This window comes from Nicotiana tomentosiformis, chromosome 12 (assembly GCF_000390325.3).
Source record: "Nicotiana tomentosiformis chromosome 12, ASM39032v3, whole genome shotgun sequence".
NCBI classification, from domain to species: domain Eukaryota; kingdom Viridiplantae; phylum Streptophyta; class Magnoliopsida; order Solanales; family Solanaceae; genus Nicotiana; species Nicotiana tomentosiformis.
Genome location: NC_090823.1, coordinates 115,834,927 through 115,907,015, shown reverse-complemented (window position 1 = coordinate 115,907,015; position 72,089 = coordinate 115,834,927). Strand labels below are relative to the sequence as shown.

Genomic DNA, 72,089 nt, shown 5'->3' with positions numbered 1-72,089 from the left:
ATTTGTTGGGCAGTCTTTACACCTTAAAAATACAACTTGGAGAGTAAAAAATAGCAACTAAAGCACCCTTTATAAGCTGAAATGGTGAGCTTTGTGAGTAAATTTTAGAGTGCAAACTTTTAGAAAAGTATAAGTCTTCTTTAGAGCTGGTTCTGGGTTTCTTCTAAGGTTTTTGGGCTGTTTATAAACGAAACTGCTGCTATTTTCTGCTTGTGTTTGCTGCTGTTTTCTGCTTGTGTTTGCTGCTATTTTTTTTTCCTGCTGAGCTCTTTCTCTTCACTGCTGTATTTATTTTCTGCTATCCAAGTATTTTCTTAAACTTTGCAATGCAAACTTTTATATTCAATGGATGAGGATATGGCTCTTTTTCAGCTCTATGGATACGCTTGATGTGCTTTACTAGAATAAATGAATGTTTAGCATTTTATTCATATATTCATATTTCAGCATGTACATCTGTAATATTTGATTGATCTTCCATTTTTCTTTACATGTGTAGCTCAAATAATATTATGTTAAGTGTATCTAGTTAAGGAAAAGAAACATCTTTTAGAATTATTATGTAGAGTTTAGTTTCCTTTTGCCTTGGTTTTATGTATTTGTGATTTTGTTATTTTAATTTTTCTCTTAGTGCTAAAAATAACTGATAGTAATACTTCTTTTCTTGGTTAAGTTGAAATGAAGTTGGGGAATAGTATGTGATGAGTGTGCGGGAGAGAGAACAGAACCAGTGAAAGAATTTCTTAAATGTGTTATTGCTATTTTGAACTTCTGTTTGGTTGAGCTTGATGCATATGTTTGTTTCTCAGTTATATGTCTAGAAGTTCATGTTCATTAATGCATTATTTTTAGCTACATGTCCTAGTTGGGTTTACATTAATTTTAAGAATATTTTAGGCCACTATCACCTTTGGTTTAAATTTGCTGGCCATTTTTTTTTAACATCGAGGCTACTGAAAAATTTGAATTTGTCAAGCTTAAAGTAGTAAACAAGTTTTGACTCAGTCTTTTAAACACTAGGTTTCTTTATTAAATAAATAATTTTAACAAATGAATTAATTTAAAAGCTAGGCAATTAGAAGGCGTGTTTTTAACTTTACGGAATCGCTTGCGTAGCGTGAAGTTTAACATTCAATAAATTAGTTCAATAACCTCACACCATAACCATTAGTTTTAGTTAATTCTTTGCTAAACTCGTTGATTCGCTTGCGTAGCGTGATAGTTAACTTTTAATAAATTTCAAAAAAAATTAATTTTCTCAAATATAGTAATTTTCCCAAAAGTCATAGTGTGCTAATAATCCTTGTCATGACTATGCATTCGCTTGCGTAGTGTGGTTACGATATCTTGTTATTCTTTATCAACTCTAATAAAGCAAGTATTAAAAGCGGATAGATAAAACATAAAAATCATATAAATTACAGTTTGTCCAAAATTAATTCAAGCCAAGTTTTAAGTCAATAAAGCGACCGTACTAGAACCACGGGACTCGGGGAATGCCTTACACCTTCTCCCCGGTCAACAGAATTCCTTACGTGAACTTTGTTTTCGCGGACCAATAATAATCGAGTCAAACCTTCCTTTGACTAGGGATTCAAATAAAAGGTGACTTGGAACACCCAAAATAAAATCAATTCCAAGTGGCGACTCTGAACAATAAAATATTTTCTACTCAAGTTTGTCACTTTAATTGAAAAAACTCTTTAACCCATAATCAACACACATTATCTTTTTGGGGTAGAAAAGGGGTGTGACAGCTCTGGCGACTCTGCTGAGGACTCTAAAGAATTCAAGTTTGTACATTGACTTTATTTGGATTTATTATTTTATGTATATATTGTGATTTATTTGGGCCTAATGTGTTACTTGTTCACTTTTTTCCGTTTTGATATTATTGAAATGTACATATAAATTGTATCCTCTCTCGCACCCCTCTGAGTCTTCTTATAATTAGGCATGTTATGTTTGCCTACCAGCATCACAAAATTTCTGTCTTGAGATAAAGCCAGTTAGCCTACCAGCTTCTAGTGAAGGATTTAGTCATACATGCTTAGGCGGGAGAGCCGTTAGCTAGCCAGTGTTGTTCTACTACTGGTGACGCTTGACGCTCCTCGGCTCGGGTTGTCCGCCCGGGTAAGCAAGATCTAGGTACCATTCTCCTTTAGGATTTGGAAAATTAGAAGAACAAGCCACAAGCAATGAATATCCCTAGTAGGCTACACTTTATTTGTATCATATACATTTGACTTAGCAGCGCTCGATACAGGGGCCGAGTACTGTTTTAGGACAAGTACCTTGTTGAGACCATTATGTCATGTTATGTGCTACTTGTTGCATTATTTGGAAGGCTTGCATGTCGACCGACTTTAGCATAAATCGATTGAACGAACAGAGAATAAATTATGTGGTCTAGTGCATATGGTTTTTAAAGATTAATTTTTATAAAAATAAAAAAAAACATAGTCGGTTTTAACCGAACTACGCGGATCTGATTCTCACCGGATGTGAGATACGTAGGCAAACCTCATCAGTTCCGGCCCCCAATTTTCAAAAAATCCAAAAAGAAATTTTCCTTTAATTTCTTCTTTAGAAGTGTTTCTTTGAGATGTCAAATCCACAAATCCAAAAATATTTTCTTCGTTTTAAAAAAATAATAATTAAAATCCAAAAATATTTTCTTTCTTCTTTAGAAGTCTTTCTTTCACCAATTCCCAAAAAAAAATTAAAAATATTTTCGTTGCTAGGATATTTTGTCGGATTAATTGTATATGAAAAAAAAAGAGTTAGTTTATCTATTTTATTTATTACGTTCCTGAACTACGTAATGATCTGATTCATGCGGCGACATGATACCTAGGCAACCCACAAAAGCTTCGATCAAAATATTTTTCAATGATTCTAAGATGAGGGATCAAAATGAGACGTGAGTGAAAAGAAAAAAAGGAGAGAAGAAGATAAGAGCATCAATAAGAAGCAACCTCATAAGCCGGAATGAAACATGAAGCCTCCAAAAGCATGTTAGAAATAATGACAATGATATGAGCATGGCACATTACGTGTGATTTATATCTATAAAATGCTTAACCCTAACAAGTTTGTTGTCTCTTATATAGTAAGCTTAAGGTGGTTGGTTTGTGGTGAAAATGGCAACACACCATTACTTCACCAGATCTAAGGGAATAGTAGTAATGGACAACGATGATGAGATCGAGCTGATCAGTGATGACCCCCAGGGTCAGTCAGTTGAACAAGAGTCAGAGGAAATAAGAAAATTGAGACAGCAATTGTCTGATGTATATCAAGCTTGGGTGTTTGGTCAGCCTCCACCCCAAGGTCCCTCAGAGGGAACTTCCATCGTACCCCTGGCTACTCAACCACCGCTCCATGCAACGAGCGACCACATTCTACCACCAGGGTATGTGCCAAACTACAGCTTCCACGCTGCTCCTGGTACCTCTAATGTGCGACCTCCAGTCGCACCGGTCAGGAACACTCCTCTAGTAGTGTCTGGCGCACCGGTATTCACAACCCCTCCTCCACATCTTGTGACGAGGTCAATCAATGAGCCACCATCTAATGTTTATGATGGCCAATACTACTCTCTAAATATGGCTTTCGGGGTCTCGGCTCCATATAATTAAACTCCTCAGTACGAGTTACCAGTGGAAAATGAAAATCCTGCCAAGACTGTTGAGCCGGATGAGATGGCCAGGAAAATGAAAAGCCTTGAACAAAACATAAAGAACATACAGGGACTAGGTGGTCACGAAAGTGTTTCGTTCAGTGATTTATGCATGTTACCTCACATCCATTTGCCACCAGGGTTCAAGACCCCAAAATTTGAGAAGTATGATGGACACGGTGACCCTATCGCCCATTTGAAAAGGTACTACAACCAGCTGAGGGGTGCAGGTGGAAAAGAAGAATTGATGATGGCTTATTTTGTGGAAAGTCTTGTGGGGGTAGCCTCCGAATGGTTCGTTGACCAAGATATCTCTCACTGGCATGTCTGGGACGACATGGCCTAAGCCTTCGTCAAACAATTTCAATACAACGTCTAGAGTATGCAATTCCCTGTCCAATATGAAGAAAAAGCCGATGGAAAACTTTAGGGAGTATGCAATCAAGTGGAGGGAGCAAGCGGCTAGAGTAAAGCCACCCATGGATAACCACAAGTTGATCACTGTTTTTTTTTTGGAGGCCCAAGAGCCTGATTACTTTCAGAACATGATGTCCGCAATGGGCAGACCTTTTGCGGAAGCGATCAAAATAGGAGACATGGTCGAAAATAGCCTCAAGACTGGCAAAATTGTAAGTCAAGCTGCTCTCAAAGCCACCACCCAAGCTATCCAAAATGGATCTGGAAGTTTGCCAAATAGAAAGGAGAAAGATGAAGGGTCCATGATGACTTCGGGATCTAGGGAAGTTCAAAGAGGGGCATCGCACCCTTATGTGCAAGTTCAACAGGGGCAATCCAGCTACCCTCAACATTACTATCCCCCGCCAATTCCTCAGTACTCTATGGGACCGCCACATTATACAGTGTTTAATTCTCAATCCTATGCTCATCCTCCCAATCAAAAGGTACGTACACCAGCTCCACGATTCCCCCGACCTCAGCAGCAAAATTTTTGGGCACCCTACAATGCTCGTCCTAGGTAGGATTATGGTCGAGAGCAGAGGCCGGTGGAAAATTTTACTCCATTAGCTGAATCATACTCTAGTCTGTTCCAGAAGTTGAAACGGATGGGCGTGATTGGACCCATCGCTCCCCACCATATGCATCCCGATTCACATATATTTCAAGCAAATGCTAGATGTGAATATCATTCAGGTGCTTCGGGGCATAGCACTGATGACTGTTGGACCCTGAAAAGAGCCATAGAAAGACTCATTGTTGAAAAATTGATTGTAGTCACGACTGGCGAGGACCCTCCTAATGTGACCAATAACCCATTGCCAGTACACAATGATGTTCATTTTGTGGGAATGATCGGCCGAGATCAAGAATACAAGTCGGTTAGCCGAGCAGAAATTATAGTGGGAACGATTCAAGAAGGAATAGGACTGGAAGTAAGTCCAAGCCTAGATGTACCATTGATTGTGAAAGGCACCCAAAGCTCAAGGAAGGGAACTTTATTTGTTCCAAAAATCTCGAGGTTGGAAGTTCGCTCCAATGTTCCAAGCCCAAAGTTGTATGTCCTTGGAGGTCACCTCATCACAAAGCAGAATCAGGATGGTACGAAGGGTATAACAGAGCCGATCATAATCAAACATTCCATACAACCCCGTGTGACAAACACGAAAACCATTCCTTGGAACTACAACATAATTGTAATAACCTACAAAGGCAAGGAAATCATAGAAGAAGTGGGGGAAACTGGAGGTTTGACTCGATCAGGGAGGTGTTACTCTCTAGAAGAGTTGAGGAAGGCCAAGCAAATCAGAGAAGGCCAAATGCCAATAAAGAAACCGGCCACGGAAGAAGAGGCAGAGGAGTTTTTGAAAAAAGATGAAAGTTCAGGATTACTCAAACATTGACCAGTTGAGAAAAACTCCTGCCCAAATCTCTCTGTTATCTTTGCTCATACACTCAGAAGAACATGCTCATGTACTAATCAAAATCCTGAACGAGGCACATGTATCAGAGAAGACCACCGTGAATCAGTTAGCGAAGATGACCAACATATTTTTTGAGGTGAACAGAATCTCCTTTGCTGATGATGAACTTCCCGAGGAGGGAGCCGATCACAATAGGGCTTTGCACCTGATTGTCAAATGTGAGGTGCATTATGTGAAGCGAGTCATGGTTGATGGAGGCTCGAGTGTAGATGTATGCCCTCTCTCTACCTTGCAAAGTATGAAGATCAATACAGACAGGATCCGACCCAGCAATGTTCGCATCTGGGCTTTTGATGGCTCAGCGAGAGATACCATTGGGGAGATCAACCTCACCATGACGATTGGGCATGTTGATTTTGAAATTGTCTTCCAAGTAGTGGACATGGAAACTTCTTATAACTTTCTTCTTGGAAGGCCATAGATCCATATGGCCCGAGCTGTGCCATCCACCTTGCATTAGATGCTCAAATTCGAGCACGACAGGCAAGAAATTATTGTTCACGGAGAAGACGAGTCATCCATTTATAAAGACCCGTTAATCCCATGTATTGAGGCCAAGTAAGGATGTGAGTCTATTGTCTATCAGGATTTCGAAGTGGTTGTTGTGGACCATGTTGAGGAAGGAAAGCCCATCCTGCATCCTCGTCTCTCCGCCACACCTGTAATGGTGGCTGCACTTATAATGAGACAAGGTTATGAGCCAGGAAAAGGCTTGGGGACATCAATGCAAGGAATTTCAGAACCCATTTCTCCGGTCAGTAACAGGGGTACTTTTAGTTTAGGCTTTAGGCCAACACAAGTAGACGAAGACAAAGCCAAGCACTGCAAAAAGCATGGGTGGGTCTTGCAGCAACCTATCCCTCACATTTTCTACACTTTTGTGAAGCCACGATTCAAAGAGGATCAAAATTCCTCGGCGCATGCAAACATTGATGAAATTTGCCATGGCCTCAGCCAGATATTTTCTGAAGTGAATATGATCCAGGCTGGTGAAGGCACTATTCGTGCCGATATGCAACTAATTGGCCCAAACACCATGCTCAATAACTGGGAAGCAACTCCTCTCCCCACAAGGAAGGAGTCTTGTTAGTTGACTTTTGCAGCTTCTTTCTTTTGTACTTTGGGTTACTTTCAGGGTTGTAATCCAAATATCTTAGTATGATTGTTTTATTTTGACGTTAACCCTTCTACCCTTTCATATTCAATGAAATGCAGTTCAGTTTCGTATTAAATTTTATATCTTTTCCTTTTCCTAATTCCTACCATTTTATTTCCATTTCAGTTTTGTTAATGTCGGCTTTAATAACATGACATGCATGCGAAATTCACGCCCAGATCTCAAAAAGTTGTCTAATTTCGAAATAATGCATCAAGAGGTCGAATATGATGAAGATAAGGTTGTTGAGGAAAAAAAGAGTTGGAACAATTTGAAAACAAGCCTAGGCCCAACCTCAATGAAACTGAGCCAATTAATATCGGAGGTCATGAAGAAGTCAGAGAAACAAAGATAAGCATTCACACTGAACAAAAAACCAGAGATGCCTTGATTCAACTTTTATTTGAGTATAGAGATGTGTTTGCTTGGTCTTATGATGATATGCCGGGTTTAAGCGTCGATTTAGTGGTTCATAAGCTTCCCACGTATCCTGATTTTCCACCAGTCTAACAAAAGCAACATAAATTTAAAACGGACATGAGTGATAAAATCAAAGAGGAAATAATGAAGCAATTGAGCGCCAATGTTGTCAGAGCCGTACGATACACCACCTGGGTGGCAAATGTTGTGCCCGTGCCAAAGAAAGATGGAAAAACTAGAGTCTATGTTGACTACAGAGACCTGAACAAAGCAAATCCGAAGGATAATTTTCCTTTGCCAAACATCCACATTCTTGTAGATAATTACACAAAGCATGAAATACAGTCATTCGTGGATTGCTATGCTGGGTACCGCCAGATTCTAATGGATGAGGGTGATGCAGAAAAGACCGCTTTCACCACTCTGTGGGGTACCTATTGTTACATGGCCATGTCATTCAGTTTAAAGAATGCAAGGGCAACTTACATAAGGACCATGACCACCATTTTTCACGACATGATGCACAAAGAGATTGAAGTATATGTCAATGATGTCATCATAAAATCAAAGACACAGGCTGATCACGTGCACGATTTGAAAAAGTTCTTCAAACGGCTTCAAAGGTATGACCTTAAGCTCAATCCAACCAAGTGTGCATTTGGGGTTCCATCTGGGAAACTCCTCAGTTTTATAGTCAGTCGGAGAGGCATCGAATTGGATCCATCTAAGATAAAGTCCATTCGAGATATGCCACCCCGGAAGAACAAAAAGGAGGTCATGAGTTTGCTCTGGAGGTTGAACTACATCAGTAGGTTCATTGCTCAGCTCACAACCACGTGCGAGCCCATCTTTAAGTTGCTGAGAAAGGATGTTGCAATCAAGTGGACGGACGATTGCCAAAATGCTTTTGACAGGATCAAAGATTATCTATCAAAACCCCCTGTACTAGTCCCACTGAACCTGGTAGCCTTTGTTTTTATATCTATTGGTGATGGATAGTTCCTTTGGATGTGTTCTGGGGCAACATGATGCAACAGGTAAAAAGGAATAAGCAATATATTATTTGAGCAAGAAGTTCACCAATTATGAGGTTAAGTACACCCTTTTAGAAAGGACATGTTGTGCCTTGACTTGAGTAGCTCAGAAGTTGAGACATTATCTTTTGGCCAATAATACTTACCTCATATCCAGAATGGATCCTATGAAGTATATCTTCCAAAAGCCAATGCCCACTGGCAGGCTCGCAAAATGGTAAATATTGCTCACAGAGTTCGACATCGTCTATGTCACTCACACCGCGATGAAAGCACAGGCTTTGGCCGATCATTTGGCAGAGAATCCAGTTGATGATGAGTACAGGCCACTTACCACATACTTCCCAGACGAAGAGGTCAACTCAATAGAGGAAGTAGTTCCAGACGATAACCCTGTATGGAAAATGTATTTTGATGGAGCTGTCAATATCAAAGGAGTTGGGATCGGGGCAGTCCTCATCTTACCTATTGGACAGTATTACCCTGCAACGGCCCAACTTCGGTTCTTCTGTACCAATAATACAGTAGAATACAAAGCATGTATCATGGGTTTGAAAATGGCCCTCGATCTGGATGTGTATGAACTATTGGTTATGGGAGATTCTGACTTACTTATCCGGCAAGCCCAAGGCGAATGGGAGACTCGAGACATCAAGCTCATTCCATACAGACAATGTGTACAATATTTGAACAAAAGATTCAAATCCATCGAGTTCAGGACATTCCCAGGTTTCACAACGAGCTAGCCGATGCTTTGGCTACTTTAGCCTCGATGCTCCCTTATCTGGGAAACACTCATATCGATCCACTAGAAATCCAAGTTCGGAATCAACATGGTTACTACAATAAAATTGAGACAGAACCAGATGGTGAACCATGGTATCATGACATAAAACGATTCCTGAAAACAAGAGAATACCCAGAGCATGCCAAGGGAGATCAAAAAAGAACTATAAGGTGGCTCGCCAGCGGTTTCTTCCTGAATGGGGAAATTTTGTACAAAAGGACCCCAGATTTGAACTTGTTGAGATGCGTAGATGCCACAGAAGCTGAGCAGATCATGAGTGAAGTGCATTCGGAGGTATGCGGACCTCACATGAATGGATATGTTTTGGAGAAAAAGATTCTGCGGGCAGGGTATTATTGGCTTACAATGGAGCGAGATTACTTCAGTTTTGTTCGCAAGTGTCACCAATTCCAGATTCATGGTGACCTGATTCACTCGCCACCTTCGGAGTTGCATCCCATATCCTCTACTTGTCCTTTCGTTGCTTGGGGAATGGATGTTATTGGGCCAATCGAGCCAAAGGCTTCAAATGGGCATAGATTCATTTTGGTTGCAATTGATTACTTCACCAAGTGGGTGGAGGCCATCACTTTCAAAGCAGTCACCAAGAAAGCAGTGGTAGACTTTGTTCATTCCAACATCATCTTCCGCTTTGGTATCCCAAATACATTTATCACTGACAATGCAGCCAATCTTAATAGTCATTTGATGAAGGAGGTATGCGAGCAATTTAAAATTATGCATCACCATTCTACCCCTTACTGGCCAAAAGCCAATGGAGCTGTTGAAGCAGCGAACAAGAACATCAAGAAGATTCTTAGGAAAATGATCCAAGGTTCCAGACAATGGCATGAAAAGTTGCCTTTTGCTCTTTTGGGATACCGCACGACTGCTTGAACATCTGTTGGTGCAACTCCTTATCTGTTGGTATATGGAACGGAAGCTGTAATACCGGCTGAAGTCGAAATTCCCTCTCTTCGGATCATTGTGGAGTCGGAGATTGAAGATACATAATGGGTAGAGACCCGATTAGAACAACTAATGCTGATTGATGAAAAACGGCTAGCAGCAGTGTGCTTTGGCCAGTTATACCAGCAAAGAATGACACGCGCTTACAACAAGAAAGTGCGTCCAAGGCACTTCGAGGTAGGCCAACTCGTTCTAAAATACGTTCTTCCACACCAAGTAAAAGCTAAAGGAAAGTTCGCCCCAAACTGGAAAGGACCCTACATCATCAAGAAAGTGTTACCAAAAGGGGCCTTGCACTTGGTAGATGAAGAAGGACGGGTACCAGACATGACTATTAATGCAGATGCAGTCAAAAAATATTATGTCTGATATATACCCACTGTGGAACTTTCACGCATGATTTTCTTAGATCGAGATGACAAAGTCTACCATTGCTCGTTATTCCAAACAAGTGTCACCCTTTTGTTACCCTATTTAAGTTGTATTTTTCTTCCTTGTTTTCCACTTTTTGGAACCTGTGTACTTACAAAAAAAAAATAAGTCAAACAACAAATTATCTAAGTCATTGAACTACGCCCGACCTGATTCCGAAAGGATACGTAGGCAGCCTTACCCTGGGTTCAGTCCCATCGCAACAAGAAATCCATATTCCCAATACTCCAAAACTGGGGCAGAAGTTTATTTTTATTTTACGATTTCTTCTGTAGAAACAGTTCCAAAAGTTGTAATTCAGTTCAAGGTTTTTTTTTGCCTTTTTCTGTTAAGAACTTCTAATCGATCTTTGAGAATACTTGAAGTCCCCATGCCAGGGGCATTGGCCAACTTTCCGCATGCCGTATCTTAGTAAAAAAAAAAGAAAAGAAGAAATGAGAGAGTCTTATCGGTGAAAACTCGTATGGGCACTGTAAGGCGACAGTGAGCAGAGAAATGTGAGAGTCTAATTGGTAAAAACCAGATGGGCACCATAATGCGACAGTGATTAGAGAAATGAGAGGTCAGTTAGCGAAAACCCGCAAAGGGCGCTACTAGCCGAATGAGGATCTTCGATGCTCCAGCATGAGCACAACCAAGACAGTTTCAAGATGAACATTTGTGACGTATTTTGAGAATTAGACAGCTCAGACATATCAGGCGTCCAGTCCAAAATGCATGTCATGATTCATTGAAGTCGGCACATATCTCCAGATAAGTCTCTTTATTTCTCTTCCCTAAAGGGACACCTTTTATTTAGACACAATTCCTTTTTTCACTTCAAATTGCTCTTCTATCCTTTTCCATAATTTTTCTTAGATTCCCTTTCGATCTAATCTTGCATCAAAAGCAAAGCAAAAAATGGCTGCAAAACTGACTACAGTTTCCCCGTAATACCGAGCACAATTTGGAGCATACACGGCATCGACGAAGGCAGGAATCCATCTGTGATCTCTTTTGATAAGGCGGACAAAGTGTCTCAAAGAAACTGAAAAGATCGCCTAAGCAAGACTTGCTTCATGGGAAAAGTTGATAAGCACTACAGACAGAAATTTGTTCTGGGTGCAAGACAACTAAGTTTGATTTTAAAGGAAAATTGCCTTGCCTTAGGGACAAGGATTAGCGGTACCACGGACATCCGGGTATGAAACAGCCAGGAGCAACGTCAGAAAGACAATGTCTCTAGAAAGCGATACAGAGTATCCGGGAACCTCGGTACCACATTGACAAAATCAGTTCTTTGACAGTGGAGGGGTGGATTCAAACTACTCAAGGCATCAAGGCCACAAACCAACTACCACATTAAAAACTCACAAATTTTTCTTTGTTTGAAGCAGGATCAAAGCAATGCAGAATGGCGATTCTCAAAGGGCGAATGTCACCAAAGGTAAGTTTCCTCAAAATCTCCACTTTCCTTTATTTACAGCATGCATCATTACTGTCCATACCTCCCATTTTCGTAACTTAAACCAGATAGAACCTTTTCACCTAGGGGGATCCAGCTCATAGTTCCGGGTAGAATTACTCTTCGCCCAGGCTTGTTTTTTGTAGCTTAACCCAGGTAGAACTTCGCCTAGGTGGATCCAGCTCATAGTTCTGGGTAGAAGTACTCTTCGCTCAGGTTATTTTTTGTAGCTTAACCCAGGTAGAACCTTTTCACCTAGGGGGATCCAGCTCATAGTTCCGGGTAGAAGTACTCTTCGCTCAGGATGTTTCACGTAGCTTAACCCAGGTAGAACCTTTTCGCTTAGGGGGATTCAGCTCATAGTTCCGGGTAGAAGTACTCTTCGCTCAAATGTTTTATAGTAGCTTAACTCAAGTAGAACCATTTCGCCTAGGGGGATCCAGCTCATATTTTCGGGTAGGAGTAATCTTCGCTCAGGCTGTTATACATAGCTTAACCCAGGTAGAACTTTTTTGCCTAGGGGGTTCCAGCCCATGTTTCCGGGTAGAAGTACTCTTCGCCCAGGTTTGCTTTTCGTAGTTTAACCTAGGTAGAACCTTTTCGCCTAGGGGATTCAACATCCTTTCGGTAATACAGGGTACCAACCCCTGGTTACATTCCTTCTCAGTAATACAGGGTGTCAACCCCTGGTTACACTTCTTTCAGTAATACAGGGTACCAACCCCTGGTTATATTCCTTCTCAGTAATACAGGGTGCCAACCCCTGGTTACACTTCTTTCAGTAATACAGGGTGCCAGCCCCTGGTTACACTCCTTTCAGTAATACAGGATGCCAACCCCTGGTTACACTCATTTCTGTAATATAGGGTACCAACCCCTGGTTACACTTCTTTCGGTAATACAGGGTACCAACTCCTGGTTACACTCATTTCGGTAATATAGGGTACTAAGCCCTGGTTACATTTCCTTTCGGTAATACAGGGTACCAACCCCTGGTTACATTCTCTTTCAGTAATACAGGGTACCAACCCCTGTTACATTCCTTCTCAGTAATACAGGGTGCCAACCCCTGGTTACACTTCTTTCAGTAATACAGGGTACCAACCTCTAGTTACATTCCTTCTCAGTAATACAGGGTGCCAACCCCTGGTTACACTTCTCTCAGTAATACAGGTTGCGAGCCTCTGTTACACTCCTTTAAGTAATACAGGGTACCAACCCCTGGTTAAACTCCTTTCAGTAATACAGGGTGCCAACCCCTGGTTACACTCCTTTATGTAATACATGTTACCAACCCCTGGTTACACTCTTTTCGGTAATACAGGGTACCAACCCTTGGTTACATTCCTTCTCAGTAATACAGGGTGACAACCCCTGGTTACACTTCTTTCAGTAATACAGGGGGCCAACCCCCGGTTACACTCATTTCAGTAATATAGGGTGCCAACTCCTGGTTACACTCTTTTCTGTAATACAGGGTACCAACCCCTAGTTACATTCATTTCGGTAATACAGGGTACCAACCCCTGGTTACATTCCTTTCGGTAATACAGGGTACCAACCTCTGGTTACACTCATTTCGATAATATAGGGTACTAACCCCTGGTTACATTTCCTTTCGGTAATACAGGGTACCAACCCCCGGTTACATTTCCTTTCAGTAATACAGGGTACCATCCTCTAATTCCATTTCCTTTGGTAACATAAGTTACTTCCCCTCGTGGTTGCATATCCTCACATAGTTAGTTTATACTACTCCCGTTGTCTTCATTTCAACAAATTAGATACTTTAACTTTCTCTAACTCACAAAATTTTCCTAGTGCAAAACTGGGGCAGAAAAATTTTGTTCGTTTTGTTCATCTTTGATGGCTTTGCAGGCCCCGCCGCATAGCACAAGTGACGATTAAAGCTTGCAGTTCCAGCTTTCTCATCAGAATAAAGAAGTTTTTTCGATCACAAGATAGTTGGAGTTAGCATGGATAATGTGTCACCAGCCCAGCTTCTCGAGTTTCATTTTCTCAAATTCTGATCCGGAAATCAAGCAATCGAGAATGAGCCATGATCTTTTCCTCAAAGAGCATCAAGATCCAATCTAAGGTCAACACAAGCGAGCAGGTCAAGAATCAAGATTTGACTCTACAAGACACATAGATTAGGAATTTTTTAACTCTTAGTGTGCAGACATATGTAGTTCTTTCTCTTTTCCTTTTGATGTAAGCAGCAAGTAACAGTAACAGCAACAACAACAGCAACAACAGTCTTAAATCTAGTGTCTGGTAGTCCCAGCTACCAAATTTTTCCAAAACTACACTGACCTGATTCCTCTAAACAAGGATATGTAAGCAACCTCGGAAGCAGGGTTCGGTCACCATTTTTAAAAAAATGCTTTCATTGGAGTGATATGTGAGCAAACATTAGCCATGGCATTCACTTTTCTTTGCACGAAAACTCTGCATGTTCTCGACCAAAGAGGGGCACCTGTGAATACATAATTTTTGTATTGTTTTAACACCTCCTAAAGTCATTAGTGTTTTGTTGCTTTAATTATTTTTCCTAATTTTTGTGTCTCTGATTGCATATTTCCTATCATAAAAATACCAAAAAAATAGTTCTTTCTTTATTTGTGCATTTTAGGAATTAACTAACTATTCAATTGGTGAATTAATCTAGTTAATTGATTATTTGAATAAGTTACTTAATTAATTTATTTATTTGTGTAAATTTAGTTTAATAAGTAGGATTAAGAAAGAAATTGGGCCAAATTTGAAAGAAAAAGTGGCCAAAAGTGCAGGATAAGGGGCTGCCCTTGAAAGGGTCTGAAACGACGTAGTTTTGCCTCAAAACTATGTCGTTTCATTAAGTGACCCAAGATCAAATCTCACTCATTGATCACCCCTTGATCTAATGGTTCATATTTGATCTCTCAAGAGGTATTTAAAGCCTCAAAAATTTGAAAAAATCCCCCATTTCCCCCATAACTCTTTCTCTCTTATCTCTCTTCTCTCCGCCGCCGCCGGCGGAAATCACCCACCGGCGGCGGACCACCTCCAAACACCTCCAAATTAACACCATGTAATGTCAACAACCTCCTCTTCCCATATCTCCAAACCAATTCCTTCAAAAAAACCTCAAACTCCTTGAATTTTAGATCTAGGAAACTTTAGCCGCCACATTTTGGTCCAAATTCTTGAAGCTCCGGCCAACACCACCCTACAACACATACATGAATGGATAGAGCTCCACGAGACCTATCTTTTCCTACCCATTTCACCCCCAAAATCCCCGTCGCCGCCGGCCCGCTCCTCACTGCCGTCGCGGCTCCACTGCCTCACCACCGCCAAAATACCCCGAACCCCCATCTTAGCTATTTTTCGACTCAAAGACACTCGCTTCTTTTGGCGAGATGCTGAAACTCATTTCGTTCTAGCATCTACCTGAAAGAAACGTGTGTTTCGGAGTCGGGCAGTCGCCTTTTAGCATCTCCGGCGTCTTCTCGTGACTCGAATAGTTTCAAGCATACTTGTTAGGTATAATCGTCATCTCTTTAATTAATTTCTGATTTTTTATATTAGTAGATTAGTTTCTGATTTTTGATTTTTCTGTTTTGGTTGTTTCTTGTTAATTAGAGTTTCAAGTTAGGTTTATTTAATTAGTTATCTCTATTTAGTTTAGTAGTTTGTTAGATTTGTTATTGATTTAAACATGATCTTTAGTGTATTAGTTAAATCGTTCGCTTAGTTAGTCGATTATTTAGTTGTTGTTAGTCGTTGTCCGATTTTTAACGATGCTCGTTCTATTTTGAGCATTAGTTTGTGAATTTAGTTGTTTGTTTAGTAATTAGTTTGCACAAATCGAATTCATTCCCATCAAGTTGGTTTGAATACTTAGTTCAATTATGTTTTTAGTCTCGTTTATGCTTTGTCAGTTCATAGTTATTCAAGTTTGATTTGTGTTGAGCAAGTAGTTTGTTGTTGATGGTTAAACACTGAAGTTTAGTTTATTTTACATAAAATAGGGTAATAGTAGCCTGCTTTTACTAGTAGGATGGCTGAAATGACATTCTTTCTCCTTGCTTCTGACACATCAGATTTTCAAGTTGTCCTTTCATCTTTGGGACAGATCTTGAACAATGTTTAGCACACAAAGTCAGTAAGGGATTTTATTTGCCTATTTAAGGGGCTACTATTTTCTCACTTGAGGGGGGGATCACACATTTGTTTGGCAGTCTTTATACTCTAAAAATACAACTTGGAGAGTAAAAAATAAGCAACTAAAGCACCCTTTAGTAAGCTGAAATGGTGAGCTTTATGAGTAAATTTTAGAGTGCAAACTTTTAGAAAAGTATAAGTCTTCTTTAGAGCTGGTTCTGGGTTTCTTCTAAGGTTTTCGGGCTGTTTAAAAACGAAACTGCTGTTGTTTTCTGCTGTTTTTTTTTTCTGCTGAGCTCTATTTCTTCACTGCTGTATTTATTTTCTGCAATCCAGGTATTTTCTTAAACTTTGCAATGCAGATTTTTATATTCAATGGATGAGGATATGACTCTTTTTCAGCTCTATGGATACGCTTGATATGCTTTACTGGAATAAATGAATGTTTAGCATGTTATTCATATAGTCATATTTCAGCATGTACATCTGTAATATTTGGTTGATCTTCCTTTTTTCTTTACATGTGTAACTCAAATAACATTATGTTAAGTGTATCTAGTTAAGGAAAAGAAACATCTTTTAGAATTATTATGTAGAGTTTAGTTTCCTTTTGCCTTTGTTTTATGTATTTGTGGTTTTGTTATTTTAATTTTTCTCTTAGTGCTAAAAATAACTGATAGTAATACTTCTCTTCTTGGTTAAATTGAAATGAAGTTGGGGAATAGTATGTGATGAGTGTGCGGGAGAGAGAAGAGAACCAGTGAAAGAATTTTTTAAATGTGTTATTGCTATTTTGAACTTCTGTTTGGTTGAGCTTGATACATATGTTTGTTTCTCAGTTATATGTCTAGAAGTCCATGTTCATTAATGCATTATTTTTAGCTACATGTCCTAGTTGGGTTTACATTAATTTTAAGAATATTTTAGGCCACTATCACCTTTGGTTTAAATTTGCTGGCCATTTTTTTTAACATCGAGGCTACTGGAAAATTTGAATTTGTCAAGCTTAAAGTAGTAAACAAGTTTTGACTCAGTCTTTTAAACACTAGGTTTCTTTATTAAATAAATAGTTTTAACAAATGAATTAATTTAAATTCTAGGCAATTAGTAGGCATGTTTTTAACTTCACGCAATCGCTTGCGTAGCGTGAAGTTTAACATTCAATAAATTAGTTTAATAACCTCACACCATAACCATTAGTTTTAGTTAAAATTCTTTGCTAAAATCGATGATTCGCTTGCGTAGCACGATAGTTAACTTTTAATAAATTTCAAAAAAAAATTAATTTTCTCAAATGTAGTAATTTTTCCAAAAGTCATAGTGTGCTAATAATCCTTGTCATGACTACGCATTCGCTTTCGTAGTGTGGTTACGATATCTTGTTATTCTTTATCAACTCTAATAAAGCAAGTATTAAAAGTGGGTAGGTAAAACATGAAAATCATATAAATCACAGTTTGTTCAAAATTAATTCAAGCCAAGTTTTAAGTCAATAAAGCGACTGTGCTAGAACCACGGGACTCGGGGAATGCCTTACACCTTCTCCCCGATCAACAGAATTCCTTACATGAACTTTGTTTTTGCAGACCAATAATAATAGAGTCAAACCTTCCTTTGACTAGGGATTCAAATAAAAGGTGACTTGGAACACCCAAAAAAAATCAATTCCAAGTGGCGACTCTGAACAATAAAATAATCCCTACTCAAGTTTGTTACTTTAATTGAAAAAACTCTTTAACCCACAATCAACACACATTATCTTTTTGGGGTAGAAAAGGGGCATGACAGGGATCCAGCTTATAGTTCCGGGTAGAAGTACTCTTCGCCCAGGCTTATTTTTCGTAGCTTAACCCAGGTCGAACCTTTTCGCCTAGGGGGATCCAGCTCATAGTTCTGGGTAGAAGTACTCTTCGCTCAGGTTGTTTTTCGTAGCTTAACCTAGGTAGAACCTTTTCGCCTAGGGGGATCCAGCTCATATTTCTGGGTAGAAGTACTCTTCGCTGAGATTGTTTTACGTAGCTTAACCCAGGTTGAACCTTTTCGCCTAGGGGGATCCAGCTCATATTTCTGGGTAGAAGTACTCTTCGCTCAGGATGTTTCATGTAGCTTAACCCAGGTAGAACCTTTTCGCTTAGGGGGATCCAGCTCATATTTTCGGGTAGAAGTACTCTTCGCCCATGCTTGCTTTTTGTAGCTTAACCCAGGTAGAACCTTTTCGCCTAAGGGGATCCAGCTCATAGTTTCGGGTAGAAGTACTCTTCGCTCAGGTTGTTTTTCGTAGCTTAACCCAGGTAGAACCTTTTCGCCTAGAGGGATCCATCTCATAGTTCCGGGTAGAAGTACTCTTCGCTCAGGTTGTTTTTCGTAGCTTAACCCAGGTAGAACATTTTCGCCTAAGGGGATCTAGCTCATATTTCCGGGTAGAATTACTCTTCGCTCAGATTGTTTTACATAGCTTAACCCAGGTAGAACCTTTTCGCCTAGGGAGATCCAGCTCATATTTCCGAGTAGAAGTACTCTTCGCCCAGGTTTGCTTTTCGTAGTTTAACCCAGGTAGAACCTTTTCGCCCAGGGGATTCAGCATCTTTTCATTAATACATGGCACCAACCCCTAGTTACTTTTCCTTTTCAGTAATACAGGGCGCCAGCCCTGGTTACATTTCCTTTTCAGTAATATAGGGCGCCAACCCCTGGTTATATTTCGTTTTCAGTAATACAGGGTGCCAACCCCTGGTTATATTTCCTTTTCAGTAATACAGGGCGCCAACCCTTGGTTACATTTCCTTTTCAGTAATACATGGCGCACCAACCCCTGGTTACATTTCCCTTTTCAGTAATACATGGCGCCAACCCCTGGTTATATTTTCCTTTTTAGTAATACAGGGCGCCAACCCCTGGTTATATTTCCTTACCAGTATAGGGTACACCAATCCCTGATCTCCTTACCAGTATAAGGTACACCAATCCCTAGCTGTGTTATCCAACATAGGGTACACCACTCCCTAGTTGATTTGATTTTAAATGCAGAATACTCTACTCCCTAATATCATTGCCAATATAGGGTATCACATTCCCTGGCCACATTTTTCCAAAATAAGGTACACCAATCCTTAGTTGACATATTCTTTTGCGACAATAAAAAAAATCATCATGACATTTTCAGGGTACACCATTCCTATTTTTTTTTATTGCCTTCAATAAAGAAGTAGTTTAGAATTTTGTTACAATAACTCACGAAATTTTTCTAATGAAAACTGGGGCAGAAAAATTTTGTTTGTTTGTTTGTTTTGATGTCTGAGCAGGTTTTACCTCGAGGCATAGGGTTCGATATGAACAAAAGAAGAAGTCTCAATCCAGAATAAAGAAAAGAAAAAGAAAAGAACTGAATCCAAATGCAGAAGCAGATGGAAAGGATATGGATTGCTCAAGACATGACTAAAGTTACGAGCTTAACATTTCCAGTTTTGCTCAGAAGAAGCCGTAGAAGAATGAACTAGCACCTACAGCTAGCAAGCATCAAGGTTCAGATCAGAGTTTGCATGAACAACCAGTCAAGACTCATGATCAAGATTCAAAAGACTTATAGATAGAAATCTTGTAACTCAGAGTTGATAGGCTTGTTTAGTTTCTTTCGATTTTGATGTAATAGTAGGACCACGGACCGAAGCCTCGACGTAACCTCACTCGACTCTCCTACTCATCATTCCATCACTTTCCTTGAACTACACGCGACTTGATTTCCTTATAACCCGAGATATGTAGGCTGTCCAAAACTAGGACTCGGTTGCACTCTCTTCTCTTTTCTTTGTTTTTTCCTTTTTGAATAAATGGTATGTTCAAAACATTAGTCATACGGCTCACCTTGTCTTTGTTTGAAAACTCTTTATGTTTCCAAGCAAATAGGGGCATGCTGTGAGCACCTAATTTTTTACCATATTTAGATTTTTTATCAATTTTAGTATTTAAATAGTTTTTAAGTTTAATCTTAGTATTTTAGCTTGTATTTCACCTTTTTGTAGGTTTTATTTGATAAAATTAAAAATCACAAAAAAGAAGATTTAATTTGGACTAGTTCTCCTAAAGTCTTGCTTTGTTCAAATGTCCAAGTCATGGCCCAAATTGGGCCAAACCTGAGCCCAAATAGCTTGACCCATCTCTAAACCCAAAAAAACCTAGCAGCCAGAAATCTTCTTCCTCCTCCATATAATCTCAACCAAACTCCAAAAAAAAAGGGAGGAGAAAACAACTTAGATCCACCGTGAAAAGGAGTGCAAAAATGGCAGCAAAACAATTCCGAAAATCAGTCCAAAAGGTCCTCTATAGCACTATGTAGAGGTTCACTGTTAGTGACCTCTCACGCGAAAACCCATTTTTTTAGCCATAAAACCTCCATCAAAATAACCACAAAAAATCAGCAAAACGCAGCTGAAATGCCCCCAAAATGCAACAGTAAAACGACCTTCAAATCTCCATGAAAACCGGACATTTTCGTCCCTAAAAATAACCTTAAAATCCAGCCCCCCAACACTCATGAAGACGACCCAAAACAACCCTGGAATCTCCATTAAAATAGCCTCAAAATCACCTTAAAACAGTCAATGTTTGGTCGATGTTTTGAGCGAAGCTCCGGTTCCGGTTAGAAAACCTGTTCGCGTTTTGGCTTCGGATTTTTTGCCGTTTTTGGTCTTTGCTAGCTGAACAGTCATCATTTCTGTACTGCTTGGAATTTCTTGTTAAATAAAGTTTGGTTTGAGGCTACTTTTTAATGGTATTAAGTTTGCTTTAATTGGTATCTCTTTAATTAAATGCTTGATTTGTTTCTCTGTTTAGTTTTTTCCCTTTTGCTTTGTGTATTTCATCTGCATTCAGCTTAATTATTTTTGAGTATCTTATGTTTGGTTCATCATTTTACTTGGTATCGTTGAAAAATCTTGGATGAGTATTGAGTGTTTGTTTGAATCGTTGGATCTTGAAAATAAAAGAAAATCTTACAGCGTGAAACCATGAAATATGATGCTCTCATTGGTGTTATTGTGCCATTATTGTTAGCTTACTAGGCTTTTGGGGCTTGGAATAAATTGAAGGGATATGTAAAGTTATGAGAGGTCCATTTTTAATACATACTGTTTAATACGAATATTTTTGAGATGGTATTCTTAATTAATCTTTCTGATAGTGTATTTGTCTACTTTTTCTTGTAGATATCTTCTTGTTTTAACTTCTTTTGTTTCATCTATAATTAGTTTCAACAAATCCCTGGAATAGAATGGTAAGAACTTGTTAAGTTGTAAATAATTCATAGTAGTTTATTAATAATTTATAGGGCTAATGATTCTCCACAACTTGATATCCATAACTCTCGAGGCTTACAATAATCCCAAACTTTTAGGAAGAATAATTCATGAATATCGTAGCTTGCTTTAGGCGCGATTAATAACAAATCATCATGATTATGTATATGTTCGCGTGACATGATTACGATTTTCAAAATAAATCAAAGTACGCATCCGCGCAATTTTGAGCAAACAATCTTGATAATAATAAAAGTGTTATTAATTGTGTACACATATGCATGACATGATTTTTGACACACCAAACAAAATGAGTACATGTATGCGTGACTTATTTCAATAAATTTTTATAAATCCAATCAAGCAATAAAAGCGGACATAGTTAAAACATGAGAACCAATAAAACACATGTTATCCAAAATTAATTCATACCAAGTTGTAGTTAATAAAGCGCCCGTGCTAGAACCACGAGACTCGAGGAATGCCTTACACCTTCTCTCTGGTCAACAGAATTCCTTACCCGGACTTTGTTTTCGCAGACAAATAATAATTGAGTCAAACCTTCCTTTGACCAGGGATTCAAATAAAAGGTGACTTGGAACACCCAAAAATCAATTTTAAGTGGCGACTCTGTAAATAAAATAATCCCTACTCAAATTTGTCACTTTGATTGGAAAAATTCTTTAACCCACAATCCATAACACACATATCTTTTGGGGGTAGAAAAGATGTGTGACAGATGACAAAGGAAGATGGATAGGCGGATTCTAGGGCAGGCTTAGTAGGAAAGCAACATCTAGCCTTACTCCGAAATTATGGGTTATACATGGTGGTCTAACCCTAGCTAAAAATTACAACCTGAAGAAGGTTATCATTGAAACCGACTCAAATTATGCCCTAATATTGCTAAGTGTGAGAAATGATGTCGAAAGTCATTCCGATCATGATGTAATAGAAGAATGTAGGCGCCTCATGTCCGAACTTCAAATTTGTCTAGTTCATACTTTGAGACAAGGTAACAATTGCGCCGATCACTTGTCGAAGTTGAGAAGAAAGCAAAATCAAGACTTGGTAATATTACATCATCCACCATTTTCCATGCATCAATTGCTTTTGGCCGACATGACTAACCTAGCATATGCTAGGTACCCTAAACATGTAATGTAACGTAATGTGGAGTAGGACAAAAATATGAAGTTGTATCATTTGTAAATATTAAGAAGAATATAAATAATATTTCATTTTGTTAATGTCTGAAGGTAGTATATTTCTTTGTAGAATTTTGTATCATTTTCAAGTACTTTTGTGATATTTCTATTTGGCTATAAGCTTGCACGTCAATTCATTGAAGATAGGGCTGCTTATCGGGCGGATTGGGCGGTTAATTACTCTTAACGGTTTGGCTTAACGGTTATTGGCTTTTAAATGTATTAATCCGCTAGCCATCCGATAAGATATCGGGCGGATTGGTAACGGTTTAGCTCTTATCGGGCAGTTATTGGGCGGTTTATCGGCCTAATTCAATCTATATTGCGTTCATTAATTGTTTGTTGACCGCCTAGCATACAAATTCAGAATAGAAAATTACACATTGAGTCTAGACATACATATTTGTTAACGCCTACATAAGAATGATGTAGTGTGTCATGTGTTGTAGAGTGAAAAAAGTTGTAGCACAACACTATTGTTCTTCTATTAAACATAGACAACATGCATTAGTTTTAGAAAAACAAAAGCAGAGGTGAACCATAGACAGCAGCTTAAACAATCTTGTTGTAGGATGGGAGAATAAGCTAAGCTAAGCCAAGCCTAGGATCTTCTGATGCATAGTACGTAAGGGTTCTGATTATTTAGGAATTAGGCGTTAGAACTTAGAGGTGGAGTACTGGAAGAAGTGGAAGGGTTTTTGATATTTAATATATATATATATATATATATATATATATATATATATATATATATCCTTAACGGGTTAACGGATTATCTGTTAAGAAAATTGAATAATCCGCCCCCAAACCGATAAGCCGTTAATAAAAAAATTCAATCCGTTCCCCGTCCGTTAAACCGTTAACCCGATACCAATAAGCCATTAAGCTTCGGTTTCGATTCGGTTTTCGGTTTCGATTCGGTTTTGAACACCCCTAATTGAAGATGTGGCATTCATTCTTTACTGAGTAAATTAAATAGGATCGATATCACTTTTTAGGAAGTTAAATTTTTTTCCTTAATTTATATTTATAGCTCAAATTACTTTTAGTAATATTTAAGTTAGTTTAAAAGTTTGCGCTCATTGGTTGTTGCTATCAAATGTTAATCTTTCCATAGCAGGCACGTTTAACTTTCTGGTCTTATTTGAGAGCTTCAAAGTGCCCCTTAAATACTCTTCACCTTCTTCAAATGACCGTTCTGCCCCTCTCTGATTATGACATTATGACTCCTTTGAAACATTCTTACCATATTTGGTGGGTAATCCAGTCAGTTTGCTATTGTTGTTCTGCTCCATTGTTACTTAAAATAAGTTAATTCAAATAGTGGGACTATAGAAATGACAACAATTTTTTGTCAGAATACATCACAGCCCCTTAAATTTGTCCGTATATTCCATTTAGACACTTAAAATAAGGTATATTTTAATTGAGTACCTGAACACATGATAAAGTTTTCCTGTTAAATACTTCCGGGGCTCAAACCTTTGAAAAGCTTCTATGCATTTTCTCAAACGCCCATTATATGGATAAATTAACCACTTAAAATATGTCACATCCTTTAATTATGCATATCATATATATAAACTTTTGTTAAAACAAACTAAAAGGAGATCCTAAAGAACCCAATTAATTAAAAATAAGACCCGCTCCGTTAAATAAAACACATGCTCCACTAAAACAAGAAAACCAAGAGTCATTTTCCCAAAATCTCCTATAAAAAAAATAAAAAAAAATCTAGTGACTACTAGGAATACTTTATCATGTGTTCAAGTGTTTAGTGGGAACAAACCTTTGAAAAGCTTCTACGTGGCTAAGTTAACTACTTAAAATATGCCATCTCTTTAATTATGCGTATTATATATATAAATTTTTTGTTATAACAAATTAAAGAGATCCTAAAGAACCCAATTAATTAAAAACAAGCTAGACCCACTCGGTTAAATAAAAAACATTGCATGCTCCATTAAAAGAAGAAAATCAAGAGCCATTTTCTCAAAATCTCCTCAAAAAGAGAAAATCTAGTGTCTACTAGGAATACTTTATCATGGTTCAAGTGTTTAATAAGAACATACCTTAATTTGAGTGTCTAAATGAAATATACAAGCAAGTTTAATGGGTTGTCATATATTCCGCCTAAAGTTTTTGTATGTAAGCTTTCTAATTCGCAGGGCCGCCTCCAAAGTCCAACCTTATGAGTAGTAAGGCTTATGCCTTGGGCCCCAAATTTGGAGGCTCTATTTCTTAAAATAATAGGTTTATAGGTATTTAAAAAATAATATTAGTATTTTTAATACAAAAATAAAACTTTTTATTTAATAGAAAAGAAATTTAGTTAGATATATAAATAAAGTAATAATTTGACTTACTTAAAAATGGGTAGAGGAATAGTTTTTCCAACCTTCTGTTTTCCACTTTTTACTGCATTAAAAAATTTGTTCTCTCTTCCTTAATTTGTCCAAGTCAGTCTCTTTCTTCTTTTTTTTCCAATCTCTTCATATTTCAGAAAAATCCTACATATTTTTTGTCTTTCTTTTTTATATTCTTACTCACTTTCTTTCTCCAAGGTCTCATTACTCACATTCTTTCTCCAAGATATCACTAGTTCAAATACTTTTAAGCTTCCAATAGTTATATACTTCTATTGCTTTGTAAAATCTTATCTAAGATCAATAATATCTCAAAAAAGATTAAATAGATGGCTATATTATCAATCGAGCAAGAATTATTAGAGAGAATCGATTATAAAAAAAAATATTAATAACTTTATATTTCAAAAAGTTAGAAGAATAGATTTCAAATAAAAACATATCTTACAACTTTCTTTTAAAAATTTAGGTCTTATATTAAACTTTGGCTTTAGCCCCGTATGTGCTTGAGCCGCTCCTGCTAATTCGGTAATTATTAGCTTTGATTCCTTAACAACTTTTTTTCCTAGTGTAATCATTTAGGGGTCGTTTGGTAGGGCGTATAAGAATAATGCTAAATAAGATGTATTAGTAATGCAGGGGTTAGTAATGCAAGCATTAGTTATACAGAGATTATTTCTTATGTATTGTTTGGTGTGGTGTATTAAAAATTAAAATGCATTGCATAATTTTTAAGAAAATTAATTGTTCACAAAAATGCCCTCCATATTCTTTAACTTTAAGGGACTTTAAGGATAATTTTGTCTTTAACCATGCTAATGCATGCATTAATAGCATTTATATTGCTAATGCCATGGTTTTCTATGCATTAGCTATACATAAGATAATACCAAATAGGGTATATAACTAATACTTGTATTAGTTATACATAGGTTAAAAAAGTATACCAAATAAAGTATTACTAATACACAAAGTTAATACACATTATTAACACACTCTACCAAACGAACTCTTAGTGTTGTTCATTTATTATTCTTGACGCTAGGCAAAGAATGTTCAGTTCACAGTTATTAATTGACTCATCAAAGTATGATCATTTGTGAGATCGAAAGGACCTGACAAAATAAATGTAAATTTCTGAGATCAATTTTGCCACTTGGCTGTCGAATTGTCTTTTGCGCGTTCTTTAAGAAAATATTTATTAAAAAGATAATTAGACTAGATTATTCGTATTTAGTCTTTTATCTCAATTTAATACTACTGTTGCTTTCATCACCTTAATCTCTTTGCATATTTATTAGAATAAGGATAAATGTAGAAAAATTATTAATTCTTCTTGTTTCTAAAATAATAAGTATTTTGAAATGACTAACTTTAGTAAATAGGGCTATTAAATGAGAACGGTGGGAGTAAGTTTGTCATTGTTTTGTCAATTAAGTGGTTATTTTGGTGCCGCCAATGGGACAATCTGGACCATAAGACCACATTTTTAATGTAACGTCTTCAATCATAACTCTTAAAACTATTTTCTATTTCTAATAAACATTTTCTTCTATTAAAAGAGAGAGAATTCCATAAATTTGGTAATTTCTTTACGAATTGGCCCACATAATTGGTAAATTATTTCATCGACATTGAAAGGTGGTCGCACTTATTTTCCCTGTTGTTTATGCTCCTTCCCCTTACTATTTTTGCATTGTAGTTATAGGAAAAAGACTTAGGTCGATCAATTCTATTTTTCCCATTAAGAATTGACAAAAAGTGAGAAGTTTCAACTCTCTTACGAATTGTGTTTGATTTCAGAAGACATCTTGGTCTAATTTCCCTTAATCAAAATATATTTTCCAAAAAAATTAATATATATGGCGTTTTGTTTAAATTTAAACAAAAATTAAAAGCTTTTCTAAAGTAATAGTCCATTTTTATATATGTAGAAAAATAAAGTGAGCTTAATTTATAAAAAAAAAATTAAATATTGCACTAGGATTGAAGTTCAAAAGTTCAAATTTATCAATTTATCAATTTAACCCGCCCTATAGAAAACTTTCTCTAATGACACTATTTTAGGACTATATGTATTTGTTTTAACTAAAGCATTAAAAATGAATCCCCTAACCAAAATCTAAATAGGTTTTTTTTTTATTAAAAAAAATTAGCGTAGAAAAACTAGCATTTTGGCACACTTCCTAAATCTAAATCCTAAACATTATGGAATTTGGTTTCCTATTTCCTTCTATTTTCTATTTACTAAATGTTAGAATCCTAATCCTAAAAGGTTTGGACTTCTCTGCTTTCCTAAATGTTATAATCCCGATCCATTAAGGATTTGGCACGGACAGGGCGTACTTAGCATAATAGGACCTTACTACTATTATTTATAGTCCTCATTCACTTTGTTTTTACAATACAATTTAGTAATCAAAAACAGTGCGTAAATCATGGCACTGTATGTGCCTTGTACTAATTGGCAAGCTATTCATTTCTCAGGTATTGAACACACGCTCAGGGTTGTCATGTTCAGTCTATAATCAAACAGAGCAATGCACCCGTCTATATGATCAGTTGGTCTTTCCCTCCTTCGGGATTTATCAAGATTAACACGGATGGCAGTTTCATATTCAGTTCATATCCAATTTAGAATTAGCGGGATTTATTGGTATTGCACGAGACGACAGAGGAAGGTGGATACGCGGATTCTACGGCAGGCTTAGTATGAAAGCAACATCAAGCCGTACTCCAGAATTATGGGCTATATATGGTAGTCTCACTCTAGCTAAAAATTACGACTTGAAGAAGGTTATCATTGAAACCGACTCAAATGGAGCCCTAATCTTGTCAAGTGTGAGAAATGATGTCGAAAATCCCTGATCATGATGTGATAGAAGAATGTAGGCGCATCATGTCTGAACTTCAAATTTGTCTAGCTCATACTTTGAGACAAGGTGACGATTGCGCCGATCACTTGTCGAAGTTGGGAAGAAAGCAAAACCAAGAATTTGTAATATTATATCATCCACCACTTTCCATGTATCAACTGCTTTTGGCCGACATGACTGACGTAGCATATGCTAGGTACCCTAAACATGTAATGTAATGTGGAATAGGACAAAAATATGAAGTTGTATCATTTGTAAATATTAAGAAGAATATAAATAATATTTCAATTTGTTAATGTCTGAAGGTAGTATATTTCTTTGTAGAATTTTGTATCATTTTCAAGTACTTTTGTGATATTCCTATTTGGCTAGAAGCATGCACCTCAATTCATCGAAGATGTGGCATTCATTCTTTACTGAGTAAATTATATCGGATCGATATCACTTTTTAAGGAACTTAAATTATTTTCCTTAATTTATATTTATCGCTCAAATTATTTTTAGTAATATTTCAGTTAGTTTTAAAAGTTTGCGCTCGTTGGTTGATGCTCAAATTATGTACGAAAAAACATTAATAGGCAAAATTTAAGAAAAAACTTCACAAACCCAACAGTAGAAGGTATTTTACATATGTGGCAATTAAATAAATACATTCCCTGTCAGATAGCTTTAAATCATGGACCCATAATCACGTGACCCAAGCATTAATTTCCTTATAAAAGGAATTAAGTTACACTATAAAAAAGACTTACTTATTTATTATTCACATTTACACTATCTGTTCGTTCTCATTTACAAAAAAAAATGGAAGTATGAGACTAAAAAATCTGGAATATAATTTATAACAATATACATATAGAATCCTAGAATATAATCTCATAATTGTGATAATATACGTTGTATAAATCATGTATAAATTATAATAAACTATGTATAAATTACAATAGATAACTTATATATGATATAAACCATGTATAAATTACACCAGATAATATACCAAGTAAAAATCACATATATATTTATATTATATTTTATCATGAATTCTTCAACCATTATATACATTGATTGTGTATTAATATAAATAATAATGGATATTAAATATATACGTGGAATACATATACTATATAATATTATAATAGTATATAATCGGAAACGGTACAATCAAGATTGTCTAATGGGAGATGGTAACGGTTTCCTTAATTATTGGTTATTTACATCAAGACTGTTTAATGAAAATGGTATCCTTAATGATGGCCTGGGATTCTCATTGTAGCGGCATTTAAGGAATTGCCGATAATGCTATATGTGTAATAAAATTTGCTATCTTTGCAATAAATGAGTAGTACTATTAGTTATGAGATAGTTTTTATAAAGAGATCATCCGGGTAAAAAACTCTTTTCTTTTACTCGGTAAACATTTGCTCTAATACAGGCAATGCAAAATGGCATTGTGGCACCAGATAACGAGGTCATACGTCGCGATGTCTTATATTACAACCTGTAATACAGCTAGCTATCCTTCTATTTCCAATTTCTGATATTTACCCAAAATCAAAGGTATATAACAATGTAAGAAAAGAATGATCTGACTGACAAAATCACATTAACATTATCCCACAGGGAACTGTCCTCTCAAAATAATATACAAAACTATATTTTGAGAAAATTGCTAGAGATAGCTAAGTGGAAGTGAGGCCTCACAAAGCCCCATGATATACTAACTATACACCATACACAGATGATTGTAGTCAATCTCTTTCTGTAAATTACTGTTTAAATATTGTAAAGGAAATTCCAATCGTTTGACCATGTGGAATTTTTATCCTTGAAAGAGCTATCTTGGCTTTGAATCACTTCCCTTGCTTCTGAATGTCGATAAAGAAAAAAATGACTTTGGAGCTGTACAATCATCAGTAAATTAAATAAAAATTAGCGTGTAAAATACTTCGGATTACTGAAGCATAATAATTTTACAGACTTCAAATTTCTGCAATAAAGTAATATTGAGAAATACTAGACGTGCTATAAATATAATAATATGCAGTTTCAGTTTTGACCAATTTAACACAGGAAGTAACATAAGAATTCAGATGAAACAACCGTACTTATTGTGCAAAATTCAACTGCAATGACATACAAGCCTTAGGAGTTTCGAACTGGAAATCTATATTGGTCAGATCCTAGTCATGAAAAGTTTAAGTGACAAAATACCAAGAAAGATGTGTGAACTCAACAGAAGTCAAAGAGTCTAGGACGCTGCGCTCATATGGGTCCTGTGGAAGGAATAAAATAGGAGAGCTTTCAAAGAGAAAGGACCATGTACATTTGAGGAATGGCCTGTCATACCTAGTTTCTTTTGGATATACTGCCTGTATACAATTTTCTCATTATTAATAAAATTATTTGCCTTATAAAATACAAATTTCTGTAATTCTATTATTATGAAGTAAAGTCCATGAGAAGCTTTTTACCATTTCAGTTGTCCCTTTTAATGTTTTTGCTCATATCCCGGGTGCACAGTTTCTTCACATGGTGGAATTTAATCGATAGAAAAAAGAAAACACAGAACACGACAGGAAAGATCAAATTTAATAAGAGGTAACCTTTAATTGAGCTCCCTGATAGATGATCTTCCCGCAATTTGAAATTAGCTGGAGGTGCTGGAATAGAAGCGCGCAAGGATTGAACTGGCGGAAGAAAAAAATGTTTGGTTAGTAACTTTTTTATCCAGAATCTTAATAATAAAGCTGGAAAAGATGACTGGATAATTCCCTCAAACAGACAACCGAAGGTAAGTGAATAAGTAAATCACCAACTGAACCATCCAAAACATCCTCATTCACATTTACATGCATAGAAGTTAAGAGTTAAGACCCAAACACTCCTGGTTTGGAGGCCTTTCCTTATACTTTATGCTCGTGAAATTGACTCAACATAAGATAGAGAAAAAGTGAAATGAACCACTTTGCAAAAAAGAAAAACTGAGAATCTCCTTTTGTTCCAAGTTTTCTATATAATGAAATCTAGTTAGCATCCTATCGTCCCTGAAATCTAGCTCTTACTTTTTTCATGTATTGATGTAGAAAGACATTATTTTGAGGGGAACAGAATGGACCTAAATAGAATTGAAAGGATATAGAGGATCATTATTTTGAATTGCAGATTTAGTATAGCTGATTGATTGATGTAGAAAAACAAATAATAGGAGCTTTAAAGCTCAATGGTAACAGAGTTAAAACACACCAGCTGAAGCTACAGATAATAAGCACATTTATTTTCCTTAAGAATCATATCTACTTCTAATAACGGGATGGATGATTCACTATTACCTTTTATCCATTACAAGCATCATTATGACTAAAAAAGATCCCTTTATTTTCATATTCAGTTACGCACTTCCTATCACACATGTCTTGGTGTAACTGTAGTACTATTTTGTTTGTTCGGATGTCAAACTTTCCTCAATAAATTCACAAAAAATCCGAGCATCCTGAGCTTATAATATATGGTAACCAGCCACTCTTGAACTGATCAAACAATTAACAATCGGAACAGTTATTCGAATTTTAGGCGACCAATGAATATTTGCCATACAGAAACAAGAAATCTTTCTTTATTGAATGAAACATCAAAATTTCACCTTGTTCACTGCAAAACTCATCCTCGTACAAGCTATCATCGGGTGGATGCCCTTGCGAGAGGCCCATTCTTGACTTTCTAAGATCTTCTGAAGACCGATTATAAGGATCACATCCATCTTCTGTGTAATCGTCTCCTCGAGAGGTAGTTGCAGAAATCAAGTCAACTAAGTTATCTGTGCCACGATTTTTCTTCCCAAATTTCAATAACTGTTTAAATCCTCTGGCTGTATCCTTGCGCGATTGACTTTGACCAGAATTTGCAACAAACATAGGTTTCTGAGTCATTCCCCATTTCTTCCTAATTCTAGCTGCATCAATCTCTGTCTGACTTAGAGACTGTGAATTCCAGGACACAGGACTCCCCAAAGGCGAGTCCATAGATGCATCAACATCAGACATCTCCTGAGCATAAGAAAAAGGGCGGTGAGCATGTAAATTCCATGAGCGGTGACTTTCTCCAAGTGAATCTTGTACAATTCCACCAGAAAGAAACTCAGAAGGAACAACAGAAGGCAATACAGCTTCAAAAGCAGAGTCCACCTGAGAAGATGATCTCAAAACATCACCATTTTCTGAGCCAGAGGTCACCATCTTCTCTGAATCATGACTCAGTCTTGGCTCCCAATTATCAAAGTTTTCCTGAACTTCAGCTTTCGCGTTTTTAAATTCTTCCTCTTCTTTACCCTGGACCCTATCTGGGGCATCTTCAGGCTCAATGACCATGTCATTGTATTCATATTCATTGTCCTCAACCTTAGATATGATAGAAGCCCCTTTCTTAGTCAGACCACCTCTAGTGCTGAAGACAGGGTCTTTACCCTTTATTAAGAACGTCTTCGAGTCTAACCTTCTTAGAAAGGTATCACTGAGACTTTGGTCCATCTCGTCCTTTTCAAAACGGAGAGGTGCCAAAAAACCTTCTGAACTCAAAGGAGATGCTTCCCTAAATTCTCCCACATTGGCAGAGCTTTTCCTCGAGGATTGTGATCGCCGTGATTTGTCCTCTTTGACAAGAGAAATTCCTTCATTGGAGCTTTTGTCACGGGTATAGTTTCTAGATTGTGAACGAGTTATTTTACCAACTGCAGAAGAAGACTTGGTGGTTTCCTTTCTGATGTTAGAGAAGTCTGGGACAGACTGAGCAAGAGGATTGTCAGATTGATATCTTCGTCTACTTGAAGTACTAGTAGCAGCTTTTCCGGCAGACCTTGGAATAGTAACTATTGAGGTGCGAGGTGAGGATGAAGAAAAAGTTTTGACAGGTAAAAGTTTCTTGTTCTGAGTGCTTCTAGAACCATCTTCCCCAATAGATGTTTCATCAAAAGACCTGTCTTCATATTTTTTCTGCTTTGGAAATTCAGACATACCTTCTTCTTCATCACTTTGCTCAAAAACTAATCGTTGCTGTCAAAGGAAACTTCTTCAAGGTTGGTTACACATAACAGAAAAACAACCAATCAACTCTAAGAAGAAGAAGCAGAATATTGTACATATGTGGGTGTGCTGAATTTATCGATAGAACAGAACTAAAATACCTGGTCCCTCCTCAAAATTGACCTCGAATTATATGATTGAAGTCTCTCAGCACGTCGACGGGCACCAGAAACAGCACTGTCCTTGTCAGTGGATCCTGCAAACTTGCCCTTCACCTCAGCTATACTCCTCTCAAGGCTGTCCTCCAGAGCCTTCAGTTTGGCTTCCTTCTCAGCTCTCTTAGAATTCCATTCTTCCCTAAGTTTTGCATCCCTTTTCTGCATATATTTCTCATAGAATTTTCCTCGAGAGCTATCTGAAAAACTGAGCTCAGAGGAAGTCATATTTAAAACATCTCCATAAGTCTGATTGTCAGCCTCTTTAGTCAGTGGAGTAATAGCAGATCTGTCTATATCATCGGAACTTGCGGCACGTTCATTCAACATGTAATTGACAGAGAATTGACCAAGAGCATTATCTATAACAGGCTTCCTGTTGGAAGAAGTTGCAACTGGCCGGCGTTGCATGTCACTGGCCTTGCTTTTCCTGGTAGAATTAGATTGGTCTTCAGAGGCACGTAGTTTGTGCTCAGTAAAAAGCTTCTCGAGTTCATTCGCTTTCATTTTCAACTCATCATTCAACTCCTGGTTTCCTTTTGACTGCCTTACCCTCTGAACTTGCCCTATAGGTGGTGTAAAAAATGACTTGGGTCCCTCCTGAGCCTCCATAAACAATTTACCAGACACCAGCATGTCGCTAGTTCCAGAATTGCTTTCAGCTCTGCTATCTTGTGCCTTCTTGATCTGCTGAGCAGAAGCACCTAGTTTTTTAAGCTTCATTAGTTGTTGTCTGAAATCCTTTCCCTTTGATGCAGAAGCACCAGCTAATTTCTCATATGGAGCCAACTCATCCTTTTCAACTTCCTCAGTTTCGCCAGGTGATCGCCCTCTTGATTGAAGATAAGGAGAATTATTTTCGACGCCTTTAGCAGCAAAAGATTCTGCAACTTCTAATCTAGAACTACTATCCAACTGCACAGAGCCCTCTGTAGTCCTTTGAGAGACCTTATCTCGTAATTGTGAAACCGAATGATTACCTGATCCAAGTACCTCCTGATGATTCTGAATCTTGGCCTGCACAGATTCAGGCTCTTGCTGAGCACCACCATTTTTCAGGCCAGGAACCTGATGAACCAATCGGACTTTACTTCCACCAAGCTCATTACCCCCTTGGGACCCCGTGAATTCTGAGTTGGAAGTCAAAGCAATTTGGTCGCTCTTACTCTCAGGGGATGTGAGGAACTGCCCTTCAGGTTCCAGTTGATTTTTCAGACTCTTTTCCTCAGCCCTTCTAATAAGTGTGATTGACTTAGTCTTCCCGCAAGCTTGATCTTTCCATCCATCACTATCAAAGATACGTGAATTAGAATTTGAGGTAAACTCAGAAGAATCATCAATATCCCCACAAGAACCAGTTAATCGTTCTGCTCCAACAAATTCTTCCTTTTCATTTGTGTATGTAACCCTCGAATTAGCGTCTGTCTGTTCATTCAATCTGCTATCACCAACCATAGACGGAACACTACATGAATTTGAGCCACCAAAACTTACTCTATCAGTCAAAACTGATGCCTTTTGGCCCTTTGACTTGGACTGAGAAACAGAGGCAGAAGATGGGGTGCATTGAGGGCTCTCAGTGTCCTTGTCCCCACTCAAATCAATGCTCATGTCACTGGCACCACTCCATCTTCTCAACACCGCCTTTTCAACGACAGGTGGGGCTGAGACATCAGATGACAACCTCCGAAGCTCTACAGGTTTTCCAACAACTGGCTTACCGACGCTCCCAGAACTTTCCTTCTGCTTGTTCTCAAACAAGCTGATACGATCCTGCACGCTGAGCCGCCTTTTATGTCTACTAAGCTCAGCTGATTCGGCTTGCTGGGAAGAAGTGTCGTCTTCCTTTACTTTCTCAACAATGACATCCCTTTCCTTACTCTTCCCTTCTGATTCCACGCTTGATTCTCTGCTATGTTGCAAAAGGGGTGTCGGTTGCTGACATTCTGAGGGCATATATTGGTCAAGGTGCTGGGGATGTTGCTGCTGTTTGATAGAATAGGATCCTCGACTGGTAGAATGGGACAGAGTGGGTGGCTGGTTGGAAATAGCAGGGTCATCGTCAATGGACATGTCTGATCCATAAGAGCACCGAACAGCTTGATTGTCTCTTTGCACCTCTTTCCATGGGTTGATCAAGTCTGGCCGCCTCTCTGTCAAGGATATAAATTTGTTGCATGCTTCGCTGAAAAAGAAAGAGATCCATTTATATATTTGAAATTGTAAAAGAAAATAAAATGACCTGATTCCATAACCCAAAGGGGGTGAAAAAACTAAAAATGCTGACAGCATATTATCCAGTATATAATACAAAGTTGTATATATGATTGTGCTCCTTGTTTCATTGGCAATACAAGCAACTTTTGAATAAAATGGCACTTTGTTTCCTTAGTTTAAGCTTACACCACATTGATTGCAGTCTAATACAAATTACATTTAGTCAAATTGTTAATGAGCCAAGACTTTTAAAAAGTAAAATTACATTGCTATTTAAGCTACTCGTCAAAAAATATTACATATAAGTTGCTGTCCCATTTTTCAATAAATGGAAATCAAATATACTAAAATGTTTTAATGAGCTAAACTTTTTAATATAAAAATATGTTGCTATTTAAATTTAATATTCAAAAATATCTCATTTAAGCCACTGTAAACATTCTTTTTTCAGAACTAAAATGGGAATCGGCACAACAAATAAAGTCCACACAACAGTTTGAAAGAAAACTCAGAAGTCACTCAAGCATTTTGCAATACTGCATTCACAGAGTCTCTGTTTCCCAAACTGAGTGCCCCACTACGTTATGAGAGGCAATTTGACCTTACTTGTAATGAATTCAAAAGATAATTACTTATTTTCATAAAATAGATACTAGGAAACTACCTGAAATGCATGAAAAGATAGAAGTTTTTACATTTTAAAATATTAAATATATACACGAAAATTTGGTTAAGATAAAGTGGGGCGGAGGGATTATATGGTTTCAGGCTTTCAGCAAACCCATATCTTCGTTACTGCTTGCAAACGTTTATTCCTCCTTTGGAATATTGACATATTCCCTAATTGAACTAGTGCAAGAAAAGGATATTAAAATCTCATGTGAAGCTTGGGTAAAATAACTAGTTTGATTGAAATGCCTAAGGACGACATTCCGGTTTGTCAAACCAAATATTCTCTAATCTATATCTAATTCCATTTATTTTTCTCCTGTGTCACTACCCTCTGCCCTACAAAAAAACCTGTGACGACCCTGAAAATTTAGTAAGCTCTTAACCCTTGAAAGCGCTAACGAATGTTAAACACGTTATTTTTCATGCTAACGAGAGCTAATGATTTGAAGAATATTATTCCGAAATGAAAATATAAGTGGGATATGGTTTGGAAGGTGTTAGTTTACATATATGTACATAATGTAGTCTTGTCCCACATTGGAACAGGAGTAATATGTCCTTATAGAGTATAGTTATAAATAAGGACCTCTTATATTGTATTGAGTATCTAATACAAATAATATATTTTCTCCCGTGCTTTCTCACATGGTATTAGAGCAATCGTGAGAGATTTATCGCTGTGCATAAATTCCAGCGACTCCGGGAAGAGAAATCAATCAACCGGAAGTTTTTTTTTTCGGCAAACACGGGTCTGCCGCAGTAAAAAAAAAAAAAAAAGCAATTTTTCGTCAGTGTTGTGTAAAAACCAACACCACCACGAAGTAGATCGGCCTCCGGCGACCAACCCATAAAAATATCTCCGTCAGAAGACCCTCCACGCGCCGCCTGAAGAAATTTTTTCGGCGAAGTTCTGACGTCACGCGCCGGCGTGTGGGGCCCTTTCCGGTCACTTTTTGAAACAATTTCTTCGGGACAGATTGTTGGCAAGGGAATTCCGAACCTACCTATCCAGGTTACACCACATTTTCCGGCAGCTACAGTAAGATTCCGACGACTACAATATTCCCTTATTCTGTTTCAGTGTTTCCTTACTCTGTTTCAGTGGATTACATTTGATTCTTTCTCTTATTTGGTAATAATTTACAAAAATGTCTTTGGGTTTGGGATTTGATGTTTTTGGGTCTAGAAACATGAATTCTGGAAGCTCTAGTGTTATGATTACCTCGGAACCTTTAATGGGAAGTTCAAACTATTTAGCTTGGGCTTCATCTGTCGAGTTGTGGTGTAAAGGTCAAGGTGTTCAAGATCATCTAATCAAACAGTCTAGCGAAGGAGATGAAAAGGCGATAGTACTTTGGGGAAAGATTGATGCTCAGTTATGTAACATCTTGTGGCGATCTATTGATTCCAAGTTGATACCCTTGTTTCGTCCATTCCAGACATGTTATTTGGTTTGGGCAAAGGCTCGTACCTTATATACTAATGACATATCTCGCTTCTATGATGTGATATCCCGGATGACAAACTTAAAGAAGCAGGAATTAGATATGTCTACTTACTTGGGTCAAGTATAGGCAGTCATGGAGGAATTTGAGAAGTTGATGTCAGTTCTGCTAGTGTTGAAAAACAACAAGGGCAGCGACAGAAGATGTTTCCAGTTCTTACCCTCGCTGGACTTCCTAATTATTTTGATTCAGTACGCGGCCAGATTTTGGCGAGTCCGACTGTCCCCACAGTTGATGAATTATTCTCTCGATTACTTCGCCTTGCTGCAGCACCAAGTCACCCAGTGATCTCATCACAAATACTTGATTCCTCTGTTCTCGCATCCCAGACAGTGAATGTTCGGGCGTCTCAAACTATGGAGAATAGACAAGGAGGTCGTTTTGGAATATCTAGACCCAAGTGTTCTTATTGTCACAAACTTGGACACACTCGTCAAATGTGTTATTCCTTACATGGTCGTCCACCCAAAAATGCTTACATTGCTCAGACCGAGACTATAGGTAACCAGGGATTTTCTTTATCTAAAGAAGAATATAATGAGCTCCTTCGGTATCGAGCAAGTAAGCAGACATCTCCACAAGTAGCCTCGGTTGCTCAGACTGATACTTCTGTTGCTGGTAATTCTTTTGCTTGTATTTCCCAGTCTAGTACTCATGGACCATGGGTCATGGACTCAGGCGCTTCTGATCACATCTCTGGTAATATATCACTTTTGTCGAATATTGTATAGTCACAGTCTCTTCCTACTGTTACTTTAGCCAATGGATGTCAAACTAAGGCAAAAGGAGTTGGACAAGCTAATCCATTGTCTTCTATCACCCTAGATTCCATTCTTTATGTCCCTGGCGGTCCTTTTAGTCTTGCATCTGTTAGTCGTTTGACTCGTGCCCTCCATTGTGGTATATATTTTATTGACTATTCTTTTATTATGCAGGACCGCAGTACGGGACAGACAATTGGTACAGGACGTGAATCAGAAGACCTTTACTACCTTAACTCACTCAGTCCTTCCACAACATATCTAGTTACAGATCCTCTAGACCTAATCCACAGATGTTTAGGACATCCGAGTTTATCCAAACTTCCGAAAATGGTGCCTAGTTTATCTAGTTTGTCTACATTAGATTGTGAGTCGTGTCAGCTTGAAAAACATACCCGAGCCTTCTTTCCGCATAGTGTTGAGAGTCATGCAAAGTCTGTTTTCTCCGTAGTTCATTCTTATATATGGGGTCCTAGTAGAGTCAGTTCAACCTTGGGATTTCGTTATTTTTATTGATGATTATTCAAGATGTACTTGGCTTTTCTTAATGAAAGATCGTTCTGAGTTATTTTCTATATTTCAGAGTTTCTGTGCTGAAATCAAAAACATTTGGTGTTTCTATTCGCATTTTTCGGAGTGATAATGCCTTAGAATATTTATCTTCTCAGTTTCAGCAGTTTATGATTTCTCAAGGAATTATTCATCAGGCATTTTGTCCTTATAACCTTCAGCAAATTGGGGTTGCAGAGAGAAAGAATATGCACCTTATTGAGACTGCTCGCACACTTCTAATTGAATCTCGGGTTCCGGTGCGTTTTTGGGGCGATGCAGTTCTCACAGCTTGTTATTTGATTAATCGAATGCCTTCATCTCCCATCAAGGATCAGATCCCGCATTCAGTATTGTTTCTCCAGTCACCCTTATACTTTCTTCTACCTCGTATTTTTGGGAGCACGTGTTTTATTCATAACTTAGCCCTGGGAAAGATAAGTTAGCTACTCGTGCTCTAAAGTGTGTCTTCCTTGGTTATTCTCGTATTCAGAAGGGATATCGTTGTTATTCCCCTGATCTTCGTAGGTACCTTATGTCAATTGACGTCACATTTTTTGAGTCTAAACCTTTCTTTACCTCTGCTGACCACTATGATATATCTGAGGTCTTACCTATACCGACCTTTGAGGAGTTTACTATAGCTCCTCCTCCACCTTCGACCACAGAAGTTTCACCCATACCAACCGTTGAGGAGTTTAGTGTTGTTCCTCCTAGATCCCCAGCCGCAGTAACACCACTCTTGACTTATCATCGTCATCCGCACTCTGCATCAGGCCCAACTGGTTCTCGTCCTGCACCTGACCCTGCTCCTATTGCGGACTTGTCTCTTCCTAGTACACCGTTTGCACTTCGGAAAGGTATACGGACCACACTTAATCCTAATCCCCATTATGTCGGTTTAAGTTATCATCGTCTGTCCTCTCCCCATTATACTTTTATATCTTCTTTGTCCTCGGTTTCCATCCCCAAGTCTACAGGCGAAGCGTTGTCTTATTCAGGATGGCGACAGGCTATGAGTGACGAGATGTCTGCTTTACCCATATGATTTGTATGCACCGGCTTGAGGGAGAGTGTTAGTTTACAGATATGTATATAATGTAGTCTTGTCCCACATTGGAATAGAAGTAATATGTCCTTGTAGAGTATAGCTATAAATAAGGGCCTCTTGTATTGTATTGAGTATCTAATATCAATAATACTCAATTAGAAGTGTGCAAGTAGTCTCAATAAGGTGCATATTCTTTCTCTCTGCAACCCCATTTTGCTGAAGGTTATAAGGACAAGATGCCTGATGAATAATTCCTTGAGAAATCATAAACTGCTGAAACTGAGAAGATAAATATTCTAAGGCATTATCACTGCGAAAAATGCGAATAGAAACACCAAATGTTTTTGATTTCAGCACAGCAACTCTGGAATATAGAAAATAACTCAGAACGATCTTTCATTAAGAAAAGCCAAGTACATCTTGAATAACCATCAATAAAACTAACAAAATAACGAAATCCCAAGGTTGAACTGACTCTACTAGGACCCCATATATAAGAATGAACTAAGGAGAAAACAGACTATGCATGACTCTCAACACTACGCGGAAAGGAGGCTCGGGTATGTTTCTCAAGCTGACACGACTCACAATCTAATATAGACAAACTAGATGAACTAGGCATCATTTTCTGAAGTTTGGATAAACTCGGATGTCCTAAACGTCTGTGGATTAGGTCTGGAGGATCTGTAACTAGACATGTTGTGGAAGGATTGAGTGAGTTAAGGTAGTAAAGGCCTTCTGATTCACGTCCTGTACCAATTGTCTGTCCCGTACTGCGGTCCTGCATAATAAAAGAATAGTCAATAAAATATATACCACAATGGAGGGCACAAGTCAAACGACTAATAGATGCAAGACTAAAAGGACAGCCAGAGACATAAAGAACGGAATCTAGGGTGATAGAAAACAAGGGATTAGCTTGTCCAACTCCTTTTGCCTTAGTTTGACATCCATTGGCTAAAGTAAATAGTAGGAAGAGACTGTGACTATACAATATTTGATAAAAGTGATATATTACCAGAGATGTGATCAGAAGCGCCTGAGTCCATGACCCATGGTCCATGAGTACTAGACTGGGAAACACAAGCAAAAGAATTACCAGCAACAGAAGTATCAGTCTGAGCAACCGAGGCTACTTATAGAGATGTCTGCTTACTTGCTCGATACTGAAGGAGCTCATTATATTCTTCTTTAGATAAAGAAAATCCCTGGTTACCTATAGTCTCGGTCTGAGGAATGTAAGCATTTTAGGGTGGACGATCACGTAAGGAATAGCACATTTGATGAGTGTGTCCAAGTTTGTGACAATAAGAACACTTGGGTCTAGATCTTCCAAAACGACCTCCTCCTCGTCTATTCTCCATAGTTTGAGACGCCCGAACATCCACTGTCTGGGATGCGAGAACAGAGGAATCAAGTATTTCTGATGAGATCACTGGGTGACTTGGTGCTGCATCAAGGCGGAGTAATCGAGAGAATAATTCATCAACTGTGGGGACAGTCGGACTAGCTAAAATCTGGTCGCGTACTGAATCAAGATCATTAAGAAGTCCAGCGAGGGTAAGAACTAGAAACATCTTCTGTCGCTGCTCTTGTTGTTTTTCAACACTAGCAGAAACTGGCATCAACTTCTCAAATTCCTCCATGATTGCCTGTACTTGACCCAAGTAAGTAGACATCTAATTCCTGCTTCTTTAAGTTTGTCATCCGCGATATCACATCATAGAAGCGAGATATGTCATTAGTGTATAAGGTACGAGCCTTTGCCCAAACCAAATAACATGTCCGGAATGGACGAAACAAGGGCATCAACTTGAAATCAATAGATCGCCACAAGATGCTACATAACTGAGCATCAATCTTTGCCCAAAGTGCTATCGCTTTTTCATCTCCTTCGCTAGACTGTTTGATTAGATGATCTTGAACACCTTGACCTTTACACCATAACTCGACAGATGAAGCCCAAGCTAAGTAGTTTGAACTTTCCATTAAAGGTTCCGAGGTAATCATAACACTAGAGCTTCCAGAACTCATGTTTCTAGACCCAAAACTATCAAATCCCAAACCCAAAGACACCGCTGCAAATTATTACCAAATAAGAGAGAATCAACTGTAATCCACTGAAACAGAGTAAGGAAACACTGAAATAGAATAAGGGAATATTGTAGTCGTCGTAATCTTACTGTAGCTGCCGGAAAAAACTCAAAGTGGTTGGAATGAAACGAAAACAGTAAGGGTAGGATCGGAATTACTAGGCGATCTGACTGTTCAACTGGAACTTTTTCAAAATCTGGTCGGAACAGGGCTCACGCGCCAGGTCGTGGGTCAGATCTCGCTAGAAAATTTCTTCCTTTTTCTGCGCGTGGACGTGTGTTTTCCGGTGGGGTTGACTGGGGTTTGGTCGCCGGAGCCTGAGGAGTCTTGTGGTGGTGTTGGTTTTTGCACAGCACCAACAGAAAGTGATTTGCTTACGGACAGCCTTCTAAGTCGTCGGAAAATTACACGGCGAAGAGGTCTTTCTTCCCGGAATCGCTGGAATTTATGCACAGCGATATATCTCTCACGATTGCTCTGATACCATGTGAGAAAGCACGGGAGAAAATATATTATTGATATTAGATACTCAATACAATACAAGAGGTCCTTATTTATAGCTATACTCTATAATGATATATTACTCATATTCCAATGTGGGACAAGACTACATTATGTACATATCTGTAAACTAACAGACACAATGTGCTAGTATAGTGTATGATAGATGAAAATGTAACATATAAAATTAAAATCGCATGACTGAAAGGAAAGAGTGCTACATGAGTGCAAGGTGATATCCCTGGACCAGAGAGATAAACTCTTCCTGGTTAAATCAGAAAAATCATTTTCTTTCCCATCCACCTAAGCTTTAGTGATAGTTACCTGGTATCTGTATTGGAGGGACGGTGTGTGAGCACCTAATTTTTGACTATATTTGAATTTTTATTACCTTCTACTATGTAAATATTTTCAGAAACTTAATATATATTTTTTTAGCTTAGTTACATTTTTTTAGGGTAAAAATTAATAATAATTTAAAAGGTCAATTATTACTATGAGTATTATTTTTGTTTTGTTTTTATTTTTATTTTTAAAAAAAAATGAATTAAAAAAACGGAAAAAAAATTAATTAATTATTTTTTTAAAAAAAATTTCGGATGTGATTTAAAAAATAGTAAAAGTAGAAATATAAAATTAAAAAGTAAAAGTAAAAGTAGGTGAAAATAGTTTAATAAAAAAAGTAAAAGAAAGTGGAAAATTAAAAAAATAAAAGTAAAAGAATGTGAAAATTTTATAAATGAAAAGTAAAAGAAAGTTGCAATTAAAAAGTAAAAGTAAGGGTAACTGAAAATATTTTTTAAAAAAAATAAAATTAAGTGGAAATTAAAAAAAAGAACAGTAAAAAGAACAAAAACAAGCTACTAAATCACCGGTTTTGTAAGGTCGATCGGGGTTGCAAGTCACGATTTTTTGTTCGAGGTTTCGTGGCCGGTGAAAGCTCCAGTCAACACTCATCGAATTGTTTAGCGCTCTTGTAATTTCAACTCTGTTAATTTATATCAAAGGTCCGTTATTTCCCTTTCTTCACTGATTATAATTGTTCATTTACCTTCTTGTCTATTGGTGTGATTATTGGATAGCATGAAGTAGTAGTTCACTCTATTGATATTTGGATCATTTGAATCTGATTGTTTCCTTGTTCATATGTTTATTGGACCATGATGTTAATTTTAGAGTTGCAAAGTTTTGTTTTGAGTTAATTTAACCGGATAAAGGGTCTATTGAATCACTGTAATTTGGCTTGTTTACTAATTTTGTTCATGAGATTGTGGTGTCATTAGTTTTGTTTAAGAAATGTACAGAATATGGGATATTGGGTTGGATAATTTGCTTGCGCCACGATTTATTTCTAAGAAAATTGGTTTTTGGGTTGCTAGAGAAGAAAAGATTTTGGGCCAAAAGATTTAGTCTCATCAGGCCCAAAGTAATAAATAACATAGATGGCTCATCTTTCTCTAAACTAGCCCACTTTTCTATAAATAATAAATCCAATTCTTCCACAAATAATTACATACCTCATAACCTTACAATAATCTCAAAATTAGTAATTGAATAATATTCGAACATCGTAGCTTGCTTTAGGCGCGATTAATAATAAATCATCGTGACTATGGGTACGGTTCCCGTGGCATGGTCATGATACGTAATCCTCAATTTGAGTGTGCGTTTCACGTGACTCGATCATAACTTCAAACAATAATAAATAAAATTAAATACGTTGTAGATTGCGAGTGCGTTTCACGTGACGCGATTTGCGATGTGTATAAACAACGAGTGTACGACAACGTAACTCGTCTCATATTAATTCCATAAAATTTTAAAATGCAGTAATGTAATAAAAGAGGTAAAAGGAATAAAAATGTACATATAGGTTTAAAACATGTATTAAATCAGATAACTAGGCCAATTATTAATAGTTGAGCGATCGTGCTAAAACCACGGAACTCGGGAGTGCCTCACACCTTCTCTCGGGTTAACAGAATTCCTTACCCGGTCTTCTGTGTTCGCAGACCATAAATAAGAGTCAATTTTCCTCGATTTGGGATTCTAAAATAAATCGGTGACTTGGGACACCATAAATTATTTCAAGTGGCGACTCTGAATAAATAAATAATCCTATTTCGAATAATGTCACTTAAATTGGAAAAACTCCCTATCCCCTATCCCCTATCCCCGGGAAATAGGAGGTGTGACAGGGTGCAGGTACCCGGTAGAATAATCAAGGTGCTCACAAGTTGCAACCACATTATACAAAAAAAAATCAGACGAACTGATTATGGATAATAAACATGATCCAAGCCCTTTGAAACCAGGCACTACAACTTAAGGCACGTTGGGTAATACGAGTTCCAAATTGCTATTACTTTGATATATTTCAGGTCATCTTTAGACAATTTTGGCTTTTATGAGTTAGGAATCACTTAGACCAGTTCAAGGATTTATTTATCATTCTCCAATGACAAACCAAAACCAGCATTTGCCCTCATAGTTCCAATTCTCTCTCTGAGTAACCAGCTAATTTAAGCACAACGGCACAGCAAGAGAATGAGGGCACTTATTGTGCAGACAGACAGTTGGAACTGGATGCTACACAAGCTTAAACTACAACAATTTGGATATTGGGATATATTGAACCCAAGGCTAACTTCTGCAAGAGGATAGACATGGGGGGAGAAGGAAGGTTTGGAAAGAGCTAATGAACAAAGAAAAGCTCAAGAGATCCTTACTTCAAGCGATGGGCACCAAACTGGTCTGCAAACATTTGAAGCTCTGATACTGTGTCTAGATTGAACCCAGCAGCTGCTGCACGAGAAGAAGCTGAAGTTAAGTCCTGTCGAACTGCAGTAAGCCTCACATCAATAGCTCTCAGTAACTCCTTCCTGTGTAAACAGGCAGTAGTGAACATGAAATGAAGCAACGAACGCTACAAGCAAACCATGCATGAAGAAGCAAAAAGAGGCCATACTTTGTTGCATCAACTGCTACCATAACTCCAGATCCACCACTTCCTGGAAGAATTATAAAGTCGATAGTAATGTCAGAGAAAACCAACAGAGTGCCACAGAACTAGTGGGTTAAATACAGTAATTTAGAATGAAATTCAGTCTTGAATCTCAGATCTAATAGCCAAAATTAATAGCACGTGAATAATGGAACAACAAACTTGGTAAAGCATTTATCACACTCGAGTTTACAAAGACAGCTTATTAAGTAGTAATAACTAAAGAAACCAGGAAAACTTATCGAAATTAATGTTTATCAAATGTGTAAAGGCGTACATCGTCACCCAAAAAAGAGCCCAAAACTTCATGGTAATCTAGTATCTCCACAGAGGAACGTTCTTTAACCCATACATTATCCACAGTATAGTTCTCCAGGGATCCAACTATAAATAACCATATATGACATGACCATCAATCCTACACTTTATCTTATCCTCCAAAGTTAGACCATAATAAGAAGGAAAAGGAGAAGTATGAGATAATGCCAAGATTGCATACACTTACTAGTAAAAATTGTAGTCCAAATGACAAAACATAAGAGTGTTAAAAACAATGGAACAACAACAATCAATCAATCAAAAGAGAGAATGGGCAGAATGAAGGAGACAAAATTAGGGAAATGACAGCCTAATGAGAAGTCGACTCCTTTACATTGAAGAGTTATTGAAATAGAGAGTGAGATCAGCCCGAACAAAATAGAAGTCAATGTATAAGATTATATTGCCAATACCAAATAGTTTTGGATTGAGAAAAAGAAGTTCTATATGTAGAAGAGTTACTTTGTGGTGTGAAATGTGGACTATCGCGTTATGCTAATGTTGCAGAAGCAAGGTACTGAACAAATGGTGAACATAAAGATAGTTCTTTTAGCATTCTTACCTGTGCTACTAAACTGATATCCTTCTCCCTGAAATAACGAAAAGAGAAGTTTATAATTTACTAATTATTTTAGTCACTTAATTGTATATGACAGTTTACAATGACAGAGTTCATTACCTGGGAATATATTCTTCTGGCAGCTTCAAGCTGAGACATTTCGACATCTAAGATATTGACAAGCTCCAAAACTTCTGGTGTGCTAACAAACCTCACAAACCTGGATTACATGTGACATCGATCACATCATTCGTCACTTTCCCAGTGTTTCCTGAAGAAGTTGAACAGGTAATTACCTTCCTAGAGTTCCCTTTGTGAACCATGTTTCAGAATTTTTGCGCCCTTTAACTTCAAGCTTGATAGACTGAACTGCCAATGCAGCTTGTTCTTCCGCAACTTTTAAATGGGTCACAAACGGCTTTAATAATCCTGATGCCAGTTTCTCCGTGTTTCCATCACTGGAAACAAACAATTCACATCTGTCCAATCAATTTAGAATAAATAAGAGAAATTAGGAAAATTCGTAAAATTTCGCCAGAAATGTAGAAAATGCATAGCTATAACTCACCGAGAGCGTTTTGGTGATAGCTGGAACACCGCATAATCAAGCAGCGTACTGGATTCCATCTTCCCTCCTTGACCAAAACAGTACAATCTTCAGATTGGCTTCTTTCATATATACCCTCGCCCCCTCTTAAGTTTCATGAAAAATCAACAAAAGGCGTGAGCAACATATAGAATCCCAAATATTTACAGAAGCAACTTTTAGAGTTCAAATAAACTTGAGAGCCAGAATGAGTATTGGATAATTTCATTAGCAAACAAAAAAGAAAGAACATATTATAACAACAACAACAAAAACAAACCCAGTGTAATCCCGCTAGTGGGGTCTGGGGAGGTTAGAGTGTATTCTTTTACAAGATGATAGATCTTCAAGCAAAATGAGCATGAAGAGTATAACTTTATTAAAGCAAGATTTGATATGGCACTTCTATAATATGAAATTCCTTCAGATCACGGTTATACATCAATAGCTCAACTATGCTTAAATCCCAAACTAGTGGGAGTTGGCTAGATATATGGATCCTCAATATCAATTTTCAAGCGCCAAATCCGGTTATAGGCAAAACAAATTTCAAATGAAAAATCCAATGTGAAATTTGGGACACATAAAACAAGTAAGAATGCAAAATAAGCTTGCAAAACTCAGAGTGAATTCCTCGAAAGTCTCGGATAAGAAAAGTTCACACAACTTTATTCATTGAGCAACAAAAAGCAATCAATGAGAATGAAATTAAATTAGCAAACTGATGAGCTTACTTGAACAAATGATGAAAAGTAAATACCCTAGTAATTAGGGGGACTAACAATTTTCAGAAATATGAAAGTGAGAATATTTTACACTATCAGGTCCTGAAAAGTATATCTAAGGTAAGCCTCCTTAAAATGTAGGATTTGTAATCTTGAAAATACATCAGGTAACCTGCTACAACAGGCAAAGGTGATCTGATGGTGTAAAAATTCCTTAAACTGGCTGTGTATATAAATCCAACTGTTTGAAATAAGAACTCAGCTTAATAATGTGAAGGCAGAGATCTTCAATTACAGTTTCAAGGTCATCCCAATTCACGTCATACCCGAACCAGCATTTTGTTCTTGCTTTTTTCGCTCTCTATTAGCTAGCATGAAAATAGCTTCCTCCTATTAGAGCCTTTGATTTTCTATCTGCTTAGATATAAAAACCCTAAATATTTAAAATAACCAAATCCAATGTGTAACACATTATAAGATAAATAGAGTAGTAAAATGCAAAATAAATTTCCAAAGTATCTGGAATTAAGTCCTCACAACTCTTAGATAAGCAAAATTCAAACAACTCATCTATTAAGCACCCAAAAATAAATGCAAGCAACGAGATTGACATCAAGTTACCAAAACAATGAACTTAAGCAACTGAAAGAACCCTAGCAATTAGGGTAAATAACAATTAATCGAAAAAAGAAACTACCAAAAAAGGTAGTGGAAATTAGAAAGTACCCTGCCAATGTGAAGGTAAAAATCTTCAATTTCTTAAATTTTAGTTTAATTCTGAACCAGCATTTTCGTTTTTTCTTTTGAAAAAAATAGCTCGTGTGTGACTTTATTATGGTGAAAATGGAGATACAGTAGAGAGAGAGAGAGAGAGAGAGAGAGAGAGAGAGAGAGAGAGAGGTGTTGAGTGGAGGGGAAGGGGTAGAGTGCTGTGCGTTGGACAAAATCGTAATTTTAATGAGTGTTCTGGTTTTCTAATCTTAAACTTGAGAAAAAGTCCCTGCGGCTTATGTTTTCAAATGCACCAATAATGGTTTGACATTTGTTCCGAATTTTTTCTATTTAAGGAATCTAACGCCAACGAATTTCAAATTGTTCCTTTTTGAAATCTTTATTTTTAATCTTGCTCGTGGTCATGGACGTGTGACGTGTCATGTGTGTAAGCTCCCCATCAATATTTTTTAAATAATTGTTTTGGAACTTTAGAATATACTAACAATAAATTATTAACCGTTAGTTTCCAAGATATTTCTTCCTTTTCAAAAAATATACTGCATTTTTCCTTATGTGGAGATAAAAATCTATATATTTATCTACCTATCTATCTATATATATCTATATTATTATAAAAGTACAAATAATTTATACTAAATATTGAACGAAAATATTTCTAAAATATTAGTTGACTTTTATAACCTTAAATATTTATATAATTTAAGGATGAAAATTGTAAATTACCTAAAATTAAAATTCTATTTTGATTTAAATTACATATACATCGAACCTACAAAGTTGATTTTGGGTCAAATCGTTAACCACTTCTTGTTGGATAATTTGGGATTTTATCGCTAGCCTACTTCTTGGACAACATATGCTTCATATAGTAGCCTTCTTCTTTTTGGACAACAATATACTTCGTTCAGTTATTCTTCTCCGGTTTGTATGAGATTTAAATTTATTCCATGAATTCATGTAGAAAAAAAAATTCAGTCACAAATATTTCATACTAAATATTGAATGACGAAAATATCTCCGAAATATTAATAAATTTTTATGTCCTCCTAAAGATAATTATTTCTTAAAAAAATAGAATATCATATAAAATTAGTAAACATAGAATGTTGAACAAAAATGTAACATTAAGTGAAGTTTGAAACCAACTAATAGTATAAATTTTTAAAGCCATAACATAATTGTGAAATGCCAATGCCACACAAATTCACGTTACGTAATCTCGAGTTCGTTTCTCCCTCGTGACGGACACTTTGGTGCGCTTCAACATCGTCCCCTGAGGGACATCGACCCTTGTCGCGCCCCGTTTTCTCGCGAAAGTCGGGCTTCGACGTCGTGACAACTCCTCTTAACAGGAAGGGTGTTAAAAGAGAGAGTTGCCACCTAATGGATTAAGGTGCGTTAGGGCATCTATTTTGCAAATAACTCTGGATTAACCAGTTGCGTCACCAAAGATCGGGTAAGGGCTTAAATTACCTTGAGGAGAAGGTGTTAGGCACTCCTCGAGATCCACAATGGTGGGTCCCGACCGAACTCGAATTATATGAATTAGTCTAAGAGAAGGGAAGCAATTCGAATAAATAAAATGATTGACTTTAAACAAAGGCGGGGGGAGGGGTCCTAAGTTTTTTAGCCTAAAGGATCACCCCATGCAACATAAATAATACTTCGTAACTCCCTCAAGATGGGGTGTTACTCATATTATTCAGCGGGCACAGACTATCATCTCCTGCTACCCGATTACTATCTTTAAGTTGTTTACCTAAAGTGTACTAGTCAATTCTTAGTCGTACTCTATGCGTGCACTACCTGTCACATGTCTACGGTCCAGGAGGCTTTGGACCTCTATTTGGGTAGTTCTAGACTTTACTTAGGCTGCTCAAAAATGGTAAAACTAGGCGACATACAAAAAATAAGTTGGACTTCATGTAAAGGCAATTAAGGGCTCAAGTTAGCCTCCACACACAAATAAACAAATGCACGCGGGCAGTTTAAGCAATACATGGTTTCAGAATTTGAGACTTAGAGTCCTATATGCATGGATTCTAGGTGATGCTGAATTCAATATCATATATGTGGTACTGTTGTCCCAAGTTAACTAATTTGCAGATTATGGGGGGTCGTGAAACCTATAGACGTGAGTTCTAAGCGAATATACAGTTTAGGAATGTTTGGTATTACACGCTGATTATTGAGACTACATGTTATAAGTTAATAAACCTATAAACATGATCTCTAAATGATTTATGCAGTAGGGACAATAAACCTATTGGAAATGCTCAAAATAACTTATGCCTCCTAATAGTCACGTAGATGACAGCGTTTAAAGAGCGAGTAGTGAAGTCCTATAGGCATGATTTCTAGAGACTGGTGATTGGGACTGATTCTCATATATTTAGCTCTTATAGGCATGTTTTCTAAAGGTTGACAGTTTGAGCTGATTTTATACATATTTAGCTCTTATAGGCATGCTTTCTAGTGAATAACTGAGTAGTCATGCAAAGTGCTCCCTTCATATGGATATGCTATCTATAACCACGCAACAGTAGACATAGCGTCTAAATAGTAAACAAGTAGGGTGTGTGTGTGTTTCTCATAATATCATAATTTCTATAGGGCTCATGTAATCGAACAACACATGTAGCAAACACATTGTCAAGTGTTATAGGCATGTTATCTACCCATGGCATATAGATATAGAATTCTACCCATTCCCTTTTCATTAACACCCCGATTGTTTATATAAGGTATTATTACATGCCCATATTAACAAGTAAAATGGTAATATTATATGGCAATAAACAGGCCTATAGCAGGCCCAAATAAACAACTAAATACCCAGCCTTGTTGGGCCTTCAACATTTCCAGCCTAGCATACCACAGGATCACAGGTCCATAGGGGAGTTCAGACCCCTCTAGTGAGCCACAACACCAACTATTTCATCACTTGGAATCAACACAATACATGATAGGGAGCTAGGGTATTAGGGACAGTTTTTTTTTAGAAGTTGAAGAATGACTAGAGTCTAACCCTAGTGTGTCAGAGTTCACAAGGGCCTCAATTGGACCCCGAGCAGTGCTCACACTAAGGAGGCCAACAACAGAGCCTAGATAGCCTTGGCTTTCAGCCGACTAGGAATATGAATTTGAATGTCAAAGTAACAAGTAAGGAGGGTAGATAGAAATCAATGAACTGACCATACAACACAAATAGTCAAGCAAGCCAGTAGGTTTAGCAAGGTGCACATAGCAAAGTATCACATAAGCAAACATCATAGGAATTAGGAGAAGAGACAGGTTTGCAAGCATACATAGTTTGCACTGGTGGACATCTAAGGGTCTAAATTAAACTTAGTCTAACCTAATGCCACATTAATCGACACTTAAACACAATAAAGGGATACACATGTTGATAACCACAGAAAGGAGAGAACAATAGATAGACCAAGACATACTAGGAAACATGTTATCACAAAAGTTTTAGAAAATAGAGTTGGAAATCCAGGACAACATGAAACGAGTTTGAACAGGTCTTAAAACACTCCAATATACACAGGATTCATTGAAAGTTTATTCAAGTAAAGGGGTTCTCATAGAGCTAGGGCATTATCTAAGCATAACATGCAAAACAACATACAACCGCAATACTGAAGTCCAAATTAATATATTAAGATGCTACATGGGTATAGAACTAATCCTAGGAGATAAGAAATCACAGGGTGCAGGTTATGGTGAAGCATGACATGAATAATAGACTATTCTCAAGCATCAATTAACACAGAATGATATCAAAGATGAACACCATCATAATTGGACCAAAGTTCAGATACATGTATAGAAAGAAGGAAAGAAACTAAACATTATGAAGGTTTAAACACTAACCAGTAGCAGAATTAAAAGAGTGCAGAGTGTAGTAACAAAAATCCAAAATCCCCGATGCTTCAGAGTTCACAAGAGCCTCGAGAATGGGCTCTAAGCAGTGCTTGCACCGGAGGAGGTTGTTCTACAATTTAGAGAGCAGTTAAGCGAAAAAAACAAGAAAGAACAAAGTTCACAGTAGCAAGAACCCAGAATTTCTAGCCTTGGCTTTCAGCCGGTCAGGAACCAGAATATAGAACAAGAGTATTTAGAGAATAAAGAGCGATAACTTCAATTTTTTAGTAAAACATTAATGATCCCCCTCCCCCCCCTCCCTCCCTCCAAAATGGGAATGGGGAGGGGTTTATATAGTAGTAGAAATTAACATCTAAACAAGAAAAATCATCAATCAAGCACGAGAAAGGAAAGAATCATCACATGCAATCAAATCAGTAAGGAAAAGAGAAAAATCTCAAATCCTAATTTTAGGGAAAGTGTAAAATCGGCAGAAAACTAAAACAAATAAGAAGTAAAAATCACATGCTGCATAGAATAAGATGAACATAGATGGAAATACCTTTTAAAAACAAAGAATCAGACCCGATTTGGTTTGATTTAAAAGAATTTGAAACCCTAATTTTAGGATGAGTAGGAATCACATAAATACACAGAGATTCATACTATAAAAGAATAAGAATGGACATAGACGGAAATAGGTCAAGGAACTGAACCAGCTTTAGTTAGAAGTTGATGAGATACGCTTGCCATGCTTAGGCAAGCGGTATATAGAAGGTTCCAGTACCAATGGGGAGTCGAATATGGCAAGAAGTGATCGTATAATCCCATGTCCGGTGGGATTAGGAGGAAAATTTGAAGGGGAGATGGCTAGGGTTTGAGAGATGACAGATGAGAGGATTCAAGGGCGGCGGGCGGTGAGGAGTGATTTAGGGTTAGGGGTGTTAGGTTAATTAAAAAGGGAGGGGTAATATGGGTTGTTGATCTCGGAGAACAACGGCCACGATTAGTCAGGGGTTCTGGGTCGGGTTGGTTAATTGGTCGGGTCGGGGGGTTATTTGGTTTGGGCTCAAAGGTTATTGGGCTGGGATTGGGAAGTTTTAGGTCCGAAAATAGGTTAAAATTAGGCTATTATTTAAATACCCAGTATTTTTATCAATAAATAATTTATAAAAGTAATTAATAAATATCAAAAATATCATTTGTACATGAAAATGATTAAAAATAATTATTTAACATTATAAAAATATAAAAAGTTATTTTCTGCATAAATAATATAATTATACATGCATATGGGCTATTATTGCAAAATATGCAATTGGCCCCTAAAAATGCAAATGTAATTATAATTTATAAGAAATACCCCGAAAAATATTTAAAACCTCGTATTGGTATAAATGATAAGTTTAGATAATTAAATCATCATAAAAATAATTCGTAGGGTAATTATTGGATATTTATATAATAAAATGCAGAAATAAATTGATTTAAAGTCTTTAAAAATTATGGAAAATTATGAGAAAATACTTGTGTATGCTTGTAAATCAAATGATGATGCATATGCGCTATTTTGAAGGTATATATATTTGGAAAATATGAGGGAGAAATCGGGTATCAACAACCCCACCAATGATCATGTTAATGACGTGTTGAGGTTCTTCTTGTTCGGTCTATTTGTTAGAATCCCTATTCCTGAAATGATTCTTGGCTCGATCGCTCAGGAGTTCTCGAAGATGTCCGTTATTGAATAATCGAGCTACTTCCTCTCTCAACTATCGGCAATCCTCCGTTGTGGCCGTGAGTGCCGTGATATTTACACATCTGGTTAGGATCCCTTTGGGTTGGATCGCATTGTAGAGGTCGAGGCCATTTGGTATCTTTGATGCGTCTGATAGCCGATACAATGGCGGCAACATCGACGTTAAAGTTGTATTTCGATAACCTCGGTGCTTCTTTAGGCCCGATGGGCTTGTCGAAGCTGTTTATACTCATGAGTCCCCGGTTGCTCTGACTTCGGTCATTTCTCCTTTCATTTCTCACAGGGCTTTGCCCAGACCCACTGTTTCTTCGGTCTCCATTATACGGCTGATACCGATCCCTGTTCGATCTTGGTTCACGATTGATGTCTCTCTTGACTCTGTCGATGGTTCTGACGGGATATACGGACCCGGAAGGGCCCCAAGAAACTAGATTAGTAAATTCGCCACAAACTTCATGTAAATTAGTACTAGTTTATGATCATTTTGGCAATACTCTAATCCATAATAGTGTTTGCAATTGGTTTCAATTATTAGTTTACTTTAAATTAATATTGTTAACTTATAGTGATATTTAACTAGTAACTTGCACATTAATTAACAACTATTTCGAAGCTAAATATTTGACTTCAATATATATAAATCAAGGTTTTTGGTAATAATTGGGAATAAATTTAATTGTAGCCTGAAAATTTATTTCAAAGTTTAAGAAAATGTATTTTTTCCCCACAAAAGCTAGCAAAGAAACTCAATCTCAAAGCTTGAAAAAAGAATTTGGCCAGAAGAATTTTTTTTTTATCTTGTTTTCGTTCCAAAATGGACCACTGCAGTTACTGAAGGAGTTTTTTTTTTTTTTAAAGCTTTTCAAAAGGTTCGGCAACCCCTATTATCTTTAGCTTTAATAAGAATAAGTGTACCCCAAAATGTTTCGTACTTAAAATTTTATACCTGGATTTATGATAAATGTCATTTCAATAGAAAATATATTTGGTTGGTGAGTAAAAGATACTTTAAAAATATATATATATTAAATATTAATTATAATATAGCAAATCAAAAAGTTTTTTGATGAAACTTTTGAGGATTAAAAGTTAATATATAGTAATGTCTAAGTGTTACTAGTTGGAAGAAAGTAATGGTATTAAAATAGACTTAAGTATAATATCTTCCGTCCATATGTAAGGAAAATATTTTTTTAGATGAAACATCAGAAAATATACTTCATCAAGAAAAATATTTTCCTGCAAAATGACTTCCCATACCAAACCACATCCTAATAAATGATTATTTGTCTCAGAGGCGGAGCCATGATTTCAAGCTTATATTCGGGATTTTAATTGTTTAAAGTTACAGGGTTCTAAAATAATAATTTATTCATATTCAATGAAAATTTTAAAATAAATATATGGTTCAAACCAAAACTACTGGGTTCGGCCGAACCCGCATTTAGCTCTATAGCTCCGCCCCTTATTTGTCCTGTTCCCTAACACAGATTTATATATTTTTTCAATTTTATTTTATGTTCGGTGCTCGCTTTGATCCAAACTAGTCCAAATTCGGAATGAAAATCTCATGTAAACGTTCCCTACCAATTACCAAAGATCACATACCTAGAACCCAAACGTTACATTATGCCACAAAGTAATTAAATCGTTTATAAAATCACATTATGTCCTTTTCATCACTTCCCCCATTCTTTCTTTATCTTCCACCCACCTCTCCTATGTAATAAATTAGTATTTGAAAAGGCAAAAACTAAGCCAAATTTAATAATGAGATGTTGACATATGTACATTAGAATAGTACTAGTGATTAAGATAACGATGGGAGAGAATTCTCGTCTAAAAGTTGCTCATTCTGATTTTGAATATACTCCCCGCTACAGCTACGAGCCTACGACCTTTCGCTTTCAACTTGCATCCATATTGTAACATGGAAACTTGCTAATTAATGGAGTTTAATCTTAACTGTAGTGTTTCACGCAAAATACAACAATTTTACAATATTTTTTAAGTCCCTTTATAGTATACAATATTGAGAATATTAATTCATAGTTAGGTTCTTGTCTTTCTCTATTTTAAATACCAATTTCAGTATTTTTTTTATTCTGAATATTTTGCATTATTTGTGTTTTCGATACGAATTTTCGATACGATTTCGTATCAACCGATGAAGTAGTCTTTACACGTAAATCGGGCTCGATTTTATTTTTGTAAGGAAATGGTCTCCTATGGCAAATTACTATATGAATAGATGAAAGTGACCTTATAGAGGTCTTTTGTATGTTATTCTGAAAGCTCTCGTAGAAAAGACATAAAACTTTAAATAATTTATAAAGAGTTATTTTTAACAATTTACGCCAATTTTATCTATGGTACCCCATGTTTAACCAAAAAGTAGTTTTAGAATAAAACAATTTGAATTTATATTTGATAAGGTTATTAACAACCGATTCAAATCATAGCTTAGTTGAATAAATCACTTGGCTAGGCTAAATAAGCAATAAATGATAATAATAATAATAATAATAATAATAATAATAATAATAATAATAATAATAATAATAATGCATCTTATTGAGATTGTTGCTGCAAAGTAAAGATCAATTGCTCAGCTTGACAAGAGCAAAATAAAATAGCTTATAATAGTGAGTAAGTAGAGCAGAATATAATGAATATACAGTGAAAGAGCCAAATGTATTTATAGCCTAAACCTCACATTCACATCCCTAGTTCCACTCCCACAGGTTGCTCTAAGTGGTTGTCAGTGACCGAGATACTTGCCAATTGTGGAATAGGCATTAGGTGTAGTGGATATGAGTGGATCGCAAATATTTTAGAGGCGGTTGAAGATCAAGTAGACTCCGAATTATAGCTTCATCAATAGATCCCGGAACTGTCTTTGGAGTGCTTCATCGGGGCACTGCTCCTATCTCCCCGAAAAGAAGCTACCGCGTCTAAGATATTTCTCATGAAGGCAAACTTCACTATTTATCCATTCCTGGAATGACACTTATCCCAAGTAGCATCGTGTTGCCATATAAATTATCCATGTGTCAAAGTCAAATTTTACCAATACACCACGGTCATTCAAATGAAATGGAAAGAGTGCTAGGTGACGAAGATTTTACAAAATGATCAGATGAATTTTTAATTCCTAAATTTCCTCACTTTGTCTCGTGTTAAAATTTTTGGTTTTGAGCGTCAAAGTAATTTATGTTTTCACCTAAAACCTTATATGACATTATAGTTTTATGTAGTTTCAAAATGAAATTACCCTAAAATGTCAGTAACATGTTTGTGTTTAATCTTAAGATGATTAAGTCGGCTTCCCGTAAATTAAAAAGATACGCTTGACTTTATAAACCATTTAGGCAGTTCAATAATAATGGCAACATTTTTTTATCACTTTTAATTTTTTTAGTAGATTAAATACCACGAAATAAATCAAAGTATGGCACAATTATATTATTAGGTTTTCAGTTTCAAGAAGCATTATTAGTCCCTTTCAGTCCACGCATCGAGTGTAAAACCATATGAGGCATTCGTCAAATGATGGGGAGGACTTGTTTCTTTTAGTTTTTATTCGAAAGAGAAAGTTGTCCACACTTGGAATAGTCGTGTGATGATCCGATATGTCATTTATAATTTTACCCTTTATTTTTGTGTTCCGAGACCTCGAATAATTCCGTTTAGCCTCTCCCGATTTACGTGCGGAGTCTGTGTCCTTTTTCTAAAGTTTTTAATGAGAAAATTGATGAAAATGTGAAATCGTGCCTTAAAACTCATTTTAGTTGACTACGGTCAATATTTTATGTAAATGGACCCGGATCAGTATTTTGACGGTCCTGGTGGGTCTGTATCGTGATTTGGGACTTGTGCATATGCCCGAAATCGAATTCGGAAGTCTCTAACTTGAGTTAACGTAATTTGTTGAAAACTAGTAATTTAAAGGTTTAAAGAATTCCTAAGTTTGACCGTAAGTTGACTTTGTTGTTACCGGGTTCAGATTTCGGTTCCGAAACTTGGTATGAGTTCATTACAGTATGTATGACTTGTCTGCAAAATTTGGTGCAAAACGGAGTTGATATGACGTGATTCGGACGTCCGGTTGAAAAATTGCATGTTCTTAAGTTTCATTGAGAATTTTATTCGTTTTGGTGTCCGATTCGTAGTTCTAGGTATTATTTTTGTGTTTTGATTGCGCGATGAGTTCGTATAATATTTTTTACACTTGTGTGCATGTTTGGTTTGGAGCCCGAAGGATTGGGGTGAGTTTCGGATAGGCTACAGATGATTTTGAACTTAGAAGAATAGTTGATGCCTTTTCTATTGCTGGTGCTCTGCTGCAGATCTCGCATTTGCGAACAAGGGTTCGTATTTGCGAACTTACAGCTGCCGCTTTTGCAAAGGCAGAGTCGCATTTGCGACTCAGTTTGTCCTGGGCTACCTTCGCATCGCATTTGCGACCAAAACATCGCATTTGCGATGACTGACTTTATGAGAAGAGTTCACATTTGCGACCACTTTCTCGCATTTACGATGTTCGATTTTTCCCTAGAGGCGATGTTTTCAAGAGATTTTCTTCCTAAATTCATTGGTAAGTGACTTTAATCTACTTCTTTTCAATTACCCATTATATTTTATAAGTTTTCAATATCAAATTTAGGATTTTCATGGTAGAAATTAGGGATTTGGGAAGAATTGGGAGTTTTTGTAAATTTGGGATTTAGACCTCAAATTGAGGTCGAATTTCGAAACTAATTACATACTCGGGCTTGGGGGTGAATGGGTAAATAGGTTTTGGTCTGAATCTCAGATTTTGACCAAGCGGGTCCGGTATTGACTTTTGTTGACTTTTTGAGAAAAGTGTAAAGATCTTAACTTTATGTATTGTAATTGATTTTCCTAGCATTATTTGATATTATTGAGTCGATTTTGGTTAGATTCGATTGGTTTGGAGGTGAATTTTAGAGGAAAGGTCCCAGTTGAGCTTTGATTTGATTGCGGAGCGAGGTAAGTGTTGAGGTGACGAGTGTATATACGCTGTCAAAGTGATTATTTCCATGCTTTCCGTATTCCATTAATTATTTTATTCCATGTCTTAATTGTTACATGCTTAATTGCCTCCTATGCCTTAACTTGCTACTTGTCATTTATCATTTTCGTATTAAAATATTAGTTTCTTTCATGCTTTCATGACTAACTGCTACTTGCCTTAAATGTCTTACTTGTACACTTTAATTGTCATATATTTGGCTTGTATTATTGCTTAGAATTAATTGTAGCATTCCTTGATTTGGTATGAGGTTCCTTTATAACCTTGCTTTTATATTTCTTTAATCATAGAGATTCCTGATTTGAGTTGTTCAATTGATTGCACTTATTGATTTTGTTTATAGATAGGGTTGCACGCCGCAACGGGTGGAATAAGGGAGGATTGACATTGATATGGTGGGCCGCAACAGATTTTATATATGATTTGATATGGTGAAATAAGGCATGGATATGATATTGATTCTGATTATATGGTGGGATCGGGTTGCGCGCCGCAACAGATTTTATATGTTATTATTTATATTGATATGGTGAAATAAGGGAGGATTGTGTTTGTACGATGGCGTCGGGTTGCATGTCACAACAGGTAAAATAAGGGAGGCTTGTGTTTGTACGGTGGAATCGTGTTGCGTGTCGCAACATATTGTGTGTTTTTATTCATTGTTGTATTGTGTTAGCTTTCAATGCTTTCATACGAGATTCTGAGTACTGGTGTTTCTGGTTTTGCCGATTCCGAGTATCGATTTTATTTTCATAAGTTAACTGCCTTAATTTTATGTATTCCTTTCCTGTTGTTATTATTATACTGCGTACAGGTTATTGTAAGTGACCCGCCTTAGCCTCGTCACTATTTCGTCAAAGTTAGGCTCGGCACTTATAGAGTACATGGGGTCGGTTGTACTCATACTACACTCTGCATTTTTTGTGCATATTTTGGAGTCGGTTCTAGCGGCGGTCAGTAAATTGCTCGGATTGATTGCCATATTGGAGACTTGAGGTACAACTGCACGACGTTTGCAGCCCTGAAGTCCCTTTCTACCTTATCCTAGTTGTTTATTGTATTTCAGATAGTTTTACTTTCATTCAGACCATTATATATATTATTCTAGTCGCTCGTACACTTGTGGCACAAGTTCTGAAATTATATCTAGATATTGTAGTTATTATTTTTTTTTTACTTTATTTCAGTTCTATTTCGGTTTATTCAGTTTAATTAGTATGAGCTAATTTGTTTTGTTAAAAATGGCTAAAAACTACTCTAACGTTGACTTGCCTAGCAAGTGAAATGTTAGGCACCATCACAGTCCCGAGGGTAGGAATTCCGAGTCATGACAAGTTGGTATCAGAGCACTAGGTTGCCTAGGTCTCACGAGTCACGAGCAAGCTTAGTAGAGTCTGGAGGATCGGTACAGAGACGTCAGTACTTATCTTCCAGAGGCTATGGAGTTTAGGAAAAAATTCACTTCTTTCTTATTCTATTGTGCAATTTTTATTCTATCATTGGTGATTGAACCCTTCTATTATTGTTCTCTCACAGATGGCGAGAACACACACTGCATCTACAGCCGGATTGGAGCCGGAGCCCCCTGTGGTAGCTACTACCAGGGGCAGAGGTCGAGGTTGAGGCCGAGGCTGAGGCAGAGGTCGAGGTCGAGGCCGAAGCTGCCGAGGCTAAGGAAGAGCTCAGTCTAGAGCTCGAGTAGCAGCACCCGCAGTTGAGCCTCAAGTAGATTTTGAGGAGGAGGTTCCAGCTCAAACTGTACCCGTCGGACCAGATCAGGTCCCAGAGGGGTTCATAGCCACTCCAGTGCTTCAGGATGCTTTACTCGGTTTGGTGGGCCTTATGGAGAGTGTGGCCCAGACCGGTACATTCCCGGTGGCACCAGCCGTCTCTCGAGCTGGGGGAGGAGCACAGACTCCAGCTACTCACACCCCGTAGCAGGTGGCTCCCCAGTATTAGACTTCAGCAGCCCCGCCAGTTAGGGTAGTTTAGCCGGTTATTGCGGCACAGCCGGTGATATGCCCGATATGTCTTCTGAGGCTATGTTGAGATTGGATAAGTTTACCAAGCTCTTTCCTGTTCATTTAAGTGGTGCATCTTCTGAGGACCACATGATTTTCTGGACCGTTGCTACGAGGTGTTGCATAACATGAGTATAGTTGAGACCAATGGGGTCGATTTTGCAGCATTTTAGATGACTCGTTCCGCTAGGAGATGGTGGAGAGATTATATGTTGACTAGGCCAGTTGGTTCGCATGCACTTACCTGGGATCAGTTTTCACAGTTATTTCTAGAGAAATTTATTCATGTCACTCTGAGAGAGGAGTACCGCAGGCAGTTTGAGCATCTTCAGCAGGGTAGTATGACTGTTACCTAGTACGAGACTCAATTTGTGGACCTAGCTCGCCATCGCTCTATCTTGCTTCCTATTAAGAGGGAGAGAGTGAGGAGATCTATTGATGAGCTTATTTACACTATCAGGCTTCAGATGGCCAAGGAGACCGGGAGTGATATTTCTTTTCATACAACCGTAGATATTGCTAGACGGATCGAGATGGTTCGTGTTCAGGAGAGGGGGCCGGTGTCAGATAAGAGGCCTCATCATTCCGGTAGTTTCGATGGTGCCTCATCTGGAGGCAGGGGTTCTTTTGGTAGGGGCCATCCTCCTAGACCATTTCAGTTAGTGCTTCAGGCATCTCACAGTTCTTCAGGGAGTCGTGGTCCTTATGTGCCTTATTCTGGACAGCCAGCCTACAGTGCACCATCAACTCCTATAAGTGCGCCTCCGATTCAGAGCTATCACCAAGGTTATCCGGCCCGTTCAGGTCAACTTCAGCTTCAACAGCCACAACAACATGATGGGTGTTTTGAGTGTGGTGGTATTGGTCACATCAGGAGGTTCTGTCAGAGATTATTGGGCGGCATGCCACATCACAGTTCTCGTACCATGGTTCCGGTACCGGTTGCGCCACCGCGCGCTCAGCCAGCTAGAGGCAGGGGTCAGGCAGTCAGAGGTAGAGGTCAGGCCGTTAGAGGTGGAGGTTGGGCCGTTAGAGGTAGAGGCCAGCCAGCTAGAGGCCATCCCAGAGATGTAGTTCAGAGTGGTGGCCCCAACCCCGATGTTATGCTTTCCCAGCTAGGCCTGAGGCCGAGTCATCTAACGCCGTTATCACATGTATTGTTCCAGTTTGCCATAGAGATGCTTCAGTTCTATTTGATCCGAAATCTATTTATTCCTACGTGTCATCCTATTTTGCTTCATATCTGGTTGTTCCTCGTGATTCTTTGAGTGCTCATGTGTATGTATCCACGCATGTGGGACATTCTATTGTTGTAGATTGTGTCTATCGCTCGTGTGTGATTATTATTGGGAGTCTTGAGACTAGCGTAGATCTTCTACTTCTTGATATGATAGATTTTGATGTTATCTTGGGTATGGATTGGTTATATTGGACTGTCACGCCAAGACAGTGACCTTAGCCATACCGGGGTTGCCACAATTAGAGTGGAGAGGGACTCTTGGCCATTCTACCAGCAGAGTTATTTCTTATGTGAAGGCTCGACGTATGGTCGATAAGGGATGTCTAGCTTATTTGGCCTATGTCCGTGATTCTAGTGCGGAGGTTCCTTCCATGGATTCAGTACCAGTTGTTCATGAGTTTCCAGGGGTGTTTCTTGCAGATCTGTCGAGGATGCCACCTGACAAGGATATTGACTTCGGTATCGATTTGGCTCCGGGCACTCAGCTAATTTCTATTCCACCATACCGTATGGCCCCACCAGAGTATAAGAAATTGAAGGAGCAGTTGCAAGATTTGCTTGTTAAGGGCTTCATTAGACCTAGTGTCTCACCCTGGGGTGCGGCCGTGTTGTTTGGGAAGAAGAAAGATGGGTCGATGAGAATGTGTATATACTATCGGTAGTTGAACAAAGTCACTATCACGAACAAGTATTCGTTGTCGAGGATCGATGAGTTATTTGATCAGCTTCAGGGTGCCAAGGTGTTTTTCGAAGATTGATTTGAGGTCTGGCTACCATCAGTTAAAGATTAGGGCATCCGATGTCCCTAAGATGGCTTTTCAGACTCTGTATGGGCATTATGAGTTCCTAGTAATTTCATTTGGGTTGACAAATGCCCCATCAATATTCATGGATTTGATGAATCGGATGTTCAAGCCCTATTTGGATTCTTTTCTGATTGTATTCATTGATGATATCTTGATCTACTCCCGCAGTCGAGAGGAGCATGAGCACCATCTTCGGATTGTACTTCAGACTCTGAGTGATAGCAGTTATATGCCAAGTTTTCAAAATGTGAATTTTAGTTAGACTTATTCGCCTTTTTGGGGCATGTTGTATCGACATAGGGCATAATGGTGGATCCTAAGAAGATTGAGGCAGTTCAGAACTGGCCTAGACCTACTTTAGCTACAAAAATAACGAGTTTCCTGGGTTTGGCGAGTTATTATCGCTGGTTCGTGGAGGAGTTTTCATCCATAGCAGCCCCATTGACTAGATTGGCCCAGAAGGGTGCCCCATTCAGATGGTCGAATGAGTGTGAGTTGAGCTTTCAGAAGCTCAAGACTGCTTTGACTACGACGCCAATATTGGTGTTGCCCACAGGTTTAGGATCCTACACGGTGTATTGTGATGCATCTCATATTGGGCTCAGTGCAGTATTGATGCAGGATGGCAGGGTGATTGCATACACGTCGCGACAGTTGAAGGTTCATGAGAAGAATTACTGTGTTCATGACTTAGAGTTGGTAGTCATTATTCATGCATTGAAAATTTGGAGGCACTATCTTTACGGCGTGTCGTGCAAGGTATTCATAGATTATCAGAGTCTACAGTATTTGTTCAAGCAAAAGGATCTCAACTTGAGACAGAAAAGGTGGTTGGAGCTGTTAAAAGACTATGATATCACCATTTTGTATCATCCCGGAAAGGGCAATGCCTTGAGTAGAAAGGCAGTGAGTATGGGTAGCCTTTCATATAACCCAGTTGGTGAGAGTCTACTTGCAGCAGATTTTCAGGCTTTGGCCAATCATTTAATAAGGTTAGATGTTTCAGAGCCCAATCGTGTGCTAGTTTGCACAGTTGCTTGGTCTTCCTTGTATGAGCACATCATCCCTATTTCCTTGTCCTTAAGGACACGGTGCAACACGGTGGTGCCAAGTAGGTTACTGTTGGAGATGATGGGGTTTTGAGGATGCATGGTCATATTTGTGTGCCCAATGTGGACGGGTTTCGTGATTTGATTCTTGAGGAGGCCCACAGTTCTCGGTATTTTATTCATCCGTGTTCTTCCAAGATGTATCAGGACTTGCGGCAGCATTGTTGGTAGAGGAGGATAAAGAAGGATATAGTTGCATATGTAGCTCGGTGTCTAAATTGCCAGCAAGTAAAGTACGAGCTTCAGAGGCTATAGATTCCTTAGTGAAAGTGGGAGCGTATCACTATGGATTTTGTTGTTGGACTCCCATAGACTCAGAAGAAGTTTGACACGGTATGGGTCATTGTGGACAGGTTGACCAAGTCGGCACATTTCATTCCAGTAGTAGTTACCTATTCTTCCGAGCGGTTAGCTGAGATCTACATCCACGAGATCGTTCGTCTTCACGGTTCTGATCGAGGTACACAGTTCACCTCGCACTTCTGGAGGGCCGTACAATGTGAGTTGGGCACACGGGTTGAGTTGAGTACAACATTTCACCCCCGGACGAATGGGCAGTCCGAGCGCACTATTCCGATATTAGAGGATATGCTTCGCGCCTGCGTTATGAATTTTGGGGATTTTTGGGATTGGTTCTTGCCGCTTGCGGAGTTTGCCTATAACAACAACTACCAGTTAAGCATTTAGATGGCTCCCTATAAGGCATTATATGGGAGGCGAGGCCATTCACCAGTTGGATGGTTCGAGTCGGGGGAGGCTCGGTTGTTGGGTACAGATTTGGTACAGGATGCCTTGGATAAAGTCAAGATTATTCAGCATCGACTTCGCACCACTCAGTCTAGGTAGAAGAGTTATGCCGACCGTAGAGTTCATCATATTGCATTCATGGTTGGAGAGAGGGTATTGCTCCGGGTTTCACCAATGAAGGGTGTGATGAGGTTAAAAACGAAGGGCAAGTTGAGCCCTAAGTATATCAAACCCTTTGATATTCTTGAGAGTGTGGGTGAGGTGGCCTACAGGCTCGCATTATCACCTAGTTTGCCAATTGTCCATCCGGTGTTCTATGTGTCTATGCTCCGGAAGTATCACGGTAATCCGTCCCATGTGTTAGATTTCAGCTCAGTTCAATTGGACAAGGATTTGACATATGAGGAGGAGCCGGTGGCTATTCTAGCCCGGCAAGTCCGACAGTTAAGGTCTAAGAGTTATCCGTCAGTTTGAGTCCATTGGAGAATTCAGCCGATTGAGGTAGCCATGTGGGAGTCCGAGTCGGACATGCAGAGCAGATATCCACACCTTTTCACCAGTTCAAGTACTTTTTTATGTATGTTCGAGGACGAACATTAGTTTTTAGAGGTAGAGAATGTGATGACCCAATAGGTCATTTATAGTTTTACCCTTCATTTCTGTGTTTCGAGACCTTGAATAGCTCCGTTTGACCTTTCTTGATTTGCGTGTACAGTCTATGTTCTTTTTCGGGAGGTTTTTATGAGAAAATTGATAAAAATATGAAACTGTACCTTAAAACTCATTTAAGTTGACTACGGTCAATGTTTTGTATAAACGGACCTAGATCAGTATTTTGACGGTCCCAATGGGTCCGTATCGTCATTTGGGACTTGGGCGTATGCCCGAAATCGAATTCAGAAGTCCCTAACTTGATTTAACATACTTTGTTGAAAACTAGTAATTTAAAGGTTTAAAGAATTCCTAAGTTTGATCGTAAGTTGACTTTGTTGCTACCGGGTTCAGATTTTTATTCTGGAACTTGGTATGAGTTCATTACAGTATTTATGACTTGTTTGCAAAATTTGGTGCAAAACGGAGCTGATTTGACGTGATTCGGATGTCCGGTTGAGAAATTGCATGTTCTTAAGTTTCATTGAGAATTTTATTCGTTTTGGTGTCCGATTCGTACTTCTAGGTATTAATTTTGTGATTTGATCGTGCGAGAGAGTTCGTATGATATTTTTTATACTTGTGTGCATGTTTGGTTTGGAGCCTGAAGGGCTCGGGTGAGTTTCGGATAGGCTATGAATGATTTTGAACTTAGAAGAATAGCTGATGCCTTTACTATTGCTGGTGCTCTGCTGCAGTTCTCGCATTTGCGAGCCTCGCTTTTGCAAACAAGGCTTTGCATTTGCGAGCATGGGCTGGATTGGGGGAGTCTCGCATTTGCGAGGTAAATGTTCGCATTTGCGAACTTGCAGCTGCTGCTTTTGCGAAGGCATAGTCGCATTTGCGACTCAGTGTGTACTGGGCTACCTTTGCATATGCGATGGAATGGTCTATGAGTTCGCATTTGCGACCAAAACATTGCATTTGCGATGACTGACTTTCTGAGAAGGGTTCGCATTTGCGACCTCTTTCTCGTATTTGCAACATCCGCATCTGGTAAAAGAGGGGGGAAACGGTATTTAGCTAATTTCTTTCAAACTCTCAACCCTAAACTCCCTAGAGGCAATTTTTTCAAGATATTTTTATCCTAAATTTATTTGTAAGTGACTTTAATCTACTTCTTTTCAATTACCCATTATATTTCATAAGTTTTTAATATCAAATCTAGGATTTTCATGATAGAAATTAGGGATTTAGGAAGAATTGGTTTTTTTTTTGTTGTTGTAAATTTAGGATTAAGACCTCAAATTGAGGTCGGATTTCGAAAGTAATTACATAATCGAGCTCGGGGGTGAATGTGTAAATGAGTTTTGGTCCGAATCTCGGATTTTGACCAAGCGAGTTCGGGGTTGACTTTTGTTGACTTTTTTGGGAAAAGTGTAAATATCTCTAACTTTATGTATTATAATTGATTTCCCTAGCATTATTTGATGTTATTGAGTCGATTTTGGTTAGATTCGATTGGGTTGGAGACATATTTTAGAGGAAAGGCCCCGATTGAGCTTTGATTTATTTGCGGAGCGAGGTAAGTGTTGGGTCTAACCTTGATTTGAGGGAATAGGAACCCTTGAGCTATGTGTTGTGTGAATTACATGTGTAGCAGCGTATATGCGAGGTGACGAGTGTATATACGCCGTCAAATTGATTGTTTCCATGCTTTTCGTATTCCATTAATTATTTTATTCCATGTCTTAATTGTTACATGCTTAATTGCCTCATATGCCTTAACTTGCTACTGTTCATTTATCATTCTCGTATTAAAATGCTAGTTTCTTCCATGCTTCCATGACTAATTACTACTTGTCTTAATAGTCTTACTTGTACACTTTAACTGTCATATATTTAGTTTATCTTGTTGCTTAGAATTAATTGTAGCATTCCTTGATTTGGTATGAAGTTCCTTTATAAACTTGCTTTCATATTCCTTTAATCGTAAAGATTCTTGTGATTTGAGTTGTTGATGTCGTGCTATAATTTCATATATTGTGACGTTATTTACCCTACTTGCTTGTTGTTTGGATGCTAATTTGTGTGATAATTGAGCTTAATAGAGTTTTTTTTTACATGTAGGAATGCTTGGACATGAAGTGGAGAAAAGTTGCACGAAATGGTACCTCAGAGCTACAAAATGGAGCAATAAAAGAAGACGTGCAAGGCAATGAAAAGTCATGGCCAAAGACAGTGCAAGGCCTTGTCTAGGGCACTGTCATTGGTGCCTCATGCAGAAATGTTGGCGCCTCTGACAGTGCCTCGCGCAGAAATATTGGCGCCTCTGACAATGCCCCGCGCCGACGATTCTATCCGAGCCAATTTTATTTTCTCACTATTTTTGGACGTGTAGTCTTCGGCCCCAACCCTATAAATACCTCCTAAACTTAGTTTTTAGAGGGGGAGACATTATTGGAGAGGCTAAAGGCTACATAACACTCTGGAGCGCAGATTACAAAAGGTTTTCTCTCCGTTCTTCTTTAATCAGTAGTTTAATACTTTTGAATATGACTATGATTGTTTATACAATTATGAGTGGCTAAACTCTCTAATCTAGGATTTGATGGAACCTTTTTGAGGATGAATTCTTGTTACGTTTTAATATAATTTTGCCTTTGAATATCCCTAATTGTTCAACTACGTATTTATTGTTGTTGATTGAATGACCGTCAATTGACTGTTCCTATTTTTATGTATTGCTTGAGAAAGAGTGCATATTTTGGTTGTTGTCAAACAACGTCACTCCCAAGGTATATGAGAGATCAATACGACGGGTTTAAAAGCAGGATTAGAGATAATGAAGCTTTGACGTGATCATAGTGAGCGGTGAAAAAGTGCAAGCTAGTTTAATTCGAGAGAATATGACTAGTACATTATTGTAGTTGTTTGAGAGAGAATTACGATAAGTCGAGTGCTCATGATCAGTTGAGAAAACTTAGGCGAAATTGTAGGAGACGTAGCGGGAAGGATTCCGACAATTTAAAAAATCATAACTCTAGACTTTTCTAATCTTGTCTCCAACACTTAATATCCCTAGTTTTTAATATACTACTTTAATTTATTAGTTAATTAGTTAGACATAAGAATCTTAATATTTATAACTTAAGAATTGTTCGAGCTTGTCTTCTTAGTGATAGTAAACAGCTGTAGCTAAACCTTAGTTCTCTGTGGGACTCGACTCGGGACTTTTAGACCGGATTGTATTTGCAGCGACCGCATCCTTTATAGGACTCAAGTTAGGCGTGATCAAATTTTGGCGTCGTTGCTGGGGAATTAACGGTGTAGTTGTAGTTGTATATATTGCTAGGTTTCAAGTTTAAACTTTTATTTTGTTTTGTTTTTTAATTTTATTTTATTTTACTTGTTGATTTGAGAAATATGACATCTTGGAATTAGGGAAGTTTAGGTGTTGGTAATTTTACTTTTGATTCGTATACATATTGTGAAGGAAACCACCCATGGCAAAATTTTCAAAACGTTCCTGAGAGTGAGTTATGTGCACCAACTTAATCTTATTTGTGGAATGTGTGTGATATGTGTGGTAGTAAAAAATGATCACTTTCATGGTTGTGCTTATATTTATTATCCTCCCCCAACCCCTTACTATGATAGTTCTATTTTTTCTTGTGAAGTGAATAGGAACAAAGGACCCAGGGATGATGACCTGAAGGAGATCAAGGACATGCTAGGGTACCTTGTGGGAAATAATAATGAGACACAACTGCAGATACAAAGGCAAGAGGCAACTATTCGCAACTTGGAGGCTCAAGTGAGTCAAATAGTTAAAACTTTTAACGCTCAACAAGTTAATAGTATGGGTAGTAGCCAGGAGCAGTGTACATTAGAGACAGAAATTGAGGTGCCAATGGAGGGTCCAGAGTAGAACACCAATACTCAAACCAACTGGAATTTGATGATGTAAATGTTGAAAAAATGATACTAGAGTCAGGCAAGGACATTGAGGATACAAATTTAGTTGACTCAAGTATAATTTGTGTCGAGGAGGCTGAAAATCTTGAAGTTCACATATTTGAGCATGTCGCACCTCATTCCAAACACTTCTCTACATTATGTTTGGATGGTGAAATGATAATGGATCTTTATGATCATAAAAAGGAGTCAAGGGAAGAGGTAGATGAGCCTTATATTTTTATATTTTCAAGGCCGTCTAAGCAAGGTGACACTCCTCGGTTGAGAGCCAAAAGGTGCATGAGAGTTTACTTAATTTTTGGCTCACAAGAATTTGTACCGCCCCAGGAACATAATCATAAACTTGAATCAAAACTTGGAGTTCAATTCATAAGCTTGAGGTGGAGGCAGAAAGTGGTTTACGTCATGCCGCAACTTTAAATCAGGCGCTTGTTGGGAGGCAACCTAACTTTACTGCTTTCTTTTATTTTTAGTTTTCTTTTAAAAAAAATATTTTCTTATTGTATTATTTTTGTAGTGTCGTTTTTTATTTTTTTAGGAGCATGGAAAGTAAAGCCATTGGAAGGATGCAACAACAAGCCAAATGGTTAGAACGAAGTGCGGGGTGCGTCCACAAAGTAAAATACCCGAGGAGAAGTCTAATTACCCCATGAGCTGCTAGTAGTTCGGCTTTTGGCCTACCAAGGAGTTTCTCTTTTACCCTCTTATTATTTATGTTGTGCATTGGGGACAATAAAAAATTTTAAGTGTGGGGTGGGGAAATTGTATGGGTGACTTTCTATGTTATTTTAGTTGTGGTAGTTTAATTGATGATTTTCTAGAAAATTATTTTTTGGATTGTTCCCAACGATGGATATCCTAAACAGTTTTTTGAGGGATTTAAGTCTAAACAAAAAAATAAAAAAAATTAGAAAATAGAAAAATAATCCCCAGTGGTTTTTCTTCGTGCCTCGGTTCTTTTCCATTGGATATAACTTGAACTGGGTAGTAGTAAGTTTTTTTAAGAGTAGTATGTAGGAAATAAAGGAGAAGAAATTGTGAGACCCCAGGTGTTTCTCTCTTCTCTTACGTAATATACGTAACGTGGCGTGGTTATATGAGGTATATATGATTGGGTATAGCACATTGAGAGAATAAGACTGAAAATGTGTGGTAATATCAAGGAACTAAACTAAAGCTTTAATTCAAAGGAATCCCTTAAATAAAGGTTCATGGTTAAAGAAATGGCTCGGGTAGCACCCCGCGCGTTCGGAAGGTTTAAGTTAACTTGCACCTGTGGGATAAAACTAAGAGTATATAATATGCTAAGAATAATGTGTTATGTGGTATTATAATATCACACTGGTCACATGTTAAGTTTTGGAGTCAAGCAAGTTGAGAAATAAAGGTCGGCAAAAGTTATCGTAAATTTCTCTAATAAATTTTCTAAACTTTAGGTCAAATGTATCAGATCATTTTTCCCAATATATAAAGAGTTATAGGACCCACAACCTACCAAATCGAAGATCTACGAGTCTAGTTTGCAACCAAAGAAATCTCACATCAAACCGACATTGGAGTAAAAAGTTATGACTGTTTTACCGCGGACTGTCCGGGCTAAAATCGGGTCGTGAACCGGGTCGGGTCAAACAAGTGGTATAAGTCGGAAAATCCGACTTTTAAGACCCCAAAACATTTTATCTTCGTCCCAAAATAGTGAGAAAGCTTAATAGAAGGTTTCATGGTGTTCTTGAGTGATTAAGGTGCGTTTTTAACGATTTCTATCGTTAAAGTTTTCCCCCGTGCCTAGAAGCGCAATCTCTACGCTTTGCAATCGTTTTCTCCTTCTATTAGTTGTGTTTGGAGATATTTTTGGAAGATAGAAAATTGTTGTTCTTGTTGGTTCTTCAGGATTTATACTTGGTTTGCCAAGGTAATCATCTTGGGACTCTTTTATGATCGTTTTTACAAAGTTCTACGGGCGTTTCGTCAAGTTAGGGTCATATGGCAAATCTGTCGATTTAAACTCATTTATGAACTATTTATATGTGTGTATAAGCTGCATATATATAGTGGTTTCGAAGCTTAGGACGTAAGGAACAACTTTCGTGAAGGAACTACATGCATTCGGACGTTCGTTGGAGAGGTATGTTAAGGCTAAGCTTCGTCCTTCCTTTTAGCACGAATTTTGGGAAATTTTTAAGACGCCAAATGTGATATTTTACTATTCTGTTGCTAGAAAGACCTTCTGTGAAAGGCATTGGTATCGTAGCTGAAGTATTTTCATGATGCTATTAGGTTGATATTCCACTCGTTCGGTTAAAAAGGGTATTCGACATCTATATATGTCATTTTGTCGGCTTTCTTAAATATATGTCCATATATATGAATTCTTATTCGTCTTTGGGTTGTGTGACTTAAAAATAAAGGCATTTAGTATTTGCGATCAGTCCTTCTTCCTTGTTAAAGTGTATTTTAAAATCTCTAAAGTGACACGTCGATTTCAAAATTCTCAAATATAATTTTTATGTTTAAACTACTAAAACATTTGATTTTTTTTGAAATACTTTCTTTTACTAATTATCAAGAAATCAGGTATAAGGACTAAGTGAAGCATCTTAAACTTTTTATGAACATATTCAGTTAAGTTATCTTTCTAAAAGTCGAGTTAA

The 72,089-nt window shown here is 37.7% G+C and overlaps 1 protein-coding gene across 3 annotated transcripts; it reads right to left on the bottom strand.

Annotated features, from left to right (window-relative positions):
• Positions 1-29,340: 29,340 nt before the first annotated feature.
• On the bottom strand, positions 29,341-48,469 carry LOC104106880 (COP1-interacting protein 7). 3 transcript variants are annotated; one of them, XM_070191442.1, is made up of 11 exons: positions 48,253-48,469; positions 46,784-46,908; positions 46,512-46,694; positions 46,336-46,435; positions 46,219-46,246; positions 45,303-45,345; positions 45,064-45,216; positions 32,931-35,169; positions 31,395-32,799; positions 30,358-30,441; positions 29,341-29,653 (listed from the first exon to the last, which is right to left on the bottom strand). In XM_070191442.1, the coding sequence occupies exons 2-11, from the start codon at positions 46,840-46,842 to the stop codon at positions 29,589-29,591; spliced, it is 4,359 nt and encodes a 1,452-aa protein (XP_070047543.1). In that variant the 5' UTR covers positions 46,843-46,908; positions 48,253-48,469; the 3' UTR covers positions 29,341-29,588. The 3 variants fall into 3 exon arrangements, with proteins under 3 accessions (XP_070047543.1, XP_070047544.1, XP_070047545.1); XM_070191443.1 differs by lacking the exons at positions 46,512-46,694; positions 46,784-46,908; positions 48,253-48,469 and having other exon boundaries at positions 45,064-45,139; positions 46,336-46,413; XM_070191444.1 differs by lacking the exons at positions 46,512-46,694; positions 46,784-46,908; positions 48,253-48,469 and having other exon boundaries at positions 45,064-45,136; positions 46,336-46,413.
• Between the last annotated feature and the right edge of the window lie 23,620 nt (positions 48,470-72,089).

Bases quoted from the DNA above. Each gene is read 5' to 3' on its own strand.
- LOC104106880 (XM_070191442.1), bottom strand. From the start codon at position 46,842: ATGGAATCCAGTACGCTGCTTGATTATGCGGTGTTCCAGCTATCACCA. The intron at 46,695-46,783 runs GTGAGTTATAGC...TTGATTGGACAG, and splicing joins CTATCACCAAAACGCTCTCG to ATGTGAATTGTTTGTTTCCA. The intron at 29,654-30,357 runs GTTACCTCTTAT...ATGATTGTACAG, and splicing joins ATCAGGGAGCTCAATTAAAG to CTCCAAAGTCATTTTTTTCT.